This window comes from Schistocerca americana, chromosome 3 (genome assembly GCF_021461395.2).
Source record: "Schistocerca americana isolate TAMUIC-IGC-003095 chromosome 3, iqSchAmer2.1, whole genome shotgun sequence".
Classification (NCBI taxonomy): domain Eukaryota; kingdom Metazoa; phylum Arthropoda; class Insecta; order Orthoptera; family Acrididae; genus Schistocerca; species Schistocerca americana.
The window spans coordinates 307,586,736-307,658,824 of NC_060121.1; positions in this window are offsets into that span (position 1 = coordinate 307,586,736).

Below are 72,089 nucleotides of genomic sequence, written 5' to 3' on the forward strand. Positions count from 1 at the left end.
TAACACAGGTTCTTGTAGGCAGCGAAAAGCTTATGGTTGCTTTGCTTGTGTTTACTGGTTGAGTTTTCACAAACACCTTCGACCCTACTGTGAATATCCTTTTCACCTCTTTCCTTTCTTTCCATGGCTGCCCTTTTAATGTTTGTTAATGCTGTGGCTATAATCTGTTTGTGTTGCCTGCGTGATACCATGGGAAATGTTATTGTTTCTTTGGTTTTATCTGGGGCTTCAATGTTTTTAAGTACTGTGATGGGTGGAAGTAGGTTAGTGCAGTGGGGCATTTGACTTCTAATGTTTTGGAAATCTCTCAGGTGTACATCCCAAGTATTATGTGTTTTGCTGGCATAAACTGATATAAAGTACCTATGTCTTTCATAGACCATTTCAGTGGGTTTATATTTTGATATAAAAATAGGTTTAATTTTGTACTTTCAACATGCCTTGCCACTGTGCTGATTTGTATTGTGGTTCATTACCTGAAAGAATTCGTTCCATTTTACCAACTTTTTTGAGAAAATCCTGTTTGAATGCTTTACTTATTGTAAACCCCGTTACCCGCTTTAAAGGCGTTAAAGTGACATATTTTGAACTTAATTGCAGTACCACAAAGATGAAACTGTAGCCCTTCTTTGTGCGTGGGAGAGGTCCCATTAAATCTGTTTAAATCTGTCAGATATTATTGGAAACATAGGTGGTTTGGTCCGAAAAGTGACGTGTTTTGCTCTCATGCATTTTTGCACTTTAATAAAACTTCCTTATTCGCCTTTTCATATCAGGGAACGGCTGCATCACTTCGTGGGGCTGGAGGTAGCCTCTTGTGCAATCTACTGGACAGGGGGTGGCGGACGGTGTCTGTGTACGTTGTTTGGATGTCTGTTGCATTGTTTTGCGAGCCGGTCTGTAGGCTGCGTTATGTGTTATTTGGATTTTACGAGTACTGAGCGTGTCTTCACATCAGTGTACTGCATTATTTAGGAGGAGTCTGCATGTCTCTACTGAAATTATTTCGATAAATTAGGTGTTGTTTGCGTGTCTGCATAGCGTTATTTAGGAGCAGTTTACAGGTCTATGGGCTGTGTGGCATACCCCAAGCATGTGTTTTGTATCAGTGTGATAAATATACTCTATCCCTAAATAAATTGTTCCAAAATAAATAAAGTACACTCCTTCCTTACCCTCTCCAGCAGCCCAGCGCAGGCTGAGTCATTTTCGCACCATCTTTGATTATGTCACAGGAGGGATGAAAGCACCCTCTGTTGCAGTATTGTGTACTAGGTTAGTTGGTGTCTAGGTCTCATGGTAGAAACACTGCCTGCAAAATAAAAACTTAAGTCCAGCACAGACAGAGTCGTTTTCCCGCCATTTCCCCCATCATCTTGGATTACGTCACAGAACGACGACAGCGCCCTTTGGTGGTGGTACTGTGTACTAGGTCCAGATCTTGTGGTGAACACACTGTTTGCCGCCATCTTGGATAATGGTACTTGCGTCATGAGCTGACATCATGGCTGCCATCTTGGATTACATCACGGGATGGACAACAGAGCCCTCTGGTGGTGGTACTGTGTGCTAGGTCAGTTGGAGTGCAGACCTCGTGGCGAGCACACAGAATGGTGGTGCTGCTGCTAATTGTTTAAATAAAGACTGGTGTACGATTTCGACAGTTGACGATTAGCAAGCATGTTTGGAGAGTCTTTTAGATGGATTATTATTTTGACAATTTACGTGTTTTTGGCTCTCTGGACGTAAATGTATTGCATTATTTATGAGTGGTTTGCATGTCTGTAGGCTGTGCAATGCGTTATTTTGAGAGTTTACAATCAGCAAGTACGTGTGCAGAGCATTATGGTTGAGTTATTTATAATTAGTTTGCAGGTCTGTATGCTATGTGGCATGTCAGAGCATGTGTTCTGTATCACAGTGGTAAATATACTATCTTTCAAATTCCATCCCTAAATAAATTGTTCCAAAATAGAAAGCACATTCCTTCCCCTCTCCAGCAGCCCAGTGCAGGCTGAGAACTTATCCCACCAATCCCTAGGAAGAGGTGGCGGTCGGGTGACTTAGATTAGTCCAAATGCCCTTCTTTTGCGCCATTTTCTTAGCTTAGTAGAGATAGCTCTAGTGACCTTTCTTTAATGCCAAAATTCAAACTTAGCGCCACTTCCTAGGAAGAGATGGCGGGCAGATGACTTAGGTTAGTGGAGGTAGCCCAAGTGACCTATGTTCCCGCGATTATCTAAGGTTAGTAGAGATAACCGTGGTGTGATGCATTATCCTGTTGGAATTTGAACTTCCCATCACTTTTTTGGGGTAGGGGAGGGGAAGGGGGGTTAGGTTAGTGGAGGTGACCTATCTTCCCGCCAAAATTCAAACTTCCCTCCAAAATCCGCCATCTTGAATGACATCACAGCCACCATCTTGGATGATGTCGTGCACTGTTGCCAAGTCTACACGCCGCCATCTTGGAAGATGTCATCGCCGCCATCTTGGATACATCTGTCAACAATGCAGAGTGGGAGTGATTGGAGGCTGCCCCAGTACTCTCGCCATGGTTCTGTAACAAATTCGAGAGTCCTCGCCACTTCTCTTCCTGATCATTTCACCTCTCAGTCTTTCAGGTTGTAGTAAATGCATTGGATATTGATCACTGTAACTTTCAGCTCTGCTCGAGTGTTGGTATGTTTTATGCTATAATGCCCTTGCATTTCCCTGTCACGTATTGGCTAGGTGTCTTACCTGGCTAATCTTGCCACTTCATCATGTGGTCCGAGTTGTTCCGAAAAGTATGCTTGCGGTATATGATGTATTCGTGGTGCCGTCTGCTCTTTGTAAGTTTCGAAACGTACCTGTGGCATCGGAGGACGTCGGCTATCGCGTAATTTCTTCTCCTCCTGTGATCGGACTTGTATTTGCGTGACATCTTTTTTCATCCCTTGTGAAACTTCTTGCCTTTCTGGTAGCGTTATTGACTCGGACGTTGTTATGGATTCAGAGCTTGTATGATCTTGATCACTTCGCTCTTGTATAGTTCGCAACATTTCGTCATTGAGTGTTTAGAATTGGTTCTTCGTTTTCGATTCTATTCTCACTATGCAAGTATCATACCTCTTGAGAACCGCTTTCGTGATGCTTTTTTGCTACACACTGTCTTCAACTATTTGTCGTGCTGTGCCTGTTGCTTGGCGTGTAATTGCATTGACCTATTTGGTTATCTTTGCAATTTCACCGTGGATATCGTCATGTAATGCTTTGTTGTCATCACGTAATGTTTTGAAGTCATCACGTAATGTTTTAATTTCATCCTGAGTGTCGTCACGCAACATTTTTATGTCTGAAAGGGGACTTGGACCTTATCAATATGTGTTCTTAATTGTGTGTGACCTATTAAATTTTCGATCACATCTCGGGATTCTTTTGCCTCTTGCTCAATGTGACTTCACTCTTGTTTGATCCCATGCAATTGTTTTGCAATGTGCTCACGTACACTATGTGATCAAAAGTATCCGGACACCCCCAAAAACATACGTTTTTCATATTAGATGTATTGTGCTGCCACCTACTGCCAGGTGTTCCATATCAGCGACCTCAGTAGTCATTATACATCGTAAGAGAGCAGAAGGGGGCTCTCCACGGAACTCACGGACTTTGAACGTGGTCAGGTGATTGGGTGTAACTCGTGTCATACGTCCGTACGCGAGATTTCCACACTCCTAAACATCACTAGCTCCACTGTTTCCGATGTGATAGTGAAGTGGAAACATGAAGGGACACGTAAAGCACAAAACTGTATAGTCCGACCTCGTCTGTTGACTGACTGAGACCGCAGACAGTTGAAGACGGTCATGATGTGTGATAGGCAGACATCTATCCAGACCATCTCACAGGAATTCCAAAATGCATCGGGATCCACTGAAAAAACTATGACAGTTAGGCGGGAGGTGAAAACTTGGATTTCATGGTCGAGCGGCTGCTCATAAGCCACATATCACGCCGGTAAATGCCAAACGACACCTCGTTTGGTGTAAAGACCATAAAAATTGGACGATTGAACAGTAGAAAAACGTGTGGAGTGACGAATCACGGTACTCCATGTGGCGGTCCGATGGCATGGTGTGGGTATGGCGAGTGCCCGAGGAACGTCATCTGCCAGCGTGTGCAGTGCTAACAGTGAAATTCGGAGGCGGTGGTGTTATGGAGTGGTTGTGTTTTTAATGGAGTGAGCTTGCACCCCTTGTTGTTTTGCGTGGTACTGTCACAACATAGGCCTACATAGATATTTTAAGCACCTTCTCGCTTCTCACTGTTGAAGAGCAGTTGGGGATGGTGATTGCATCTTTCAACAAGATCGAGCACCTATTCATAATCCATGGCCTGTTTCGGAGTGGTTACAAGACAATAACATCCCTGTAATGGACTGGCCTGCACAGAGTCCTGACCCGAATCCTTTGGGATGTTTTGGAACGCCGACTTCGTGCAAGTCCTCACCGATGACATCGACACCTCTCCTCAGTGCAGCACTACCTGAAGAATGGGCTGCCATTCCCCAAGAAACCTTCCAGCATCTAGTTGAACATATGCCTGCGAGAGTGGGAGCTGTCATCGAGGCTAAGGGCGGGCCTACACGTTGTTGAATTCCAGCATTACCGATGGAGGGCGCCACGAATTTGTAAGTCATTTTCAGCCAGGTGTCCAGATGCTTTTGGTCACATAGTGTATCTGTTGTTGCAGTTGTTCACTTTTCCCGTACTCTGCTCACGTATCTGTTGTTTCAGCTCTCAGTTTTGTATCGTTATGGTGAACGTTAATTGCTGGAGAATTTCCGACAGATTAATGGGTCCTGCTACCTCTTCTTCCAAAGCGCTTCGTTCTCTATTTACATTCTCGTGTCTGTCCCCAGATGACTGCAGTGAACCATGCGGTGACACATTTCGACTTGTGTTGCCTGTACTTGGTTGTGAGGGAGATCTTATTATGTGTACTACGGGTTCTACATATTCAAGACGTTGCCCATCTTCCTGCACCTCTGTATTATGTTGATCGTCGCTTGTGGCGCCTTGTTGGTCGGTATCTACGTCTTGCTGCACCCTCTGTTGTATTTCTCGCGGAATTGTGTCGCTGTCGTGTGCTGGTTGCCGTACGTTATCTCGCTGGGTGTCAATCATAGAATTATTGTGAAATGAAATGAAGTCCCATGCTTCTTTACAAAGCGTAGGGGAACGATTCGGGAGACCCGCACCGCTTTACTAGGCAAGGTCCTGGTGGAGGTGGTTTGCCATTGCCTTCCTCCGACCGTGATGGGGATGAATGATGATGATGAAGACGGCACAACAACACCCAGTCATTTAGAGCTAGGAAAAATCCCTGACCCCGCCGGGAATCGAACCCGGGACCCCGTGCTCGGGAAGCGAGAACGTTATCGCGAGACCACGAGCAGCGGACCATAGAATTATTACCTTCACTCTGTTTCTACTGTTCACAGTTCCTCTGACACAATAAAAAGACTATACGACCGTCACTTACTAGTGGGGACAGAACCAACTTATCAACACTGTGCCAGCCACCTGTGCATTTACTAGAAAAGCTTAAAGCCAATAATGGCATACAACAATGCTATGGGGATACTGCATACATTTCTCACTGCATTGCACCTCTCTGTCTTCCTATTGACTTGTCAGTAGCCACTAATATTTACCACTGGTTGATACAACATAAAAATTTATTACAAAAAAATTTATTTTTATTACAAAAAATTTTTAAGAGGACTTTCTTTTGTCCTGTGATTGACCACCTTTTTACCATGGTATTTTATCTTCCTGGCAGAGTCGCCATTATCTAACGTGTGTGAGACTAGTTCTGATCAATCTTCCTACCACAGTTTCGCAAGGACGCTCTGAGAGTGTTTTAGGAATTTGGTGTTGAACCTACGGCCTGCAAGGTAGGGGGGTACCATCTCGCACATGCAGAGTTAAGAAGAGTGCAGCAGTACAGACAGTGATGCAATCAGACAATGATTTCAATGTCGTATCCTTTACACTCCCTGTAAAGGAAATGTTATGACTAACAGAAATTAGTGTATGGGGTCAGGCATAGTAATATGTTAGCAAAAAATGAAAATCTTAGATTTTCCTGATTAAGGTTTATTTTTACTATGAGTATGCCTTAATGGCAAAGCAATGTTAGCAAAATTACGTACATGATGGTGAAATATTGATATTACGTGTTCACAACTGTGAAGCGAAATTCCTGTTATAAGGTTCTTTAATGGTAAGATGTTTGATGACCATGTCTGGGGGGTGATAAAAATAGAAACAAATTAAATACAATTAGGGCCAGAGATGTCAATTACTCTAAAATGCACAATGAAAATATCCTAAATTAAATGGTGGTCGGTAAAGCCAAGAATCGTGAATATGTTTAAGTACAGGCCATCGTTGAATGTACAAAAATTGGGAGAGACGGAGACGACTGCAGTTCTGAGTGTCAACTGAATATCACTTGCTGGAAAGGCGGTTCACGTGTGTTTACCTTTGGTCAGCAGCAGCAGTGGACGCTGTCGGCACGAATTGTGAACCTGACAATCTAATCTAAATCTCTCTCGATTGTTAAACACCAGTAGGATACATTTCTTACATCTTCAGTGAAGTCGAGACTCCTAGTTATTCCCTAGCTAATTGGCATGGTACATGCTATTTGGCTGGAATAGCGTGTACGTCGTTGCTCTCAAATCGCTCGCAAGCGTTTACTGTCTGTGCTCCACGCGCTTTTCCGTACTAGGAGACTTTGCAGTTGAGCCCCTTACGAGTTAAGACGATCCTGTGAACAAGTGTTCATGTAATGACTCTCGCAATCGTCTCACTGCAGCGTGATTCGCCTTGCTCAAACACTCGACGATTTGCTGCAAGAGAAGAAGCGAATTACTCTGTCTGCAATTTGCCTATATCAAAGCTGGTGGCCACGCATTTTCCTCCTGGCCAGTCAGAGCGTTCGTACTTGTTATAACTCCACCCACTAGAGGTTTCGTTGCCTATCACAGGCGTGGTTTCTTTCGTAGGTCAGAGTTTAACTTCTGCTATGTAAGACTCAGTTAAACTGCTTTTTCTTTCATACAAGTTTTAACACAGGTGATTACAGTGAGTCACCAATGCTTTGAGTCAGGTTTCTTTATACATTTTATCTGGCATCTCCTGCCATGTTCCTGTAGAAATTCTTTCCAAACAGCCGTCTTTAAAATCAAGGACAAGGGGCAGCTTTTGCCAACGACCTACGCTGTGGCTCTGGCATCTCCATGAGTTTGTTAGGTGTCCCACTATGAGGTTTCAGCCTTTCATGGAAGGGTAATTCCATCCTAAAAATCCTCCTTCCCTCAGAACTGCGTCCCGCAGCTTCGGTCAGGGAAATTGCTTGTGTGCAGTTACTAGTGTGGGTGTTAGTGGCTTTATTCATGAAATGTCAGTTTGTTTACTCAGTCTATATATTAATAAAATTCATGCAATTTCACGTAACTATGTTGTGTGACATATCGATTTAACTGAAATTGTTTCAGGAATTCAACCTAAGGTGTTTTATTTGTTTGATACCTTAAATGTTATTTTGTCAAATATTTCCAGTCTGTTGCTCACTTCCGCCTGATACTAACAAGTGTGAAGATTGTCCCTCAATGGTCGAATTCCATACTGCACTGTATGTCCCTTGCATTTTCTGTGATTTGTTTTCAATTTGACTTCCATTGGTGCAACCACCAAGTCATGCTCAGGGCCTTTGTTGGCCTCTCAGTCAATGTTATAAAGAGAGTAACAGTACAATTACAGCAAAACCTGTTTTTACTTTAACAGATGTTGCGTTATCTGGTTACCTTAGTTTCTGTTGGTCCATTCGAAAAACCTTATGTTTTCAATTAAATTTACTCTTTCTAACCATTAAAAATTTCGTATAGAATGCGATTCCCACATTTTTTGCTTTTGAACCACTACCAGAAGCTTCAACATCGATTTTCAAATCGATTAATATGGAAACTACATCGTGTTGCCCCTCACGAACTACCTGTAGGGTAACGCATAACATAAAATTGTTCAGTTTGTTTCAGATTCTAAATCACTTTGTATTCTGCGAGAAATGCAGGTAGCGTTTTTAGGGGCACTTTCAAAATGTCTCCACAACGTTTCGTCACCTAACTATACTTTAAACAGCAATAACTCATCAAAAACAGCATCTGAATTTGTTTTCCCTCTTAATGGCAAGTCTTGTAATGCACAAGACAATAGGCAAGAAACACTTCATTTCAAATTAGGGCAGTTAGTTTGCACTAACTTCGCAAGATTTTCATAAACGAATACACATGTAGTTTCTAAACTCTTAGCTTTGTTTGTCATGATATTAACAAAATAACTTGATTTATCAACTGCATCATTATGCATACGAATTTTTGCAGATTTCTGAACTTCTTGGAAATTTCTTAGTTACATGTGCCACAACTGCCATACGTGACTGAAAAAGTATACACAGCTTACAAATCACACCTTTAAATACTTTAGTATAAACTAACCACAGATATAATTTCAGCCAGTTTTTTTCGAAATGTTCTCTTTATGCCATCTACGCCATTCTTCAAATTACCGTTTTTGTCAGGTTCCCATGGATTCAATAAAATCTTTAGGGGTCATCGGTCTCTCTTCCTTTTTCCATCATAATTTCCGACATCGGAAATACTGTCCAGGAGACTACTAGGGGCACCCGTATTATAAACTGTGGAGGGACAGTGGGAGGGAGGGGGTCTACAAATAGAAATATGGAGTATTTTTAATATTTTTGAAGATGATTGGCGACTTATAAGTAGGCATAATAAAGTTCCAGTACCTGCCGCGTTAAAACCCCGTGTAATACCTACTTTTAAATCACTTTCTTGAAAGAAAAACACTATAATTTTTCCTTTCCCTGAGAGTTATGGGGGAGGGGAGCGGTGGTCCCCTTTAGACTCCAGGTATTGACTTCCATGGAGACGACTACAGTTTTTACCAAATAAATTGAAGTCAGCGAAAGTACTGGCTAGGTCTAAATTTCTTCCTTCAGTACAATACTGATATTTTTAATAGAGATTTTGAGTTTGAATCACCCTCACTTTGTGGTATTTCATCTCAGGTGGTATATTTTTTGATATTTTCATTTTCATTTTCGGTCTTGATTCGTTTATGAGGTACAAAAATTATACGAGTATTGCTCATTCTTTCACTCTGTTCACTATGCGTTTACACCTCTCAGTGTACAAAATTCTAAGTAAACCACATTCAGGCCTCCCTGCTCACTTACAACACGTTGTTGACTATGGAACTATTGAGAGATAGCTTCATTCACTGATGGCAAATCATCCACCCCGAACTGCGTTTCGTGACGGTGCCTTAAACAAGGACGAGTCATGGTCCACAGCAGTAGTGGACACCAAAAGATCCTGAGTAAGATCCCAGCAGAGGGGTCGAAACGTCGAACATTTTAGAAGAAACATGACGCGGCCTAATAACCCAGAAGATTTTAACTTCAGACGAGTCATATTGATGTGACGCCCGCTTATGTTCGACGTCAACGTGCAATAACCACTCACAGACGGCAGATTGCAGCACTAGGAGAGCAGACGTTGCAATAACGCGGAAACGGAGCGATTTCTCTGACGCCCAAATGGGTGTGATCATTGGCTCTCGGGAAAGCGTGGAACCATTTCCGAAGCGGCTGAGTTTGTAAACTGATCGCGTGACGCCGTGGTTAAAGTATACCGTACTTGGCAAAACGGTGCTATACAAACTGGCGTCGATGCAAGTGTGGTGCAACATGGGCCGCAGGTGGCAGGGCTGAATTATGGCTGTGGAGATGTACGGGCGGATAGACAGCTCAGAAGAAACAAGAGGGTACCAACAGTGTCTCCTCAATGACTGTTCAGCGCATGTTGCTGCGTATGGGCCTCCGCAGCAGCCGCCTGGTTCATGCACCCATGCTGACTGGTGTTCATCGATGACAGGTCCGCCCCCGGTAGCTGCGTGGTCAGCGCGACGGCCTGTCATCCCTAAAGGCCCAGGTTCGATTCTCGGCTGGGTCGGAGATTTTTCTCCGCTCAGGGATTCGGTGTTGTGTTGTCCTAATCATCATCATTTCATCTCCATCGACGCGAAAGTCGCCGAAGTGGCGTCAAATCTAAAGATTTGCACCAGGCGAGCGGTCTACCCGACGGGAGGCCCTCGTCACACGACATTATTATTATCGATGACAAAGGCTGGAATTTACACGCCAGTACCTCAACTGGACGTCCACTGAGTGGCCATAGGTGGCCTTTTCAGATGAATCGCGTTTTGTGCTCTACCGGACAGATGGCTGTTGGCGCTTACGGCCATGAAACGATCGTCGGAACGGTCCAGGACGGAGAAGGGAGCGTTATGGTTAGAGAATGTTGTCGTGGCATTCCCTGGGTGATAATCTCATTCTGGAAGTCACCGTGGATCAACAGATGTATGCATCCGTCCTTGGGAACGAAGTCCACCCCTACATGCAATTTGTTTTTCCTCGGCACAATAGCATCTACCAGCAGGACAATGCAACGTGTCACACACTCGCAGTGCACGTGCATGGTCCGATGACCACCACGATGAGTTTACTGTACTCCCCTGGCCGACAAACTCCCCTGATTTAAACCGAGTTGAGATTCTGTGGAACGCATCGATCGGACTGTTCGCGCCACGGATCCTCAGCCGAGAAACCTTGCGCAGCCGGCCACGGCAGTGGAATTGGCATGGGTCCACATACCTATCAGTACCTACCAGAATCTCATTGACTCTCTTCCTGCCGGCCGCTGTGGATGAGCGGTTCTAGGCGCTTCAGTGCGGAACCGCTCTGCTGCTACGGTCGCCGGTTCCAATCCTACCTCGGGCATGGATGTGTGTGATGTCCTTAGGTTGGTTAGGTTTAAGAAGTTCTAAGTCTAGGGGACTGATGACTTAAGACGTTAAGTCCCATAGTGCTTAGAGCCATTTGAACCATTTGACTCTCTTCCTGCACGTTTCGCAGTGGTCCTAGCTGCAAAAAGTGCTTATGCAGGCTTTTTACAGGTGGCAACATTAATGTGACTGAACTGTGCAGAGATGTTCGTGCTCAAATGTAGTGCTTATTTGCAGGAGTGATTAGATCGCGTAGGTTGTCAGAAGTTCCGATGGCGACGACTTCTTTCTTAAAATGTGTGTGTTTTAGTATATAATAGCAGTTTATTTATTTTGGCTATGGGCTACCAGTTTCGGTACACAGTAGCATCCTCAGGTTCAAACGGCTCTGAGCACTATGGGACTTAACACCTGAGGTCATCAGTCCCATAGAACTTAGAACTGCTTAAACCTAACTAACCTAAGGACGTTACACACATCCATGCCCGAGGCAGGATTCGAACCTGCGACCGCAGTGGTCGCGCGGTTCGAGATTGAAGCGCCTAGAACCGCTCGGCCACACCGGCCAGCAGTACCATCCTCAGCCCCCCCCCCCCCCCCCCCCTGATACGTAGTCGTCACGCTCCGTCCCGAAGTAGGTCTAACAAGTACCGATCAGCGGTCACAGTACAAACGAAAAGAAATATAACGAAATATGCTTCTTTGAATTATCGATTGACAGTTTTTAGCTATTACTTGAATTTTGAAGGCGTAAGCTTATGTCGATTGCGTTTTGTTAATCTAACTGCCATTTGAGGCTTATGAAGATGAGTGCACGTAGTGACGTGCAGACTGACAGGTTGACGTTTTCGTTCCTTAGGAAGGCATAATTTCCGAACTCTCACTAAGGACACTCTTCTTAGTTGGAGCGCGTAGGGTAGAGCGGGGCTATTCCGCTCACGGGGCTAATCCGCCTAAAATAGAAAATGTTGGAACAGTGCGCTAGTTCCTCACAGAGTCAAGGCCGTTTTGCCTACGTGTCGCCGCTTGTGCTTGTCTGTTACACTACCGACAGGATGGAAGAACAAACTTTAGAGGTAAGCGCATTGTGAAGGATTATTGGCGTAGTTAAAGAATACAACGTAACAAATTAAGGTGTGGCTTGTACAATAACGTGAAATTTTAAACTCTTTGTTATTTGTATAATAATACAGGTTATGTAGTATGTGTGTCAACAAACATTGCTGGGCTTTCCACAAAGGTCTGATTTGACACGTCTTTCGAAATGTCTCCACATGGGGCTATTTCGCCCTGTACACGTGGGGGTATTTCCGCTCCTTCGGACTGTTAGTTTAATCGTGGTTCGTGTATACAAAAGAAACAAGCCAAACGCTTCATGTTCCGGGGAAGAACTGAAACACGCAGTAACAGGTGTTACAGGCGGAGACGTAAGTATGAGAGAAGCTGCTGCTTTGTTCAAAATTTCTTATTCGTTACTTAAAGATTGGGTAACTATTTCAAAACGTGATTCAGCAATGGGAGAAAAGAAACTTCATAGACCAGCTGGTCACCGACTGTATTCAGCCCAGAAGAAGAGGAGATTTTAAGTTTAGGTTGAAACACTTAGCTGCAAGGGATTTTTAGTGCACTCCTGAACAAATTCGAAGAGCAGCATTCACTAATGCAACAACGAATAACATCAAACATCCCTGGCCCATTGAATACGTGATTGCAGGTAAAGACTGGTTTACTGGATTTATGAAGAGGCACAGTGATCTATCACTCCGAAAAAGCTTGAGCGAAGGGGATGAATAAACAAGCTGTGACTGCATTTTTCGATGTGCATCGGAATTTATCTGAGCAGACTGGAGTTTGCGGTAAGCCTCATCTCATCTTCAATGATGACGTGACGGGTTCGACCCTTAATATTTCCCCACCTAAAACAGTGACAGCAAAAGAAACCAGGGAAACAGTGAAGATAAGTGGGGAGGGGGGAAATTTCAAATGTCACTACGAGGGGCGTTTGAAAAGTCCGTGCAAAGTCCGAGAGATGGCACCACCGGCGCGTATCGATGTCATGTTTAGTTAGTAGCATCTTTGGAAAGAACCCACACCAAGTTTTAGCCATATTGGTCTATTGCTTTCTGTTTGGCATTCGTGTAAATCAAGGAAGTCGAGTGATTGTCAAAAAAATGCACGAAGAAGAATTTCGTGTGGTGATTAAACACTACTTTATGAAAGGCAAAGCGCCTCAGGAGACTAAAGAGAAGCTTGATAAACATTACGGTGACTCAGCACCTTCGATTAGAACAGTTTATAAGTGGTTTCAAAATTTTCGGAGTGGTCATATGGGCACAAGTGATGCTGAACGTTCTCGACGCCCTGTGGAGGTTACGACTCCAGAAATCATTGATAAAATCTATGATATGGTTCTGGATGACAGAAGAGTTAAGGTGCGTGAGATTGCTAGTGCTGTGGGCATCTCGAATGAATGGATACATAATTTTTTTACACAAACATTTGGACGTGAGAAAGCTATTCGCATGATGGGTTCCGCGAGTGCTCACGCTTGACCAAAAACGGAATCGTATGAAGTGTTGCAAGGATGGTTTGCAGCTTTTCAGGAAGAATCCGCAGGACTTTAAGCGTCGTTTCGTCACTGTGGATGAAACATGGATACATTACTATACTCCTGAGACCAAACAACAATCTAAGCAATGGGCTAACAAGGGCGAATCTGTACCAAAAAAGGCGAAGACCAGTCCTTCGGCCGGAAAGGTTATGGCGATTGTCTTTTGGGATTCGCAAGGGATAATCCTCATCGACTATCTGGAAAGAGTAAAACTATTACATGTGCATATTATTCATCGTTATTGGACCATTTGAAAACAGAGCTGCAATAAAAACGCCGGTAATTGGACCACAAAAAAGTCCTTTTCCATAACGACAATGCACTGGCACACACTTCAGCAGCTGTGGTCGCACGATTAATGGAAATAGGATTACAACTCGTTTGACATCCACCCTATTCTCCGGACTTGGCTCCCTCGGACTACTATTTGTTCCCCAATTTGAAGAAATTGCTGGCGGGACATAGATTTTATTCAAACGAGGAGGTGATTGCAGCAACTAATAGCTATTATGCAGACTTGGAGAATTCCTATTATTCGGAAGGGATCAACATTGGACCAAGTGTATGAGTCTAAAAGGAGACTATGTCGAAAAATAAAAATGTTTTACCCCAAACACGTAAGTAGTTTTTATTTTTGCATGGACTTTTCAAACGCCCCTCGTATTATAACTTGCTGTACTGTTAGTGGGGTTTTTATTCCTTCCTTTGCTATCTTCAAGGGTGTTCGATTTAAAGAGGTGTACAAACATTCCCTACCAGCGGGTTCAGAAGCTACCATGTCTGATTCTGGGTATGTGAACGAAGATGTTTTTCTAAAGTGGCTCGAAGACTTTCAGAAGCACCACTCATCTGGAAAGTGTCTTCTAATGTGGGATGGACACAGCTCTCATTGTTGTTTCCAGTGTGTGAAATATTATCGTCAGAATAACATAGAGATGCTCTTCCTTCCACTCCACATTTCAGCCTCTGGGGAGATCAATATTCAAACTGCCGAAAATTTTCTACCATCATGCTGCAACAAATTACATGCATTCGACATCAGGAGGTGCAATCAGCAAGTTTAATTTCGGAGAACTGTTTTCCGTTGGAATTGGTGTTAAAGTATTTAAGTACACTGGATTGTTCCCTTTAAATCCGTTAGCTATTTCCGAAGACAAATTTCTCCCCTCAATTCATTTACAAGCAGACATTTCCACTGTGCCATCTTGTCCCCTTCCGCAGTTCCTCAATGTTCCCAGCTGCGACCCGAGTCCCCTTTGCCAGGAACTTCTTCCTCCGTTCATCAGAAGACTTTTCCTTTCAATGCAATCATTTCCAGCTCAGCAAAAAGAATATCCCAAAAGAAGTCAACGGAACTAAGACATAAGACCTCAAACTAACACTACGAAGCGACGAAGGCTAAACTGAGACTAAGGAAAGCAAAGGTAACGCATGTAAGAAACGTCGTCGTCAGCTGAGTGAGACGGATTGCAGATGACCATGAGAACACTGCTTGTGGCTTTTGCGATCTGAAATATTTTTCGTCAGAATTGATCAAGAAGGGAGACTGGATACAATGCCAGCAATGTGCTACATGCTTTCACGAAGAATATGTCTGTGTAAAAGGACGAAAAACGTTTACTTGTGGAAAATGATTTTGATTTTGGACACTGGAATATACTCGGCAGAATAACCCCACCATTCTGGTATATTGTGATTTCCGCCTTCTTCAGATGTTTGTTTAATATTTTGTTTTTGTAAACGAATTTCCATCTTTTATATACTGGAATGTGTTCACAATTAAGTTGCCGTGTTGTATGGCACTGATTGTTGTTTAAAACGTTTCATGTTGTGTGACATACGGCTTACTGTTGAAATGAGCGGAAGAGCTCCGCTGTACTCTACGCATGTAGTAGTTTTGTCACTCTGTCGATCGGCAGCTTCATTTCATTTCATTATAGCTTGTTAGTAACACCCGGGGATTTTTGACATGTGAGCTTTCTTCCCGTTATGAGATACACATTGTTCACAAGTACTAAATTTACAAACATTCTGGTTATAGAAATGTAAATTTCGTTTTCCGTTTTTTGTCATATGGACTACGTTTTATCTAACTTTTCAAGCATAAAGTAATTTTTAAAGTTTTGCTTCATTTTTTACGTGTTTGTATTTAACGTCCATTTATGACATAACAGTTCATTCCTTTAACGTTGATAACAACTACCAAATGCACATGCATTTAGAAAGAACCTAACAATGTTGTTCAAGAATATATTCGTAAATGTTGAACGGAAATTGATGGTTCATCTGCGAATTGTCTTGTTGTGTCACTTAATGTTCTTATACCAGGTATTAGTACTCAAACAAAAATATCGATAATTGCATCAATATTGTGTAACGTTGTTGCTTTATTTTGTTCTGATTACGGTACTGTTAGCCAATAAAAGCGGTTTAAAAGCTGTGAGCTGTCTGGGGAAGTTAATCTTGCAACTGTTTCACCAGGTATCCAGTTTAGCTTACCAAATTCCCAACCAGACTAACATGAATTATAATCTTTTAATAGGCATACGAGAACCGGTGATATATATATATATAAGAGAATTTAAATAAAAATAAATAAATCAGTTTATATTTGGAAATTTATTTTAACATTGATCAATAAAATTTCAGCATATTAAACGTGAGTCATAACTAAGCTGGTGCCTTATTTAGGACTCTGAAAATGTGAGTTTGTAATCTTACGGAATACATCAAATATGGAGCCAAGATTGGGAGGCTGCATACAACACTGCATTCATAAAATAACACACGAAGAACGTTGAAACATATGCAAGAGGAAATTAACCACAACCAACCGATTCAATTTTCGCCCAAAGAAGTTACGTTCGTAGCACAATCCTGTCCGTCATGTAATTACCACACACTGGTATACTAAATTCATACTAACTCTCTGTGAAATCTTCCCGAAAAGAATAGCTGAGGGCTACTTTGATGATTACACCACATGCTTCACGTGGTCAACTTGGTTTACACAAAGAGTGTAACTCCACAATAATTTTGATAATTAAAATAAATTAGATCGAAAAGCAATTTACAAAAGAAAAACCTCGAACTGGTTACTATCGTCTTACTATTAACCTGATGGGTCAAACAATTGTATAAGCACGTGGTACTGGTCTCACAAAGTACACCCCACGTGGGTTGAACATAAAGAAAAGTTGCTATATTGAAAAATATTGTCAAGACAAGACGTTATAATCTCACGCACATTCGCATTTAAGATTGATGATCTTAGAGTTACGGATCATCCACACGTGGTTCCACTTTACTCACAAAGTAGTGACAAAGCAACTACCGGAAGATATTCTCAACTTCACACGCGAATTACACTGCGTTGCAATTTAAGATAACATTAGATATTTTAGAGCTAAACCTGAAATAAAGGTGATTAAATTTTCAGTTAGGCTGAACTTAAGAAATCCATTGTCCTACGGACTTAGCAGAGACGCGCTTAGCCGGAGATCTTACCACTTCAGACGCTCGCCACGGACAGACTGACCTGGTCCCTTCCTGAGGGGTGGCTCACAAATACAAACGGAAGTGGCCAGAGAGACAGCTTCCTATACCAACATGACAAGGGACGGACAGGACCATACTAAGGATAGAAACCTCTTTGCTTTTAGAAAGCGTAGCTACCTGTTCCGACGTTGGTCCTACTGTTCTCTAGCAGACAGGCTTGTCTGCTACCCTCAAGCATGCAACTAGAAATACATTTGCTCATTCATCCTCTCACACAGAAGGGAAGGGGGATGACAGTATCTTATTATATACAGTGTATAAAAGAAAGCGGATGTAGGTTCCGTATGAGACTGTGTGACATGAATTACATATAAACTGTGTTTTAAAGTGTAGTAGTGTGACAGATCGTTCTTGTTTATGTGTAAAAGTAACACGTTCCACTACTCAGTCTCCTCCCAGATAGTCAGAAACGCCACAGTAAATTTAGAATAGGAATTTATGCCGCAAATGACAACAGATTTAAGAAATTAACATGAAAGGAATCCAACAGAGACCTTTCAATTGTACCAGATGTAATGTCCACTTGTAAACAAACGATATTTGTGCGTTGATTTTTTAGATTCGTCTTTTGAAACTAAGGTAGAATCTCAAAGCGCACGCTCTAGTTGTTTCAGCATACTGAAATTTTTCTAACTGCAAGCACGTGTTGCTGACAAAATACTTTCCCTCACGTTCAAAGACTCTGCACGCTGTCATACATTGCAATAGCTCTGACATGGTTATACAACAATTTTCGTACATCTTCAAAGAGTGAGATTTCTTGAAGAAAAACATAGCGATTTAATATAAATCATCCTTTTTATTATTTCAGGAGTAACTTCCTACAAAGTTTTTCATTACTCTAGTTCATCTCATAACGTACGTTACATATTGTTTTATGTCCTTTTTGCATTTTAACGTAATTTTGAGGGCATTTTAGCGATACTTTTCGAGATATTTTATGTCATTAAAATTTGGGTCTTGTGGTTGCAGTGTCTTTTGCATTTCTTAAACTACATCAATTCTCACTAGGGGCTGTTGACCCCACTGCCCCCCCCCCCCCCCCCCCGCCACCAAACCTTCCTCCGTCCACCCCCTGCGGGCGCCCCTGTGCATCATATAAGGAAGTACACACTGCCAGGCAGTTGACAGTGGTTTGCAGAGTATGAATGTAGGTGTACATGTAGAAGCGGTCTTCAACGTACTTGCGATCTTACATGGGCATTCGCCAACGTGTATCGTGGACAAAGGTGTATATCGTTTGCTGTCAGCCCATGCTAACTGCCTCAGACGGGCTGACTTGCGTAGCGCCTTTAGGCTCATAAGGCGAGGTCACGACGTTCGGATCACGGATTAACTTTAAACTTTGTACCTTTCAGTAGTCCATTAGGACAATATAATGTGCAAGTAGTAAGGTGTAGTACTTGGGTAATTTCGAGAAAAGCGCAAGAGAAGTTTTACGCGTCAACAAAGTGTTAGTGCGTTGCAAACCATGAGCATCAGATGGCGGCAGTCATGTGGTTAGCGTTCAAGTTCCGTAAACAGTGGATCTCTGGATCCACTCCAGCTCATCCTTTTTTTTTTAATTACAATTTTTTCAACATTGTCATGTTATTAAATATATATATTACATTTGAAATGTAATATAATGAAAAAACTTGTGTATTTTCATGAATCTTTACTGAATTTCCAATGTTGTTTAGCAGTTTACTAATTTTTATTATTATAACAAATATCATACCTGTAGTTATCGACTAGTAAACGAGTCAAAGTGTTAAATTTAAGGTAACAACAAGAAACTTGCAGCAGTGCGCTTTGGTTGCTGCAGACCAATTTAAGTCCGAGGATTTTATCTTTACCATCATTTTCATGCGTTAAAACTTCAGACAATGGCACAGAATTCGTCAGAGGAAGATCACGACGTATGTGAGTAACAGAGAATGTGTGACTTGGGAAGACCCGCTAGCAGCCGAAAAAAGTGTCAACTGCAAACGAAAGCTATTATCGCAAATTCTAACAAAAAAAAATTTGTGATTAATACAGACCAGACAGGTTGCCAATACCAGTCAGCTTATGACAGAACTCTCGCTGGAAAAAGATTCAAAAACTGTCAATGCGCGATATGAACAAGGTACACACTCACACACAGCACAATACTCGATGACAATGCCTGGTGAATTATTAACGCAAGTGTTTTTGTGTTTTAAAGAAGCCACAGGAAAGTATTGTCCAAGGATTTGAAAAACTATTGAAGTTAACCAAAGACTTTCCAAATATCGTTGCAACAAGTTTGAAATCTGAGAAACTTGCCATACAGCTCTATAATTCGTTTTTAACCAGCGTCATGCTTCCTTACATGGGAAAACAAAAATTCTTGCTAATAACAGAGTTTTAAATGTGCGGTGGGCCGGTGGGGAAGGAGGGTGAAACAAATTCTGGTGTGCACCATAACACCTTGACCGATGACGCAGTTCTTGGAACTTGCACGATTAAAGTCAAACCCCGCCCCCACTCAAGTGTACTCCGATTTGTCAACAATGCGACGTTTAGTTCTGCAGGGAAGTTAAAAACTTCATCAAGCACCTTAAAAATTGCTCATATTTATGACACGAACGAGAAATTTATTCTCGTGCAGATGTTTTTAAAATACATTCTGTATCCTTTCGATGTAGTTGAGGCCGTTTTAATTGACGTTTTCCGTATCTATATGAAAATATCATTCTGCAACTTGTAATGTCCGAAGCACATCCGGCGATTAATTGTACATTATCCTTATATTCTGGCACATTGCAACTCATTGAATTATTGAATAAAGCTATTTACACCTGTATTTATCATTGTCTGACTTGGGCTTCCATGCGTCCAGTTCGAGTATCTTTCCCGGTTGCAGGTATAAGGGATTTCGCAAATCAGGACAGGTATACAATTTCACGAAAACCTTATGCATTTGGTCGTTTACTTACCGATAGTTATGAATATAATACTTGATGTAACAATAATATTTTAGTAAACAGCAAAATAACTTGGAAATTCAATAACATTTCGTGCAAATACGAGGTGCGGCTATAAAATAACAAGACTATTGCTGCTAAATATTTTATTTAAAAAATATACATATGTAGTTATGCCACGTTCAATGTACTCCCCTCCACTGTCCCCACAACGCTCCACGTGAATTTTACAGTGATGCAGACAGTGCTGGAAGTCTTCCTCTGCGAACTCCTTGATGACCCATACAGTTCTTTCTTTCACCGCTTCAGCCGACTGAACTCGTGTTCCTTTTAATGCAGATTTGACCTTGGGGAATGCTTAAGTCACACGGCGCTATGGCAGGTGACTAAGGTGTGTGGTCTAACGCTGGGATGCTGCACTTCACTAGAAACCTCTTATCGGAGAATGAACTAAGAGCCGGTGCGTTGTCTTGCTGCAGAACCCATGACTTGTTTTTCCACAATTCGGGTGATTTTTGTCTCATGGAGTCGAGCAAGAACCTCAAGGTAGTAATGTTTAATAGTAGTTTGATCTTCCGGAACAAATGAGGACATGAATATCGTAAAAACAATCATCATCACTTTGAATTTTGATTTGCTCATTCGAGCTTTCTTCGCTCTCTGTGGAGTTGGGCACTGGAAGAGTGCATGGACTGGTACTTAGTTTCCGCATCATAAATGACACACAAAGGTTCGTCACATGTCATCACTCTTTCCAAGAAATTAGGATCATTTTCAGTGGTATACAAAGTGTCGGTACAAGCATTTTCACGAGCTTCTTTTTGTTCGATTGTGAGAATTTTCGGCACTGGTTTTGCATACATTTTTATTGTGTTACATTAGTTCCGAAAAAATTGCCTTATGCATTCTTTGTCAATTCCTGCAGCTTCAACAAGGACTGAACATCCTACCGATGGTCAGATCGAATCAGACTACCTAGTTTTTCGATGTTTTTCATCCGGTTTTGATGTTGAAGGGTGTCCCGGGCGTGAGTCACCTTCAACGTCTCCTCGGCCGTCATGGAAACCCTTGAACCATTCAAAAACTCACGTAAGTGATAGAAAGTCTTCGTCATGCACTCCTTTTAGAAAAATATAGGTTTCAGAAGCAGTTTTTCCAAATTTCGTGTGAAGCTTCCCAACAAGTCATTGGTCTGTTATTACACTTACCATGTTATCGGAAAAACAAAAAAACAGCTCTTACACAGACGAAAGTCATGGCCACAACGATTTGCCTGCAGACGTCAGAATGCCGCACTCGAGGATGCTTCACGCTTCACAGCTACTGGTCGTTCATCTTTGGCGCATGCTCTGTGACAGTATGAGTCCAGTTATTTTATAGTCACACATCACACATGTGTTTGTTCATTATATTACCTTTCAAAAGTAATATATATGAAATAATATGACCAGCGTTGGAAAAAAGGAAAGCTAACGGTGAACAGAACTTGGCTCAGCAATACACCGATTACGGAGTTTCAACGCTAACGCATGGCCGCCGCTATGACGTGCTCGGGGTCGTAACTGGGGATGGTGGATATCTCTAAAACAACGGGTTTTCGGTTATATCGTTTTTTCTCCACGCCAGCTTAACCTGACTGTCAAAATTGCTCCAAATAAACGGTTTCTGAAATAACCGATTTTCGGTTTTTCCTATTATTTCCTGAAATAAACGCCGAAAGCGAACAAAGACTGAAAAATTTCGACTCTCAGTTTCAAGATACATGGAATCAAAATATTAAATTAAATAGGCAAATAAAAGAAAAATTAGTCCATCCCCCATCGCTATTTTTCTCGAAAAGTGGTTTAAAACTACAAAAATTCGCCAGTATTCTCCTATTGATTGAAATTTTTTGACATTCTGCTCAATAATCATGTTGTAATCGGGGATCAACCAATACATGTATATTACAAATAGTCAGTGATAAAAGGTGAAAACTGAAGTTGAAGAACTCTATTTTTAGTGTTAATTTGTCTCTTCCCAAGAGCTACAAACAGATAAAGGCGTATTGTGTAGGCACAGGCAACATATTAGCTATTTTCTATTTTTATTGAATACTATGAATAAGTTATTAGGTTTTTAATTTATTGCTGTTATCACAGTTTCCTACCTCTTACTATTTCATAAAAGTAGCAGGCAAATTTTTAATCTTTTAAAGCAAATGAAGAGTTGTACTTCATAACTACGTCACGCTGAAAAATATTTCCAGACTAAGGGTGGGATCATGCTGCAATAAAATGTATGCCCGGCGACGACAGTGGAAAACAGTCCTAGTTTTGCACACTGTACGTACATGCATACCTTACGCCAGTAAACAGGGCAATAGGGTTCAAATGGCTCTGAGCACTATGGGACTTAACTTCTGAGGTCATCAGTCCCCTAGAACTTAGAACTACTTAAAACCTAACTAACCTAAGGACATCACACACATCCATGCCCGAGGCAGGATTCGAACCTGCGACCGTAGCGGTCGCGCGGTTCCAGACTGGAGCGCCTAGAACCGCTCGGCCACACCGGCCGGCAGGGCAATAGGGACTTATTACGTCGGCACTGCTACACCAATTCTCACACCACGTGTTTGTTGGTCGTTTCTGTCGGCATTGTTATTAAAACAACACTGATCGCTTTTCCCATGTTCTATAATAACGTAATATTTCAAACCAATGCAAATTTTATGAATAAAAATCACTTTTTTTGTAAATAATATATAAAAATAACAATTTTAGCACTGCTCTATCGGTAACTCAGTAATTAGTAAAAAATAAAGTTACAACCGAGACCAAACAAATGCTGAAAAATACCAGTTGTTCAGAACTAAAATACCAGTATCGGTTTTAACCGACTGGTTTTTCTCACCCCTACTCGCAACTCACCGGCACAAAATCGACAAAGTTTGAAGAAAACATGTGATCCGAACGTCATGGCCTCCCCTTATCTGTGCGGCCCATTGTCACCGAGACCCACTCTTTTCGAGCTACCCCGTCGCGCTCTGCTCTACTACGCTAGCCCATCGACTGGCTGGGCTATCAACAACTCACGTACCTGCCCAGACTGAATTCGCCGAGAGACTCGATAGCCTACAGAGTCAATTCCATCTGTCATCTCGATATGGGGTGATCCCTAATGTGTGTTCTGGGTGGCAGTGTCACTGACTTGGACAAAATTAAGAAAAAATACAAATTAATCATCATCGAAAATTTCTTGGAATGTTGTGGATTTAACTGAAATCATTATACGCCCAAGATCGCAACGTAGAAAACGGTAATTACTTGTTTTAACAGCTTAAACGGACGTCTTCAGATCTGAGAATCGTTATAAAAGATCTCAAGTCAAAAGTACAACATTTAGGAATACAATAGCATTGACAAGAATAATAACACAAAAACTGTTAGGAGTACATATCAGAACACAAATATGCGATCTCTAAATCAAGACAATAAGTAAGAAACTTAATCATTATAGTATTAATATCGTTAAGGAAATGTTAACTAGAACAAAGTAATTTAAATTACAATGATATGACACAAAAGCAATAGCACGAAGCTGAATGCAACATAATTCCCGTAAAGACATACCTTATAGTCGTATTTTCAACATAAATGTAAAGCACATTCGCTGTATTAAATGAAGGCTACGGAGGAAAAAACAACAGAGTCCAAAAAGTGAAATTTTTCAGAAGTATAATAAACTTTCCAACGCTAAACCTCAGTTACATTTTGGTGTCTATCCTGTACGTCACGAGTGATGAGTTTCATTTTCTTGTTGTTCTTATGTTGACTACAGAAATGAAAAAGAAGAGTGTGAGGAACATAGAACAGTGAGCCTGATATCGCTTGCAGCCAAAGTCTTGCTAAGGACGCTCAAGAGAAGATTATAGGGAAAGTTGAATTGCGTAATAGGAGATGAACAACTTGGTTTCAGGCGAGGTGTGGGAACTAGAGGTGCCATTGGGCTACTGAGAGTGATAGGGGAGAGGTACATGGGGAAGAAAAGGAAGGTGTGTGTTTTGTTCGTTTATCTTGAGAAGGCTTTTGACTGTGTCAGATGGGACAGACTGATGGAAATCCTAAGGCAACATGGAGTTGTCTGGAGGGATAGACGGCTAATTAGAAATTTATATTTGAACCAGAGAGCAAGAGTAAGAATAGGAGGTGTGATGAGTGAAGAATTTGAACTGAGAAGAGTTGTAAGATAAGGTTGTGGTTTATCACCAACACTGTTCAGTATCTATCTGGAAGAAACTATTAATGAAAGTTTTGATGGAAGGAGAGGAGTTTGTATAGGGGGTCAGAGAGTGGAGTGTATAAGATTTGCAGACGACATGGTCGTCATGGCAGAGAATGCAAGAGAGATGGAACAAATCTTAGATGAGCTAAACACAAAATTAGAAGAGTATGAAATGAAGATTAACAAGAAGGAAACGAAAAGAATGGTAATTGGAGGAAAGGGAAGAAAATGCCGTACGAAAATAGGGTGAGAGGAAATAGAGCAAGTGATAACTTCAATTACTTCGGAAGTGTAATAATGGAAGATATGTATTGCTCAACAGATATTAGGAAAAGAGTTGCAATGGCAAAAGAAGGATTCAAGAGGAAACAGAAATTACTTTGCGGACCACTAAACAAAGATCTGAGGAAAAGACTTGCCAAGTGTTACATCTGGAGCGTTGCAGTGTGTGGTGCGGAGACCTGGACATTGAGGAAGGAAGACGAAAGAAGACTGGAGGCACTAGAGATGTGGATATGGAGAAAATGGAAAAAGTGAAGCGGGAAGAGCGAGTAAGGAATGCAAAAGTATTAAGAAGAGTTGGAGAAGAACGAAACACGCTGAAAGTCATTAGAAAGAGAAAACGGAACTGGACTGGAGAATGTTTGAGGAGGGACTGTTTATTGACGGAAGGAGTAGAAGGAATGGTGGAGGGAAAAGAGGGGAAGAGGAAAAGAAGATATCAAATGCTGGACAATATCCAAGGAGACAAAAGAAATGAAAAGACTGGCTATGGACAGACAAAAGTGGAAGAGGCTTAACCCATGACAAGACCTGCCGTAAGGCACAATACCTACTACTACTACTTATATTGATTGCCAAGAAATACTTCGGTTTTTTCGTTGTTCACCATAGTAATTGTCCTGACTGATTGATAACATGCAACGTACACATCTGAATGTGAAGGAGGTATATTCCGTGAAAAACAAGTGAGGACTGTGACGTTCATTTGTCTTTTTCTATATCGGCAGTATTCATACGTGTTTATAAGAGCCGGCGAAAATATTGAAATACAGTGGTCTAATCGATGAATGGATATTTGTATTAACTTGTCTCACAGCAAGAACGTATTATAATTTAGATAAAAGAAGACTATTACGTAACCAAGACCGCAGGTGTTCACAAGAAGTTTTGGTGGTAAATGTGATAAAAATTATGTACAGGCCTGTCTTACAAATGTACGTCTACCTTCACAAAAGGAAAAACAATATCTATTACGAATACCTAGGGAACTTCCCAACAGCCATCGATTGTGGTGTCCTTCGGAAGTGGCAATCATCACAAAACTTCCCTTTTCCCACGCTGTTATACCAGAATACTACACTAAAAACGACGAGCGTTGACATAACAAATCTGACGATTAATTTTATTGTGTGCTGTCATGCTTAAAATTTACGAAATAATAAAATTTCATGTATAATAATGACTGTTCTTTCTTTCTGTGTATGAGTGAAAATTACTTAACTATCTGTATGATAACATAGAAAAAAAGCTTAACGAAAGAACATTTTTTGAAAGAATAATGATGAGAAAAAAGTCGAAACTACGAGAATAGCTACAAACCCCAAATGAGGTAAGGTAACTGTCAATTAATTATTCCACTTCTCTCGTTGCATAATTGAAAAAAAGGAATTTCTGACTCTTTCCAACAGTCGTTGACGCTTCTCACGTGTAGCCAGTTTCAGTAAAAGGTTTCTGATATTTCTGTTGCATTCCATAATGGCCGAGCAGTTCACTACTCGAACGCTCTACAACGTATTTGCATGTGCTTATATTGTTGTGAGCTTGGTGTTTCATTGCTTAGTAATTATCTTGCCGTATACGATCTATCGAAAAATTGTAAAATTTTGAGTTTGTGTAATTTATTGCTGATACTGTTTAAAATGGCTAGGATTAACACCACGTCAGACATTGAACAAACAATGAAAGAATCTGTTGATGTAGACACATCGATTAATCAAAGAAAAGTCGCTAGTAGCGTAACCATACAGATAAGTGAAATTGAATCCACACTTCAGCAGCGCGATAATTTTTCACAGCCAAGCGATAGGCCAAATTTGGCACAAAATTCGTTTGAAACACACGTTACAGAGGAAATCCCTATTCACGTAGCAGGTGACTTATCGTCACAGTTACTGGATGAAACTTTTTGTTCTCTGAACAGTATTTAAAAAGAAGTAGCACCGGGATCGGATGTCAGTCCGATAATGGGGAAACGAGTAACATTTAAGAGAAAATACCCATCACCAATGCTCGGTGATGCAGCCTTGAATGAGCTAGGTAGCGTAAATTTGCTACTCTGGTACATGCAAACTCTGTTAAGCCGATAAGACATTATATGAGTTTGGTCAGCAGTTCAAGCAAATTCTTGAGGGATAGCAAAAGGTTACCAGCAGGTTAGATGATCTGTCAGAGAAGCAAAATACTTTACAAATCACTCAAGAGGAATTGGTTAAAAGTATGCCCGCGGTTCAAACAGAGGTATCTGACCTGTAGTCCGTCTGTAGCGAACTTCCCAAATAAAACACTACAATTTGTACCTATTTGTTCAACAATATTTTTAAATGTGCTGTCTGAGACTTTCCCGACGTAATAACTGCTTCATTGGTTCACGGAAGAAATCCACGAGGACGGTTTTTCTACCCTGTGTTGGTGCTGCGTCCTTTAAATCGGCAGGCTGTTCAAGAAATATAAAATAAAATGGGTCTTCCGCCCTCCAGCGCGAGCGCAAATGATGCTGGGTTCTGCTACAGACAGCCTAGATCTAAGGAGGCAAGGGATATATAAAATCCCGAGCCAGTGTGGAAAATCATACATTGGCCAGATGCGTCACACTGTTAAGGATAGATATGCTGAACATAGACGTCGCACCAGGCTGGGTGAGCCAGAAAAGTCTGCTGTGGTGGAACACTGTCTTGACACGTGACGTAGTACGAACTGCGGAGAGAGAAAGATCCTCCCGTCCGTCTCCACGTACTAGGACTCCATCATTACAGCAGCAGTCGAAATACATATAAGTAATGACCTGATTAATAGAGATACGGGATTTCAGCTCAGCAAAGCATGGAAAGCAACACTGACGGCACTAAGGCATCGTCGGTCGCAGACGAACGATCCGAGTCAACACAGACGGGGAATCGGGGTCCGATTGTTTAAACTGGGCGCCAACATTCTGCCCGCGCTTTTGCCGCATCGCTCTTGCCAAGACCGTGTTCCATTTCTGCAGCAGGGGTACTGGATGTCGCCGTGCTCTATGATTCCTCTACGATAACGTTTATGCTCCACCCCCTGGCGCCTGCCCCTTTCTAGCGACACGTCAGTAAGCACCTGAAGATGAGGAACAGCTGTTTCGTTGAAATATTGTGCGGCTTCCACAACATTATTCGACACGAAAATAGGGATAATGCAGGAGTAGGTTTAATAATGAACAAAAAATAGTAATATTGGTAAACTACTACAAACAGCATAGTGAACGTATTATTGTGGCCAAGATAGATACAAAGCCCTCGCTTACCACAGTAGTACAAGTTTATATGCCGACTAGCTCCGCAGATGACGAAGAGATAGATGAAATGTATGACGATATAAAATAAATTATTCAGATAGTGAAGGGAGACGAAAATTTAATTGTCATGAATGACTGGAATTCGATAGTAGGAAAAGGAAGAGAATGAAACGTAGTAGGTGAATATGGAATGGCGGTAAGAAATGAAAGAGGAAGCCGCCTGGTAGAATTTTGCACAGAGCGTAACTTAATCATAGCTAACACTTGGTTCAAGAGTCATAAAAGAAGGTTGTATACATGGAAGAAGGCTGGAGATACTGACAGATTTCAGATAGATTATATAATGGTAAGATTTAGGAACCAGGTTTTAAATTGTAAGACGTTTCCAGGGGCCGATGTGAACTCTGACCACAAACTATTGGTTATGAACTGTAGATTAAAACTAAAGAAACTGCAAAAAGGTGGGAATTTAAGGAGATGGGACCTGGATTAAAACTAAATAAACTGCAAAAAGGTGAGAATTTAAGGAGATGGGACCTGGATAAACTGACAGAACCAGAGGTTGTAGAGTGTTTCAGGGAGATTGACAAGAATGGGGGAGAGAAATACAGTAGAAGAAGAATGGGTAGCTTTGAGAGATGAAATAGTGAAGGCACCAGAGAATCAAGTAGGTAAAAAGACGAGGGCTAATAGAAATCCTTGGGTAACGGAAGAGATACTGAATTTAATTGATGAAAGGAGAAAATACGAAAATGCAGTAAATGAAACAGGCAAAAAGGAATAAAACGTCTCAAAAATGAGATCGACAGGAAGTGCATAATGGCTAAGCAGGGATGGCTAGAGGACAAATGTAAGGATGTAGTGGCTTATATTACTAGGGATAAGATAGATACTGTCTACAGGAAAATTAAAGAGACATTTGGAGAAAAGAAAGCCACTCGCATGAATATCAAGAGCTCAGATGGAAACCCAGTGCTAAGCAAAGAAGGGAAAGCAGAAAGGTGGAAGGAATATATAGAGGGTCTATGAAAGGGCGATGTTCTTGAGGACAATATTATGGAAATGGAAGAGGATGCAGATGAAGATGAAATGGGAGATATGATACTGCGTGAAGAGTTCGACAAACTACTGAAAGACCAAAGTCGGAACAAGGCCCTGGGAGTAGACAAAATTCCATTACAACTACTGATAGCCTTGGGAGAACCAGCCCTGACAAAACTCTACCATCTAGTGAGCAAGATGTATGAACAGGCGAAATACCATCAAGACTTCAAGGAGAATATAATAATTCCAATCCCAAAGAAAGCAGGTGTTGACAGTTGTGAATATTACCGAATTATCAGTTTAGTAAGCCACGGCTGCAAAATAATAACACGAATTCTTTACAAACGAATGGAAAAACTGGTAGAAGCCGACCTCAGGGAAGATCAGTTTGGATTCCGTAGAAATGTTGGACACGTGAGGCAATTTGACCCTACGACTTATCTTAGAAAACAGATTAAGGAAAGGCAAACCTACGTTTCTAGTATTTGTAGACTTTTGACAATGTTGACTGGAATACTCCCTTTCAAATTTGAAGGTGGCAGGGGTAAAATACAGGGAGCGAAAGGCTATTTACAATTTGTACGGAAACCAGATGGCAGTTATAAGAGTCGAGAGGCATGAAAGGGAAGCAGTGGTTGGGAAGGGAGTGAAACAGGGTTGTAGCCTCTCACCGATGTTATTCAATCTGTATATTGAGCATGCAGTAAAGGAAAGACAACAAAAGCAAAACGAAGATAATGGAATGTAGTCGAATTAAGTCGGGTGATGCTGAGGGAATGAGATTAGGAAATGAGACACTTGAAGTAGTAAAGGAGTTTTGCTATTTCGGGAGCAAAATAACTGATGACGGTCGAAGTAGAGTAGATATAAAATGTAGACTGGCAATGGCAAGGAAAGCGTTTCTGAAGAAGAGAAATTTGTTAACATCGGGTATAGATTTAAGTGCCAGGAAGTCGTTTCTGAAAGTATTTGTATGGAGTGTAGCCATGTATGGAAGTGAAACATGGACGATAAATAGTTTGGACAGGAAGAGCATAGAAGCTTTCGAAATGTGGTGCTACAGAAGAACGATGAAGATTAGATGGGTAGATCACATAACTAATGAGGTATTGAACAGAATTGGGGAGAAGAGGAGTTTGTGTCACAACTTGACTAGAAGACGGGATCGGTTGGTAGGACATGTTCTGAGGCACCAAGGGATCACCAATTTAGTATTGGAGGGCAGCATGGAGGGTAAAAATCGTAGAGGGAGACCAAGAGATGAATACACTAAGCAGATTCAGAAGGATGTAGGTTGCAGTAGGTACTGGGAGATGAAGAAGCTTGCACTGGATAGAGTAGCATGGAGAGCTGCATCAAATCACTCTCAGGACTGAAGACCACAACAACAACAATGTCCGCTGTTCAAACAGAGGTATCTGACCTATAGTCCGTCTGTAGCGAACTTCCCAAATAAAACACTACAATTTGTACCTTTTTGTCCAACAATATTTTTAAATGTGCTGTCTGAGACTTTCCCGAAGTAACAACTACTTCATTGGTTCGCGGGAATCGCCTCGAGTAATGCTGCGGAAGAACTCCGCGAGGATGGTTTTTCTACCCTGTGTTGGTGGCACGTCCTTTAAATCGGCAGGCTGTTCAAGAAATATAAAATAAAATGGGTCGTCCGCCCTCTAGCGCGAGTGCAAATGATGCTGGGTTCTGCTAAAGACAGCCTAGATCTAAGGAGACAAGGGATATATAAAATCCCGAGCCAGTGTGGGAAATCATACATTGGCCAGATGCGTCATACTGTTAAGGATAGATATGCTGAACATAGACGTCACACCAGGCTGGGTGAGCCAGAAAAGTCTGCTGTGGTGGAACACTGTCTTGACACGTGACGTAGTACGAACTGCGGAGAGAGAAAGATCCTCCCGTCCGTCTCCACGTACTAGGACTCCATCATTACAGCAGCAGTCGAAATACATATAAGTAATGACCTGATTAATAGAGATACGGGATTTCAGCTCAGCAAAGCATGGAAAGCAACACTGACGGCACTAAGGCATCGTCGGTCGCAGACGAACGATCCGAGTCAACACAGACGGGGAATCGGGGTCCGATTATTTAAACTGGGCACCAAAATTATGCCCGCGCTCATGCCAAGACCGTGTTCCATTTCTGCAGCAGGGGCACTGGATGTCGCCGTGCTCTATGATTCTTCTATGATGACGTTTATGCTCCACCTCCTGGCGCCTGCCCCTGTGTAGCGACATGCCAATAGGCACCTGAAGAATGAGGAACAGTGATCTCGTTGAAATATTGTGCGGCTTCCACAACATTATCCGACGCGACGCCAATGAACCAATGAAGCAATATTTTTAAACTTTATTTGAGTTCTTGATTGTTTACCCCTGAAACTTAAAAGCATCACGTTTTATTTTACCACCAAAATTAATTAATTAAGTAAGTAATAACTTGACTTGTGTAGGTTTTCCCTTGCAGTTTGCAATAAACAAATTGTAATTTCTTATAACATTGTTCAAGAATACGTGGTCTAATGTTGACAATGAATATTATTTACATCTATAAAGATTTTGACCTATTACAATCAAAGTTCAGAAAACAATTCAAGTTAAGCAAATGTATGTATTAAATTACTTACCCTTTAAAAAATCACTTTCATCATCGGACATACTTTGTTTTCAGATGGGAATCCGAGCTGATGGACAGCAAGTTGCTATAGTACACCCTGGAACCGTCACATTCACAGAATTTCATCAGTATCTTCAAGTCCTTGCACTTGTCTTTCGGCAGAAGAATAAGTACATGGTAGAGCTGATCAGGTTCCGGAAGATCTGTTAGACATTGTTGTTTCGTCTGCTTCTTTCGTTGATCCTTTGTCAGTACTACGAAGAATGGTCCGTTATAAGTGTCTCTACGCTCTATGGTTTTCAGGGGCGGTGGCAAGGGGGGCGGCTATGGGGGCTGTAGCCCCGCCCCTCAAATGGAGTATCATATTACATGGGATAAAATGACTTCAAAAGTCAGCGAATATATTACTCCAACTGATTCAATCATTTTTTTATTATTATGTAGCAATATACACTCCTGGAAATTGAAATAAGAACACCGTGAATTCATTGTCCCAAGAAGGGGAAACTTTATTGACACATTCCTGGGGTCAGATACATCACATGATCACACTGACAGAACCACAGGCACATAGACACAGGCAACAGAGCATGCACAATGTCGGCACTAGTACAGTGTATATCCACCTTTCGCAGCAATGCAGGCTGCTATTCTCCCATGGAGACGATCGTAGAGATGCTGGATGTAGTCCTGTGGAACGGCTTGCCATGCCATTTCCACCTGGCGCCTCAGTTGGACCAGCGTTCGTGCTGGACGTGCAGACCGCGTGAGACGACGCTTCATCCAGTCCCAAACATGCTCAATGGGGGACAGATCCGGAGATCTTGCTGGCCAGGGTAGTTGACTTACACCTTCTAGAGCACGTTGGGTGGCACGGGATACATGCGGACGTGCATTGTCCTGTTGGAACAGCAAGTTCCCTTGCCGGTCTAGGAATGGTAGAACGATGGGTTCGATGACGGTTTGGATGTACCGTGCACTATTCAGTGTCCCCTCGACGATCACCAGTGGTGTACGGCCAGTGTAGGAGATCGCTCCCCACACCATGATGCCGGGTGTTGGCCCTGTGTGCCTCGGTCGTATGCAGTCCTGATTGTGGCGCTCACCTGCACGGCGCCAAACACGCATACGACCATCATTGGCACCAAGGCAGAAGCGACTCTCATCGCTGAAGACGACACGTCTCCATTCGTCCCTCCATTCACGCCTGTCGCGACACCACTGGAGGCAGGCTGCACGATGTTGGGGCGTGAGCGGAAGACGGCCTAACGGTGTGCGGGACCGTAGCCCAGCTTCATGGAGACGGTTGCGAATGGTCCTCGCCGATACCCCAGGAGCAACAGTGTCCCTAATTTGCTGGGAAGTGGCGGTGCGGTCCCCTACGGCACTGCGTAGGATCCTACGATCTTGGCGTGCATCCGTGCGTCGCTGCGGTCCGGTCCCAGGTCGACGGGCACGTGCACCTTCCGCCGACCACTGGCGACAACATCGATGTACTGTGGAGACCTCACGCCCCACGTGTTGAGCAATTCGGCGGTACGTCCACCCGGCCTCCCGCATGCCCACTATACGCCCTCGCTCAAAGTCCGTCAACTGCACATACGGTTCACGTCCACGCTGTCGCGGCATGCTACCAGTGTTAAAGACTGCGATGGAGCTCCGTATGCCACGGCAAACTGGCTGACACTGACGGCGGCGGTGCACAAATGCTGCGCAGCTAGCGCCATTCGACGGCCAACACCGCGGTTCCTGGTGTGTGCGCTGTGCCGTGCGTGTGATCATTGCTTGTACAGCCCTCTCGCAGTGTCCGGAGCAAGTATGGTGGGTCTGACACACCGGTGTCAATGTGTTCTTTTTTCCATTTCCAGGAGTGTATATTACAATGTATTTCAAACACATTTTAACAAAAGAATACGAGCGGCAAATAGCTACTATCTAAACCAATGGGCGTCTTATTATTTATTAATACAATTTTTTACCCTGAACTCCAAAACAGTTACCAAAAACTACTTTAAGCAAAACCAAATTTTACAAATTTGTCGGTGGACGACCCCAACTCTCCTTTTGTTACGCAATATTTCATTCCTAACCCCACCTCCCCCCATTAGCCCCTTCCCCCTCCTTGACCGACTTTTAGAATCGCCCCTGATGGTTTTTGATTTTTCTTAAAGGAATCTTAACTACATCACTGGGCAAACAGCAAAGGAAAGCTGTTTCTTGTATGAATTAGAAGAAAGAAATTTACTGCAGCTCTGAAACATGCTGTGTGCACACGAGACAACAGTAAGTGGACTTGCTTTGACACTGACCCTGCGATCACTTCTCTCCGGCTATCAGAAGTCTCGCCTTGGCACACTTGGGGATCAATGCCATATTTTTATCTAGCTGCATGAAAGAATGGCCACACTCTGGGTATGCAAAAGTCACCGTCTTCTCTTATTGCGTTATATATTTTCTGTCGAGATCAGTTATTTTAGCTTTGGTGTCCATCACATCAACAGCATGTTCAAAATCGAGGATAATCGAAAGCGATGTTAAACTTTGAGCCAAAAATGTGTCTGAATGTTTTATAAGAAATATGAATGTCGGGATTAAGGAAGGAACATTGGGTTTAACGTCCCATCGACATCGAGGTCATTAGAGATGGAGAACAGGCTCGGACTGTGACAAGGATGGGGAAGGGAATCGGCCGTGGTCTTTCGAAGGGATCATCTCAGCATTCGTCTGAATTTCTGGATAACTGGCCAAAAAAATTGAAAGAAGTTTCTTGACATTTATGTCTTCTGGAAGACACACTTTTTGTGAGCCTTTTAAACGTAATGTATTCTTCTTACTTTTGAGGCACAAAAAAACCGCATTACTACTTCACGAGACTGTTCGACGAGCTTTGCGTTCGATTAGTGTGCTTTCCTCGTCTATCTACCAGTGACTAGCCAGTTATATTTAAAGATGTTTTAACTGTGTGTAAACGGAAAGATGATTTACTTTAAAACATGTGGTACCTGTACTGCTTCATCATCTCTTATTACCCTAACTTTTTATTTTTAGGTACTGTCACTTAAGCTTGAGTCATTCTACCTCGGTCTGTGTCGTACTACAGGATGTGCTGCGAGAAGGCCTGATAAATAACAGTTTCGTGCATCAGTACCACCGCCACCTCCAATATCGTTGAACTCTGTTATTAGATGAGGCCCTTCATTACTAGAAATATTGGTGAAAATTTTATATCATCTGCATCGGCAGTCACTTCCAGTTTCAAATGAAGAGGCCTGTAGCTTTTTTCCAATGAGGTAACCGTTTGTTTTACGAATTTTCGTTGATTTTTCATCGCTAGCATGGACGTGTTCATCACTTTCTTCACTTACAGGCAGTTGAAATTCAATACTAACATTATTACAACAAGAAGTCAAGCTATAATGTAATAAAATGTATTAACCATACATTCATTGTATGTGTATCAAATGAATCAGGAACTATAACCTCAAACGCAGAATCACTTGATGTGGGTCAGTGCGCACAGCGAGTGCGTCGATTGTAGCTTAAATGGACTGTGTTGTTTATTACCGTGATCCAGATGGACTCTGTTGCTTTGTCCATAGCACACGATTTCTTTAACCGTCTGTAACTTGTGTCTGGTTTCCTTTACACTATTTAGCACGATGTGATAGCTGACCAAGAAGCAGGCAGTGGTACCAATATCTCATTCTTAAATTTTTTGGACAATTGTTTTTTCCTCTGCATCCTTCTATTTGAATATGAATTAAGATAAGTCATAATGTCTGGTCACAGCGTCAGCCAAAGTTAGCCAGATCAAGGTAGCAAACAAAGTGACTGGCACTGTGTACATGGGCTCACAAATCAGCGAAGATGCCACCAGGTGGCAGTACAGTATAATGAAGTGGAGTTTGGTTTACTACAATAATTAAAAGGTGAAGATACGAAAATAGCAATTTAAAAAGCAAATGAAATAACCACCAACTATAGCTAGAAAGTTATTAAAATGTATGTAGTAAAACTAAGGCTGCACAAATAGAAGACGTCTACAGATGGTGGATTATTACGAAAAACTAATAATATCATAGAGATAGAAGTAACATTTATAATATTTTATTCCTTACAGTCTTCATTAGACAACATTAACTGTTGTACAGTGTGGTCCATTGATATTTACCGGGCCAAATATCTCACGAAATAAGCATCAAACGAGAAAACTACAAAGAACGAAACTCGTGTAGCTTGAAGGGGGAAACCAGATGGCGCTATGGTTGGCTCGCTATATGGCGCTGCCATAGGTCAAACGGATATCAACTGTGTTTTTTTTTATTTTTAAATAGGAACCCCCCTTTTTACTACATATTCGTGTAGTACCTAGACAAACATGAATGTTTTAGTTGGGACACTTTTTTCGCTTTGTGATAGATGGCGCTGTAATAGTCACAAACGTATAAGTACGTGCTATCACGTAACATTCCGTCAGTGCGGACGGCATTTGCTTCGTGATACATTACCCGTGTTATAATGGACTGTTTACCAATTGCGGAAAAGGTCGATATCGTGTTAATGTATGGCTATTGTCATCAAAATGTCCAACGGGTTTGTGCTATGTATGCTGCTCGGTATCCTGGACGACATCATCCAAGTGTCCGGACCGTGCGCCGGATAGTTACGTTATTTAAGGAAACAGGAAGTGTTCAGCCACACGTGAAACGTCAACCTCGACCTGCAACAAATGATGATGCCCAAGTAGGTGTTTTAGCTGCTGTCTCGGCTAATTCGCACATCAATAGCAGACAAATTGCTCGAGAATCTGGAATCTCAAAAACGTCGGTGTTGAGAATGCTACATCAACATCGATTGCACCCGTACCATATTTCTATGCACCAGGAATTGCATGGCGACGACTTTGAACGTCGTGTACAGTTCCGCCACTGGGCACAAGAGAAATTACGGGACGATGACAGATTTTTTGCACGCGTTCTATTTAGCGACGAAGCGTCATTCACCAACAGCGGTAACGTAAACCGGCATAATATGCACTATTGGGCAACGGAAAATCCACTTGGCTGCGACAAGTGGAACATCAGCGACCTTGGCGGGTTAATGTATGGTGCGGCATTATGGGAGGAAGGATAATTGGCCCTCATTTTATCGATGGCAGTCTAAATGGTGCAATGTATGCTGATTTCCTACGTAATGTTCTACCGATGTTACTAAAAGATGTTTCACTGCATGACAGAATGGCGATGTACTTCCAACATGATGGATGTCCGGTACATAGCTCGCGTGCGGTTGAAGCGGTATTGAATAGCGTATTTCATGACAGGTAGATTGGTCGTCGAACGTAACTCGTTCACCGGATCTGACGTCCCCAGATTTCTTTCTGTGGGGAAAGTTGAAGGATATTTGTTATCGTGATCCACCGACAACGTCTGACAACATGCGTCAGCGCATTGTCAATGCATGTGCGAACATTACGGAAGGCGAACTACTCGCTGTTGAGAGGAATGTCGTTAAACGCATTGCCAAATGCATTGAGGTTGACGGACATCATTTTGAGCATTTATTGCATTAATGTGGTATTTACAGGTAATCACGCTGTAACAGCATGCGTTCTCAGAAATGATAAGTTGACAGAGGTACATGTATCACTTTGGAAGAACCGAAATAAAATGTTCGAACGTACCTACGTTCTGTCTTTTAATTTAAAAAACCTACCTGTTACCAACCGTTCGTCTAAAATTGTGAGCCATATATTTGTGACTATTACAGCGCCATCTAAAGGTGTCCCAACTAAAACATTCATGTTTGTTTAGGTACTACACGAATATGTAATAAAAAAAGGGTTTCCTATTTAAAAAAAACACATTTGATATCCGTTTGACCTATGGCAGCGCCATCTAGGGGGCCAACCATAGCGCCATCTGGTTTCCCCCTTCAAGCTAGACAAGTTTCGTTTTTTGTAGTTTTTTCGTTTGACTCTTATTTCGTGAGATATTTGGCCTAGTGACGATCAATGGACCACCTGTATACCCCGACGCTAAATGAAGTTAAACTGCACCTCACTGTGCTAGTCAGCTCGTTTGCTACTTTGATCTGGTTAGCTCTGACTGACACCGTGACTAGGTACTGTGACTTATGCCACATTCAGATTACTACAGCGATGTTTATACAGTACGGTTTATATACATATATTGTAGATACGATTGTAAGATATGTTTTCACTGAAATTTTGTTACAAGTAGCTTTGTGCCACTGTCTTTGGAGCACATCAATGTAATTTTATTCCATTTTGTTTTACAGTTGACATTCCCTTAAGGATGTTAACACTGAAATGACTAACTGTGTTACTTATTCTCTTGATTTAGACACCACAAGTTTATATCCTGGTTTGTACTCCTCACAGTTTTTGCATAATTATTCTTTGTTAAAGCTATTGTATTCCAGAATATTCCTGACTTGTCACATTTTATAACAATTTCCAGATCTGAAGATGACCTTTTAAGCAGACGAAACTAGTAATCACTGCTTTCTACATTGCTATCTTGACCAAGTATAGATTTTCGTAAAATCGACAACATTCAAGTATACAGATCGCTGTCTCCGTGCTGACTGCGTCAGGTAACTAGAAAATTGTTTTCTTTAGTTTTCTTGTAATTAACTGTTATCATTCACTTTTTAGCAATTCCATTTGATGAAAAAAGTTTTCCATTCTATTTGTAGTCTCTATGTGAACTATTTTCATCTTGCACTAGATGCGATGATCTGGTAAACATAGTTGTAATGCGTATTCAAATTAACTATTTGAAATATAAACTAAAAACTGTTTTAGACATATTTCGATTATTACAGTAAATGTATTCGCAATTGCGAACATGGACAACCATAAGCTGTAGAATGGAATGACGACAATGAAAATTTGGGCCGGACTGTACACGTACCCGGATTTCCCGCTTATCGCGAGCTGTCGCCTTACGTTTTGGATATCCGTGCACAACTCACGGCTAGACCAAACTGCCATATGTCGTCAACCATGCGTCTACGACCTGTATTCGTACGTACATTAAGTGTATTCCCATACAGGTGGGACAGTTTACTTCAAAGTCGCTTGCCCAGTGACGGGGGATAGATACGACAGTGGAGTGTCTGTGTTATTCTGTATTACGATGCAAAGTTCCTTCAGACAGGCATGCATGTCCAAAGGAACTTTGTGTCGTAATTCAGAGAACCATAGGCACTAAAATATCGTATTTCGATTGGTATGAAAGACAATATGATTTTTGGTGGCAGAAACTTCAGGGAGGAAATCTTGGACCTGTGAAGTGAGGCTTCTACTTGATACAGCACGGCCACAGGGTCCTCAAACAGTTAGTCCAGGAAACTGGAGAAAATGGTATCTTCTCAGCCACAGAAAATAGAGCCTGTGCATAGAGTTTTTATCCGTACGAGATGCAGCATATCCTCGATAAACAAAAGGTTAGTTTCCGTTACCTATTGTATATTTAATATCACTGGATAAAGGGAACTGATGTCGTCGCATTCTTGGCATAATAATGCTATACTGGTTTGAGGTGGACGTGATCTTGGGAAAGCTAATGCAATCACCTAGTGGTAATGGGTGTGAACACGTTTCTGTCTGAAATAAAGTAATGGCGAGCTACTGAGTCTATCTGACTGTGTCAAGGAAGGGATTATCCCCAGGGGTTCTTAACCCTCTTAGCAGAACAATAGGTTAAGGACATGTCAATCAAAAGAGAACAAAAGGTTTGTCCCTGAATGTATACATGCCACTGATGTAAGGAACCCACAATGTGAACTGATACCTCCGTTGTCCTACTACTGATGTTAATTGGTAGCTGTTTCTATAATGGATCTACATAGTCGAGTCACTTTTATGTGAACACCTGTCACAAGCCTGAAAACTATCTTTTGTAGGGCGAGACATGCAGGAAGAGAGTCAGGTATGTCCTAGAAGATACTGACAGGGATGTGGAGTCATGCCGATTCCAGGGCCATGGCCATCTCCACTAGGTTTCTCGGCCAAGGAACCGTGGCATGAAGACTCCGATCGAGGTGGTCCCGCAGATTCCCAACTGGGTTCAAATGCTGGCGGTTTGTTGCCCAAGCGAATACAGTAAACTCATTCTGGTGCTCTTCGACGTACGCACGTTCACTGCGAGCTGTATGACACATTGCATTGTTGTGCTGGAAGATGCCATTGCAAAAAAAAAAAAAAAAAAAAAAAAACTGCATGGAAGGGTGGGCACGTTCCGCAAGGATATATGCATACTAATGTTGATATATTGTGCCTCCTAGAATGACGACATCATCCTGGGAATACCACGGAAACATTCTCCAGACCATAACGCTCCCTCCTGGTTGCCGGGTATATGACTTCAGAAGTTTTAGATCGTGCACTCCAGTGGCCGTCTTTGCAACGGAGAATTCAACGCGATTCTTCTGAAAAGGCAAACTTGCCACCGAGGAACAGCAGTCAGCATGGGTGCATGAACCAGTTTCCTGCACCATAGGCCCATAGGCAACGTTCGTTGAAAGGCCATTGAGGAGACACTTTTGTTGCCCCTTGGTTCATCTGGGCATTCAGTTGCTCAACAGTTGCTCGTCTGTTGGTGCGCACACGTCTCCTCAGTCGTCGTTCACACCTGTTGTCTGTGGCCCTTTTTCCTTGGATAGCAGAAGAAATATTGAATGTAATTGATGAAAGTAGGAAATATAAAAAAGCAGTAAATGAAGCAGGCAAAAAGGAATACAAACGTCTCAAAAATGAGATCGACAGGAGGTGCAAAATGGCTAAGCAGGGATGGCTAGAGGACAAATGTAAGGATGTAGAGGCTTATCTTACTAGGGGTAAGATTAATTAAAGACACCTTTGGAGAGAAGAGAACCACTTGTATGAATATCAAGAGCTCAGATGGAAACCCAGTTCTAAGCAAAGAAGGGAAAGCAGAAATGTGGGTCTATACAAGGGCGATGTACTTGAGGACAATATTATGGAAATGGAAGAGAATGTAGATGAAGATGAAATGGGAGATACGATACTGTGTGAACAGTTCCACAGAGCACTGAACAAGGCCCCGGGAGTAGACAACATTCCATTAGAACTACTGACGGCCTTGGGAGAGCCATTTCTGACAAAACTCTACCATCTGGTAAGCAAGATGTATGAGATAGGCGAAATACCCTCAGACTTCAAGAAGAATATAATAATTCCAATCCCAAAGAAAGCAGGTGTTGACAGATGTGAAAGTTACCGAACTATCAGTTTAATAAGTCACAGCTGCAAAATACTAACACGAATTCTTTACAGACGAATGGAAAAACTGGTAGAAGCCGACCTCGGGGAAGATCAGTTTGGATTCCATAGAAATATTGGAACACGTGAGGCAACACTGACCTTACGAAGTATCTTAGAAGAAAGATTAAGGAAAGGCAAACCTACGTTTCTAGCATTTGTAGACTTAGAGAAAGCTTTTGACAGTGTTGATTGGAATACTCTCTTTCAAATTTTAAAGGTGGCAGGGATAAAATACAGGGAGCGAAAGGCTATTTACAATTTGTACAGAAACCAGATGGCAGTTATAAGAGTCGAGAGGCATGAAAGGTAAGCAGTGGTTGGGAAGGGAGTGAGATAGGGTTGTAGCCTCTCCCCGATGTTATTCAATCTGTATATTGAGCAAGCAGTAAAGGAAAGAAAAGAAAAATTCGGAGTAGGTATTAAAATTCACGGAGAAGAAATAAAAACTTTGAGGTTCGCCGATGACGTTGTAATTCTGTCAGAGACAGCAAAGGACTTGGAAGAGCAGTTGAACGGAATGGATAGTGTCTTGAAAGGAGGATATGGGATGAACATCAACAAAAGCAAAACAAGGATAATGGAATGTAGTCGAATTAAGTCGGGTGATGCTGAGGGAATTAGATTAGGAAATGAGACACTTAAAGTAGTAAAGCAGTTTTGCTACTTGGGGAGCAAAATAACTGATGATGGTCGAAGTAGAGAAGATATAAAATGTAGACTGGCAATGGCAAGGAAAGCGTATCTGAAGTAGAGAAATTTGTTAACATCGAGTATAGATTTAAGTGCCAGGAAGTCGTTTCTGAAAGTATTTGTATGGAGTGTAGCCATGTATGGAAGTGAAACATGGACGATAAATAGTTTGGACAAGAAGAGAATAGAAGCTTTCGAAATGTGGTGGTACAGAAGAATGCTGAAGATTAGATGGGTAGATCACATAACTAATGAGGAGGTATTGAACAGAATTGGGGAGAAGAGGAGTTTGTGGCACAACTTGACTAGAAGAAGGTATCGGTTGGTAGGACATGTTGTGAGTCATCAAGGGATCACCAATTTAGTATTGGAGGGCAGCTCGGAGGGTAAAAATCTAGTGGGAGACCAAGAGATGAATACACTAAGCAGATTCAGATGGATGTAGGATTGAGTAAGTACTGGGAGATGAAGAAGCTTGCACAGGATAGGGTAGCATGGAGAGCTGCATCAGACCAGTCTCAGGACTGAAGACCACAACAACAACAACATCTGTGGTCCGAGGTGTACCACAGCTGCGTGGGCGACAGATTTGGATAGCGCCATTTTGCCAAGCACAGTATACCTTAACGATGGCGGCACGCCGACAGTTTAAAAATTCAGCCATCGCGGAAATGCTTCTACCCCTTGCTCGAAAGCCATTGATCATGCCCCTTTGGACGTCAGATAAATCGCTCTGTTTCCGCATTACGACAATGACTGTACTGTTTTCGCATCTTCCCCCACACACGTTATGTATCTTCCACAGTTAGTGCCGCGCGTGAGTGGTTATAGCATGTTGGCGACGAAGATAGGCGGTGGTCACATTAATGTGACAGGATCATCTACATGAACCATGGTTAGGATTGCCACCTTTTTAGAGACAACATGAATTATTTCAAGGAGCGGTGAATAAAAAGTACGTTTCCAAAAATGAAATAGTTTCAAAATGTATGTGTTTATTTGCTTAAATACAAATTGTTCGTAATTCTGGTACTGGGTATAGATTTTTGGTTGGGTTTAAAAGGTTAATAACTGATGCTACATTATACATTCATGTATAAATAAATGAGCATTACTTTTTTTATTGGAATTTATTGAAGCTCGGTTTCTATCTCTCTGCTGGCTTGCACTCATCGCCGATAATTCTCTTTCGGTAAGTGCTGAGGTGACGCAAACAGAATTTTTTTATCTGTTTGGTAACTGTGTTTTTAAGCGTTTGCAGTCACATGGAAGAAATATTTATTTCGCCAGAAATATTTACCATCATCCTCTAATTTTTTTTTGAATTTTTTTAATTAATATATTTTCAGTCAACACGCAAAACTACAATGGACTGTGTCGTCTGTCTTCATTCGATTGCCCCTACAGACTAGTTTGACTCGAAAGAAATGAATAAATAATAATCGAACCGCTATGCAAAACTGCAGTCTAGTGAGTCGAATGTTTTCTGTCGGTTGCTACCACAAACTGGTTCCAATCAAAAGAGTGAATCGTAATTCAGCCGAATCAACTGGATTATTGTTTCCATTCGATTGCACCCACAAATTGGTCCCACTCAAAAGAATGAAACAGTACTTCAAACGATAGAACCAAATGAGTTGGCTGTTTTCCAACAAACGACTGATCCGATTGTTTTCCTTCGGCTGTTTCTAGTGCTGCGCCAGGGCTGCGATGTACGAAACCTTCGGTTCGGTGGTTTTGGTGCAGTAATTAAATGTAGTAAATGGTAAGTAAGATTACCGGTAGCATTGGGGCAGAAGAGGTGTTACACAGTATTAGCGTGGTGTCTTGTGGGACGACTAATTTTTTGCCTGGTGTAGTTATATGTAGATGCAGACGGGATGAGCGTCGGTAACTCAAGACAGGTGGCAGAATGTGAGGAAAGGACTTGGAGGTAAATGCGAGTTGCGCGACCTTCGCAGGCGCTGTACCCCCGGCGGCCCTGCGTGGGAGCGCGCGCCACCGCACTGCGCATGCGCTCCTCTGCCGCTGCCGGTGCCGGCGGCCAGCCTTGACCCGCTGCTGCGCTATATCGAGACTCCAGCGGTCGGCCGGGCACCGCGTGACGTCACGGCCGTTGCTCCCGCTGCCGAGCGCTCGATGTCCTGACAGTGTGACGAGTCCGCAAACCTCACGTTTTTTATATGCAACCTGGACGGACGTAGAGACGATGGGTCAATTCTGACCTCGGTTCCACTTTTAATTTTCGTCTGAAGCTTCTGTTGGAATGTCAGCAACTAGTATCTAGTGTTGGATGAACATTGTTTCTTGAAATTTTAAAGAAACCGGCGCTTTCTTATTCATCTTCAAATCCCATTTTTTAGTTCTTTGAACGTATTATGTAACAATCATTGCATGCCTTTTCGATATACCTCCAATAGGCAGGGTGTCCCACAGAATTCTGGCATCTGCAAAAACTATGTTATTCTTCACATGGCAAGACAAAGTGTCAGACAGTTTTCTAAAAATACTAGTTGTGTATCGTCGTATTTTTGATCAAATGTTTGAACAGAGCGAAAACGAGACTGCCTAGAAATTACACTATGGATTTTTCTGTATTTTCATAGACAAACGAAGAGAGGGAAGAAGACAAATTTGTTTGAAAGTAATCAGAGTAATTATAGAAAACTTTATTTGTGTTCTGAGGAAAATTTGAACGCAGTCAATAAGAAAAAAGACTGACATGAAGGAAATAGAATGAGATTTTCACTCTGCAGCGGAGTGTGCGCTGATATGATACTTCCTGGCAGATTAAAACTGTGTGCCAGACCGAGACTCGAAGGCAAAGGTCTCGAGTTCGAGTCTCGGTCCGGCACACAGTTTTAATCTGCCAGGAAGTTTCATATCAGCGCACACTCCGCTGCAGAGTGAAAATCTCATTCTGGAAACATCCCCCAGGCTGTGGCTAAGCCATGTCACCGCAATATCCTTTCTTTCAGGAGTGCTAGTTCTGCAAGATCCGCAGGAGAGCTTCTGTAAAGTTTGGAAGGTAGGAGACGAGGTACTGGCAGAAGTAAAGTTGTGAGGACGGGGCGTGGGTAGTGCTTGGGTAGCTCAGTTGGCGACGGCACGGTAGCTCAGCGTGGTCGGTCAGAGGGTTAGCTGCCCTCTGAAATACAAAAAACTGAGTTAATGGATCAACGACGAACTGAAGCGGGTGTCTTACGACGTCCGCACCGAGCAGGTACTACGAACAAAAACGAACAAAATGAGATAAAAAAAAAAAAAAGGTTGGTAGAGCACTTGCCCGCGAAAGGCAAAGGTCCCGAGTTCGAATCTCGGTCCGGCAAAAAATTTTTAATCTGCCAGGAAGTTTCATGAAGAAACTATCCAAATAGGGACGGGAATCGGTAGATGTGACGTACGAACAAATGATTTATCCAAGAGTAAGAGCTTCACAAATTACGCAATTAAGTAGAGCGTTGGTGCACCTCTGGCCTTTCTGCAAGCAGTTGTTCGGTTTGGTATTGGTTGATAAAATGGCTGTGAGCACTATGGGACTTAACATCTATGGTCATCAGTCCCCTAGAACTTAGAACTACTTAAACCTAAGGACATCACACAACACCCAGTCATCACGAGGCAGAGAAAATCCATGACCCCGCCGGGAATCGAACCCGGGAACCCGGGCGCGGGAAGCGAGAACGCTACCGCACGGCCACGAGCTGCGGACTATTGGTTGATAGAGTTACTTGATGTCTTCCTTAGAGATGTCTACCAAATTCTGTCCAAATGGCGCGTTAGATCGTCAAAATCCCTAATTGGTTGGAGGCCCCTGCCTCTAAACGTTCTCAATTGGGAAGAGATTCGGTGACCTTGATGGCCAAGACATGGTTTGACAAGCACAAAGACCAGCAGTAGAAACTCTCGCCGTGGGCGGGCGGGCATTATTTTGCTGAAATGTAAGCCCAGGACAACTTTCCATGTAGGGCAACAAAACAGGACGTAGAATATCGTCGAATCATCGCTGTGCTGTAAGAGTGCCGAGGATGGCAACCAGAAAGGCACTGCCCTGAAATTAATTGGCACCCCCAGTCCATCGCTCCTGGTTGTCGGTCCGTACAGCGGACGACAGTCAGATTGGTCCCCACCGCTGTCTGGATTGTCTCCAGGCACGTCTTCGCAGATCATAGGGTCTCAGTTAGAAGCGGAACTCATCAGTGAAGACAATTCTTCTCCAGTTCAAATGTGTGTGAACTCCTAAGGGACCAAACTGCATAGGTCATCGATCCCTAGACTTTCACACTACTTAAACTATCTTATGCTAAGAAAAACACACACACCTGTGCCCGAGGGAGGATTCGAACCTCCGGCGGGAGGGGCCACGCAGTCCGTGACACGACGCCTTAAACCGTGCGGCCATTACGCAAGGCTCTTCTCCAGTCAATTAGTTTCCAGGCCAAGGACGTGCATCGAGACGCCCCAGACAGCGGCGGGATACCAAACTGTCTGTCGTCCGCCATACTGACCGACAACCAGGAGTGAACGTCTTGGGTGCTATTTTCTTTCATAACAGCACCGCTTTGGTAGTCATCCGCGGCAGCGTGACAGCACAGCGGTAAGCCGACATTGTACGCCCCGTTTTATGATTTCCATTATTAAGAAGATCCTTTGAAATCTTCATCAAAAATTCAGACGCTTAAACACACTGCACCAGATATACACTATGTGATCAAAAGTATCCGGACACCCCCCCCAAAACATACGTTTTTCGTGTTAGGTGCATTGTGCTGCCACTTACTGTCAGGTACTCCATATCAGCGACCTCAGTAGTCATTAGACATCGTGAGAGAGCAGAATGGGGCGCTCCGTGGAACTTACGGGCTTCGAACGTGGTCATGTGATTGGGTGTCACTTGTGTCATACGTCTGTACGTGAGATTTAGACTCTCCTAAACATCCCTAGATCCCCTGTTTCCCATGTGATAGTGAAGTGGAAACGTGAAGGGACACGTACAGCACAAAAGCGTACAGGCCGACCTCGCCTGTTGACTGACAGAGACAGCCGACAGTTGGTTGGTTGGTTTTTTTGGGGGAAGAGACCAAACAGCGAGGTCATCGGTCTCATCGGATTAGGGAAGGACAGGGAAGGAAGTCGGCCGTACCCTTTGAGAGGAAGCATCCCAGCATTTGCCTGGAACGATTTAGGGAAATCACGGAAAACACAAATCAGGATGGCCGGACGCGGGATTGAACCGTCGTCCTCCCGAATGCGAGTCCAGTGTGCTAACCACTGCGCCACCTCGCTCGGTTCAGCCGACAGTTGAAAAGGGTCGTAATGTGTAATAGGCAGATATATATCCTGACCATCACACAGAATTCCAAACTGCATCAGGATCCACTGCAAGTACTATGACAGTCAGGTGGGAGGTGAGAAAACTTGGATTTCCTGGTCTAGCGGCTGCTCATAAGCCACACACCACGCCGGTAAATGCCAAACGACACCTCGCTTGGTGTAAGAAGCATAAACATTGGACGATTGAACAGTGGAAAAACGTTGTGTGGAGTGAGGAATCACGGTACACAATGTGGTGATCCGATGGCAGGGTGTGGGTACGGCGAATGCCCGCTGTACGTCATCCGCCAGCGTGTGTAGTGCCAACAGTAAAATTCGGAGGCTGTGGTGTTATAGTGTGGTCGTGTTTTTAATGGAGGGGGGCTTGCACCCCATGTTGTTTTGCGTGGCACTATCACAGTACAGGCCTACATTGATGTTTTAAGCTCCTTCTTGTTTCCCACTATTGTAGAGCAATTCGGGGATGGCGATTGCATCTTTCAACACGATCGAGCACCTGTTCATAATGCACTGCCTGTGGCGGAGTGGTTACATGACAATAACATACCTGCACAAAGTCCTGACCTGAATCCTATAGAACGCCTTTGAGATGTTTTGGAACGCCGACTTCGTGCCAGGGATCACCGACCGACATCGATACCTCTCTTCAGTGCAGCACTCCGTCGAGAATGGGCTGCCATTCCCCAAGAAACCTTCCAGCACCTGATTGAATGTATGCCTGTGTGAGTGGAAGCTGTCATCAAGGCTAAGGGCGAGCCAACACCGTATTGAATTCAAGCATTACCGATGGAGGGTGCCACGAACTTATAAGTCATTTTCAGCAAGGTGTCTGGATAATTTTGATCACATAGTGTACTTCTGCTCAGTCTGTCATAACGAGGGACATAGATTTCAGCAGCAGTTTACTACTCTTCAGATTTCCTGAGTATAACTAAGGTGGTCATCCCTCTGAACGATGAAGCATCTTCAACTGTGGCAGCAAAGAAAGCTCTCGAATCTTCGTAAATGAGAAATGACTTAAGTTTCATTGTGGGCGAATACTCTGCAAATCACATATAAGTATTTAGTAGAGGGTTCATCGAACCATCTTCACAATAATTCGCTATTATCCCAATCTCTAACAGCACGCGGAAAAAGTCGAATATATATCTTTCGGTGCGAGCTCTGATTTCCCTTATTTTATTACCACGATCGTTTCTCCCTACGTAGGTTGGCTCAACAAATTATTTTCGAACTCGGGGGATGAAGTTGGTGGTTGACATTTGGTGAGCAGATTCCGCCGCAACGGAAAACGGCTTTGCTTTAGTGATGTCCACCCCAAAATTGTGGACGATGCAGTGCAAAGATTAGTGAATATGGGGTTCATTAGTTAGGAAAACGTAAAATATGGTGTTTTTGAAAATTCCGACAAACCTGAGGAGCATTACAAAATTTCCACAAGCTGGCAATTATAGCGCAGCAGAAATGGACCCTACAATTCAATGTTTTATGTTTGTCCCAATTACCTCTGTAGATGTTGAGAGGTCATTTTCTCGTGTGGAAAATGCATTATATGACAGGAGATAATATGAATCGAGATAATTTTAAAAAAGCGTTTGGTTGTTATGTTCAGTCAACAAGCCGATAAGGCGTTGTAATGCACGGGCTTTCAATAAACGTTTTCATTTTTCTGTCAAGTACAATTAACATCAGCGGATAAATGCGCCTATCGAAGCCCAAAAAATGCCAATACGCTCCCGTTTATTGAAAGACTCTGAGCGGAAAGTAAGGTACCAGCTGCGTCATTCTACCTTCCACAGCACCGTTAAAAATTTTCCCAAATGTTGGTATGCGAACATATTCACACTCTCTTTAAAAAGCAGCTGACCTAACTGTAGTTCTCTCACGCCTACTAGTCCATCGCCGCAAGTCCGTCATTAACTATCTATTTCCACTCGCGTATTCTGTCACATCTTCAGCCCAACTCATGGCGTTATCTCTTTGTGCCTCTCTGTCACTGCCCCCTGTCTCACAGCCCGAGTCTTCCTCGTTCTGTCCTGCTAATTGTGTCTCCTCTCGTTGTCACTGTCTCTCTCTCTTGCTGTCGCATACTGCTAGTATCTCAACTGTTCCTTCCCAATGCTACTGTCTCTTCTCACGATCACTACTCCTTTCTTCCTCGTTGTCGTTGTCATAGACTCTGTCTCTCATTATCACTTCCACTTTCTCCTTCTCTTAATCCCCTCCCACTGGCACTGGCTCCTTCACTTTTTTCCTTGCACTGTTCTGTCACTGTCAACTATGTTACACCGACTCGTGTTCCTCACACTGACATTGTCTACCTCGCTCTTCCTATACCACGATCACCGTCTACTATATTCCAGTATTTGTTACTTTTCCGTTTCTTTCCACTGCCACTGTCTCTGTCTCCCACAGCATAAAAAAAGTGCGAGCATGTTCGTATACAAAAATTTTTGGGACGTTTTTAAAAAGTGCTGTGAAAGGTAGAATGAGGCAGCTGGTACTCTGCGAGGTGGCGGGGCTAGCAGTATATTTAATACTAAATTCTTCCAGAATCTTCATATGGAAATGATGCTCTAAGCCATCCCTTTTCTAACTCCGACTTTTAGTGTTGCACATGAATTAAGAAGAAACGCGAACTGACTGTAATCGAGTAGAAAAGAGTTTGGCACCTGCAGTAATTTGATTTGATAGAAATTAATTTGATAAAGGATAGTTTCATTAACGTAGTGAGAAATGAAAGGGTTGCTTTACCAATCCACAGAATGAAAGTTCTGTCCAAAATAACAATTTGATTTATTATGACTAATCACAAAATAATAAACAAAACACATTAAACATTTACAATACGTCAAATTGGGTACTCAAATATAAATGCTGTGAAGGTGAAGTTGTCCATAAACTAGCTTGTGACGTTTATGACCAAGTGGTATGTGGAGCCAATTCCTCGCAACTACTCAAATCTTAAGAGAAACACCCAGCCAACCCAACATTAATTGCTGCTACAGTAGTGAGAACTCAGACAATGAACATCCGAGACAGAACCACGTAAGAACAGACGGGAACAGGTTCTGCTGAGCTCTGATTATCACAGAGCAAAATTAAGCTATCTTCTTAACTGCAAGGACACGATCTGGCGTACCGGAGGCGATGACTGGTTACTTCGACTTCCCGTCGTGGTGATGATAATGTCGCGAGTATACCCCGAAACAAATTATCCTAGTCTGGTTGTTCCAGATTAAAGACTTCCTATCAATACAAATGCGCCTCTGAGGGAGACGAAGTCACACAGTAACTCTGATTCAGTCAACTGTAGCCAAAACTGCTCAAGACGGACAACATAGCAGTGGGAGCTCAGTCTTGTAACCTACCCCGACCGAAAGGCGAGAGCAGACTCTCTCAAGAGTACCCGTACAAGCCGAACACAGAACATTCCCGCCTCCACGACAGTGGCCGTGGTTAATCGTTCCAATCAGCAACTCGAAAACCAGCGGAAAATTCCACTCTATTGGCGACGCACTACTATTCCACCAATGGAGACACTTGGCTCCAATTTCTGGGCCGATTTTGCTACGTCACGGAGCTATCCCATGAACAAGCCATTCACAGTTATGATTTTGCAGAAAACGCGGGAATTTGCCCGCCAAGACTGCCTGGGAACACAAGTCAGTCCCACGCCTTGCTGGTAGCCCGCCAGTAAGTGTTTTCACTAAGTTTCTGCGAAGTAACGGAATCTCTAGCCCAGCCGCTCCGTCAGGCCCTGTGGGCGTGTCGCCCCCACTCTTACGACAATGTCGGCGTCCGGAAAGCATCCACTCGACTCCCTCACACCCGTCGGCTTAACCTTTTCAAGATCAGCAGAACCCGCCTGTCACCGGACCTCCCAGGTGACGAGAGATGCTGCATGGGAAGTCTGCGTGTGAAGGAATAGTAACTTTTCACCACATGCAATTAGGGAGGAAAATCGAATTAGTCAGAATAAGATAGAAGTATGAGAGGGGGCTCATGCCACCTCTCAACTCCACATTTCAGTCACAGCCTTTTTTGTGCTCCTATAGGAACATTTTTCCGCCGGTTGCCTTCTTTTCCTTGCTATAGCAGGGTATGCCACTCATATGAAAAGAACATTATGGGTCAGCAAAATTTTATATGAAATTCAAATAACGCAAAACTAATTTTGCACTTCAGGCCAGATTATACATGCACAAAAATTTTGCATTTGCTTCAGCACTACGCGGCTCAGTTTTGCTACTCAGATGCCATGTTTTTCGGATTTTATCGGGAACGGCCCATGAACTAAATGATGTTTCCATAAGCCTTTTAAGGCTCACCGTAGACCACATCTAACACAAAAAGGACCAGTTTCTATGCTCTCTTTACCTGAGCTGGAGGAAGTGCGTAATATTCAAAGTATGATACTGTATTGTAGGACGGTTACAGTAAGACAATCATGTTGGGTATAAAAATGGTCCCTAGCCCAAGGGCTGTACAAAATACTTGACCCTACCTTCCCGTCACTAATAGAATCAGAGGTATGAGCCCCTTAAAATGCTGGCATTTTTGGAACATATTAGGTAGCGCATCCTGTCGCATGAGTAACAATTTTGTTTAAATTTTTAAAGATACTTTAAAAATATGATACAACACGCTATTAACATAAACATGCTGTTGTGTGACTGAATAGTGTAATCTAGGAGAGAGACATAATGAATGGTTTTTTTCTACGCTACAGTTTATTGCCTATATTAGCTGTTAGTAATGTCTTTTTGCCTGCCTTTTCTGATGATTTAGATCTCTGGTTATGACCATACTGGACGGTATCATCCTGTCGGAAACCCCACATCATTTTCCAATATCTTATGGTTCAAATGGCTCTGAGCACTATGGGACTTAACATCTGAGGTCATCAGTCCCCTAGAACTTAGAACTACGTAAAACTAACTAAACTAAGGACATCACACACATCCATGCCCAAGGTAGGATTCGAACCTGCGACCGTAGCAGTCCCGCGGTTCCGGACTGAAGCGCCTAGAACCGCTCGGCCACCGCGGCCGGTAATATCTTATGGGATGAGAAAATGTATCAATGATCACTATCTGCTCGATAAATGAAACGTTCTACCCACTTCTTGAGGCGGTTGGCTGTTTTAAGATATTTTTTCACCTTCCCATTCTCTCGTTGATAGTGTTCACAGCATAAACAAAGTACGAGGGCGAGGCTTAAAGTTTTAAACATCACCTCGAAAAATAAAGTAATGTGGTTAATTTTTTGTTTGTTAGGAGGTGCATATCTGTAATCCTGACGCACATTGAAATTACTACATTACTATAGCCCGCTGCTAGAGGAGCCAAAATGAAATGGCGCAACTCATCAACAAAGTATAGTATTGTGAGATAATTCGTTTTCTACATTTGATGGGGAACAACACTACAACAACTCATGCAGCCGGCCGTGGTGGACGAGCGGTTCTAGGCGCTTCAGTTCGGAACTGCGCGACTGCTACGGTCGCAGGTTCGAATCCTGCCCCGGGCATGGATGTGTGTGATGTCCTTAGGTTAGTTAGGTTTAAGTAGTTCTAAGTTCTAGGGGACTGATGACCTCAGATGTTAAGTCCCATAGTGCTCAGAGCCATTTGAACCTTTCTGAACAACTCGTGCTATGTTGGTGTAAGTGAACTTCAGCAACGCACCATAATATGACGGCGTGTTTACGTGGCGCTGGTACTTCCGTTGTAGTCAAACAAGCCTGAATGACAAAGAACGAAGTAGCAGGCCATCTCTCGACGACTAATCGGGGAATCACGAGGAGTGGAGGCCCTGGTGTTCCAAGACAGGAGTATCACAATCGAGGCGACAGTGGAAAAATTAATCAGTTTTCAATTTCCTGCAGGATATTCTGAATGTAACGCCCAATTAAAAAGCCCGTCGAATTGAGGTAACACCGGGAATGTTGCGACAGTGTCAGGTCAGTCCAGTGGACTTCTTTAGGCTCCTAATTACCATGAATGAGTGATGGATGTGTTACTATGAGCGCGATTCAAAGAAGCAAAGCAGGCAGTGGAAATATGTGGAGCCAAAACTCAAGCGTCATCGGGTAATGTGATGCTGAGACCTTTTTGAGGCTGACATGATGTGGCGCCTACAGATCATAATCGTAAGGCGCAGCCCTTGACAGGAGTATACTAACAAAATCTCCTGACGAGGTTACGGGAGGCTGTCAAGACGAAGAAGCATTGCAAGAACCTGTACAAGGGGGTGTTCTTGAGCCATTCTCTACATGACGTGGCCACACATGCTGCTTCTTTGGTCTAAGAAATTTTCCTCAGTCCCATATTCTCCTGACTTGGCAATCAGTGACTTCTTCCTCTTTCTGCGGATGAAGACAGGCATTTCCAGAACGAGATGGATGCCGCAAACAGATTTTTGCGAAACTGATGTCGCTGTGTTCCTCCATGAAATCCATTGCGCTGTAGACAACAGCACTCATGGTGACGCCGTGTTGCTTTTTGTTAGAGTCAGGGACGCATCTGACACCGTCCCGCACTGCCGTTTCGAGAGAAAAAAAATACGACCTTACCGAGTATTCGGGTCATATTTGCGACTGGATTTAAGACTCCGTTGCAGATACAATTCAACACGTCTCTCTTAATGGAACTAAGTCAACAGATGTAAACGTAATTTGAGGAGATGGAGATATGAAGGGACCGTTACTGTTTACAACGTACATTAATGATCTAGTAGAAAGTGTTGGAAGCTCTTTAAGACTGTTCGCGGATGATGCGATTGTCTGTAAGAAAGCAGCATCACAGAAGACAGTATCGCTTTGAAAAGTAGCCTGCAAAGTATTAACGAATGGTGCAGGCTCTGGAAGTTGACGCTGAACGTAAGAAAAAATGTAATATATTGCGCATACACGGAAAATTAAACTCAGTGTTGTACAATTACGCTACTGATGTCAAGTTGCTGCAAACAGCATCTACCGTAAAATATTAGGACTAACTATCCAGAGAGACCTTAAGTGGAATGACCATGTAAAATAAATAGTTAGCTGCTTATCTGATTTGGGGTAGGGGACCAAACAGCAGGGTCATTGGTTCCATTGGATTAGGGAAGAATGGGGAAGGAGATCAGCCGTGCTCTTTCAAAGGATCAACCTCGGCATTTACCTGAAGCGATTTAGGGAAATCGTGGAAAACCCATATCAACGTGGCCGGACGCGGGTTCGAACCGTCGTCCTCCCGAATGCGAGTTCAGTGTTCTAACCACCGCGCCACCTCTCTCGGTTAAACAAACAGTAGGAAAAGCAGAAGGCAGTCCGAGATTCATAGTAAAAATCTTAAGGAAACGAACTCATCCACTAAAGAATTGGCCTGCAAGGCGCTTGTTGGACCGGTTCTTGAATACTATTCATCAATCTGGGATCCTTACCAGACGCGATCGATAGAAGAAATAGAAGAGATCCAACGAATAGCGGGGAGTTTCGTCACGAGATCCTTTAGTCGCCTCGTAAGCTTTACGGAGATTCTCAACAGACTCCAGCGAGAGACTCTACAGGGGAGGCGTTATGGATAATGGAGGGTTTACTACTGCAATTTTGAGAGTATTTTTCGGCAGGAGTAAGACAACGAATTATTTCCACTCACGTACATCCCGTGAAATGACTACGATGAGAAAATTCGAAAAATTAGAGGTAATACAGAGGTTTACAGACAATCATTCTTCCCGCGCTCCATTGGCAAGTGGAACAGGCAAGGGAGGATCAGTTAAATGGTACCAGAAGTACCCTACGCCACACACCGTCAGGTGGCTTGCACAGTATTGATGCAGATATAGTTGTAGTTATAGCTATAGATGTAAAATGACGAAGAGATTGTTTTCGAGATGCAACGTTAGTTTAAGAGCCAAAATGTAGATTTCTAGAACCAAGGTCTTTTTCGAATTATTCATTGTCGAAAAAAATTCTTTCACATTGGAGAGTGAATATGAAGAGGACTAACGCTCTCACCATGTTTCGTGGGGACAACTTGATTTTTTTCGAGATGATAATTACAATTTTATGATTACCCCTCGTATGACTATGTGTAAGCATTCTTTATAGCCATCAGCCACCTTATCCGAACTGGGTTGTGGTGGCGGAGGTGGGGGTGGTGTGACGAAATGAGCACAGTGCTCAGAGACGAAACAGCTCTATGTCGTCTTTCAGCCCACTACACTGTGCAAGAATTAATATGATTTTCAGTAGCCTCATAAAACAGATGTAAATCTTTTTTTGCGTTGGTGCTCACAAGAAATGTGTGCTGGGAGAGAAAGCTTCGCGTCCTGCTCGGAGTTCAGGTGGGTTTCGGGTGTCCCCTACCGGCGGAGGGGCAGTCGGTAAATGTCATTACGTCATCCACGCCACCCTGAGGTTGGGCGATTTTGGCGCTAACAGGCTGCGATCCGCTTTGCCGATGTGTGTACTGAATAGGTATGTTCCAAAGGAAATGGTTTAATAATTGCTTGAGTAATTGGAAAAATTGATTGGAAAGAATAGTTGAAAATAAATTTTGAAGGTAATTTATGAATCTGTGCGCCATCTTAGGTGAACTTTAACTGATACCAATATCAACAGACCTTTAATATCATTACATTCAAGGTCAATAAACATAATTTGTATTACCTACTGCTGCTTCCAGTAGTGTGCGGTACCAAATAATCACCGCAACCATTGAAATTGTCGATCTTCACATTAATTCCATTGTGTTTAATCTTGATTGTAACAATGTCGATGCAGGAACGCTCCTCCGGATACCGCGTAAATTATTCTTGTCTGCGCCGAACTTCTTGATGCAGTATCTCGGCGGTGAGTGAAATGAAAAACAGATAGGGGTTGACCTTATAACCGTGCGAATAAATATTCCTTTTCTAATAAATTTTCATAATACTTTTAATGGATGGTTAAAATACGCATTTTTAACAATGCTGTTACGACGGCCTCAAGCATATGTCCGTACGCTACCATTTTCCGATACAAAAGGGTGAAGCTACATCAATTAATTAACTGAAGAGCGTATTTCTTACTTTGTTTCATACGGATATTTAACGATGTTCAAATGGTTCAAATGGCTATGAGCACTATGGGACTCAACTTCTGAGGTCATCAGTCCCCTAGAACTTAGAACTACTTAAACCTAACTAACCTAAGGACATCACACACAGCCATGCCCGAGGCAGGATTCGAACCTGCGACCGTAGCGTCTAGAACCGCTAGGCCACCTCGGGCGGCTTTAACGATGTGTAAAACAATATCCTTGCCACAACACAACTTGTTGATTTACCTTTGGTGGTGTCTATAACTCATTCTGTTTACATGTAACTTATAAGAAAAGAACGAAAAAATAATAAGATTCAATACAGTAAGCGGCCTGGGCCGCGCTGCGTGATGGGCGGCGAACGCCGCGTCCATCTTGTCACCTCCTGGAGATAAATCAGTTACGCTAGTTTTGCCCTTCTGCCCTTGACGCCTCGGCGTCACTCAGATAGCGTGGGAACGTCGTTTTCGTTTTCACTCCAAAATTTTGATTTATCCAATGAGATTACATTGTGCTACCTAACGTTGGGCACGGACGGGCCGACCAACTAAAGTACGAGGAGTGTTTTTTTAAGTAAGTACCGTTTTGAAATTAAAAAAAGACATGCTAAGATATCTCAATAATTTTATTTTTACATGAAAGCCTGTACCTTAATCTACGCACTGACGCCATTAGAGTCTGATTCTCCCTTGTTTACGTTATGTACTGAGTGTTTAAGATGCCTCCGATAATCGTGAGTCCCGCCGACTGTGAAATACGGGCTGTTATAAGATTTCTTAGTGCTAAAGGCCTAAAAGCGATCGATATTCATCGTGAGATCTGTGCAGTTTACGGAGAAAACATTATGAGTGATGGAATGGTAAGAAAGTGGGTGAGAGCATTTAAAGATGGCAGCACAAATGTGCATAATGAACAACGGAGTGGGCGTCCTTCGGTCGTTAATGAAAGTTTGGTGTAGGAAGTGGACAATAAGGTGAGAGAAAACAGACGCTTTACGATTTCCTCCTTGCAGGATGACTTTCCTAACGTTTCTGGTAGTTTTTTGTATGGCATTGTGACCGAGTACTTGAATTACCGAAAATTGTGCGCACGTTGGGTACCGAAAATATTGACGGATGTGCACAAAACCAAAAGTTTAGACAGTGCATTGACTTTCCTTGAGCGGTACCACAACGACGGTGATGGTTTCTTAAGCCAAACTGTTACGGATGATGAAACATGGGTGGCCTACGTCACACAGGAATTAAAGCAACAGTCAATGGAAGTTGAGCAAGGGTATCGTTTTGCTGCAAGACAATGCCCGTCCCCATGTGGCAAATCAGACCAAAGATCTCATTACATTTTTGCGATGGGAAACACTAGATCATCCTCCGTACAGCCCCGATCTTGCACCCAGCGACTACCATCTGTTCCTGCACTTGAAGAAATACCTGGGAGGTCAGCGTCTTCAAGACGATGACGAAGTTAAAGCAGTGGTGATGCAGTGGTTAACATGTCAGGCGGCAGACTTCTATGAGGAGGGTATTCAAAAACTGGTACAACGTTATGACAAGTGCCTCAATATTGACGGAAATTATGTAGAAATGTAGTTTAAGGTACAGGCTTTCATGTAAAAGTAAAGTTATTGAGATATCTTAGCACGTCTTTTTTAATCTCAAAACGGTACTTAGTTAAAAAACACGCCTCGAAACACTGTTTCTGTCCAGTGCCAACCTCATGACGGTAAAATGTGTATCCTTTATGCAAAGAGGGGGAAGTTTGGTGTCCTTTTCCTGATTCCTCGCAAAGGTAGTGACATTTCTCGTCTGTCACGTTGACAACAGCTTGGAGTCTTCCCCTCGAGGCGTCAGTAATCAGATATTTCTTTCTCAATGTACGTTCTGTGTTTAATACTATAAAACTTCTTTTAGCGAGGGATGCCCTCCCCACCTGCGCTTTGTCCGTCATGCATTATTTTGCTTCCATGCCAGCAGAATTCTTTCATTTCCCATTTCAACGTTAAGTTTGTCCCTAATCTCGTTTCTGGTGCGCGCTAATACTTTCGCCTTTCTTTATTTTCCTGTAAATACATATACTGTACTTAGTAGACTGTGTATCTCATTCAGCAAGTTCTGTGGTTCTTCCTAGCTTTCTCAGTGGAAAGCAATGTTATCAGAGCATCGTATCACTGAAACTCAATCATCTTTACCGCCCTTGTATTTCCGCAGTTGCTTTTTCAGTATACAGATTGAACAGTAGATGAGAAGGACCGCATTCCAGCCCTATAACCTACTTAATCTTCTTACTTTTTCTAGGTCTTCCATTTTTATTGACGACTATTTTTTGCTGCACATATTGTGTATTCCAGTCGTCCCCTACAGCATTCACCTATTATTTGAGGGTTTTGACAACTTTACATGTCGTACACTTTTTTTAACGTCAACAAATACTACGAAAGCGTCTTAATTTATCAAAGCGTCTTTATTTTTCTCAAGTGTTCTTTCTATTACAAAGTTAACTGTCAGAGCTGCCTCATTGGTGCCTTTACATTCCCTAAACCCATACTGTTCGTTGTCTAACATACTATCATATTTTTTCTTTTGCCTACAGCTTGGACACATGAGCTTTCAAGCTGATTGTACAATAGTTACCACAGACTATCGGTTCGTGTAGATAGACTTAGAAGCTGAAAAACAATTCCATCATCATTCTTTATTTAGCGCCTCTCGTTACTGCCTCTCCCATCAGGCTTCGCCAGGCTGTGTCAAACGGGACAGCGTACATTCAGGCGCTTTCCATTCGTCCGTCGACTTGCTCGCAGACAGTTCTTTGAATCCTTTCCTCTCCTTGTTTTCTCTCCAACTGCCAGCTGATATTTATTCTGAATCGGAAATTCGGTTAGTGGAGATCTGAAAAAAAAACCCACAGAGACGAGAGACAATGTACTTGACGAATGGGGTACGGTCGGTGCAGTATTCGGTAAAACAGTCTCCTAATTTCATTTTCTAAGTAGGAGGCATTTGCAATATAACGTCAAGAAATGTCTTTATTTCCACGAGCGTGTTTTTAGTGGAGCCACCTTCTGCATTTCCTCTTCTGCGTACACATTTGCTGTGGGTGCAGTTTCTCAGCCGGCCGGAGTGGCCGTGCGGTTCTAGGCGCTACAGTCTGGAGCCGAGCGACCGCTGCGGTCGCAGGTTCGAATCCTGCCTCGGTAATGGATGTCCTTAGGTTAGTTAGGTTTAATTAGTTCTAAGTTCTAGGTGACTGATGACCTCAAAAGTTAAGTCGCATAGTGCTCAGAGCCATTTGAGCAGTTTCTCAAATAAGTTTGGCACTAACAAGGAGCTGGAAATATTCAAGTTCCATTGTTAGCCGTGCACTTTGAGGACAAGGTCGGTCAGATAGTATGGGAAGTTGGTAAGATCACTATCACGATAAACATGGATTGACTACACACTGTCATCACACTGCTAACTTCAGATCCATTGTTACTTATATCACTGGTTACAGATATAGTTTTTGGTTACTTACCCTCATCGTAACCTCTCCCTTATCCTCAGGAGTCTCAACAATCCAGTTAGCAATATAATCATCACTTGTATGCGTTATGCGTACGAACCGAACTCCCGAGAATATGATACGGTCGCTTTTATATGTCTCAGCACGTAGCCTGATAGTATATGAATCAGACAGCTTTAACTGTCTGAGCCGTTACTAAATGATGAAACACGCTGGACTTCCTCCGACAACAGATCAGGCTGGAGAAGTAACAAAAGAGAATGTCAGACGTCATCCGATATTGGAGCCAAAGACAAAAAACATTATAGTAGGTGAGGTCTGGCACTGGAGCAGAAAGGCTTCAGACATCTACTTCACAACAGTCGCAACAACAGCAAAAGCAGGACTCATGTTCCTATCACTGCGAAAAAGAACGGTATTTACACTTACTGATCACGTTTTCCATGGTTTCATACACACGAAGGAGATCTGAGAAACACAGAACATTTCTCCAAAGGACTTTGACAAGCAGAACGAAATGCTCTCTACACTCCTGGAAATGGAAAAAAGAACACATTGACACCGGTGTGTCAGACCCACCATACTTGCTCCGGACACTGCGAGAGGGCTGTACAAGCAATGATCACACGCACGGCACAGCGGACACACCAGGAACCGCGGTGTTGGCCGTCGAATGGCGCTAGCTGCGCAGCATTTGTGCACCGCCGCCGTCAGTGTCAGCCAGTTTGCCGTGGCATACGGAGCTCCATCGCAGTCTTTAACACTGGTAGCATGCCGCGACAGCGTGGACGTGAACCGTATGTGCAGTTGACGGACTTTGAGCGAGGGCGTATAGTGGGCATGCGGGAGGCCGGGTGGACGTACCGCCGAATTGCTCAACACGTGGGGCGTGAGGTCTCCACAGTACATCGATGTTGTCGCCAGTGGTCGGCGGAAGGTGCACGTGCCCGTCGACCTGGGACCGGACCGCAGCGACGCACGGATGCACGCCAAGACCGTAGGATCCTACGCAGTGCCGTAGGGGACCGCACCGCCACTTCCCAGCAAATTAGGGACACTGTTGCTCTTGGGGTATCGGCGAGGACCATTCGCAACCGTCTCCGTGAAGCTGGGCTACGGTCCCGCACACCGTTAGGCCGTCTTCTGCTCACGCCCCAACATCGTGCAGCCCGCCTCCAGTGGTGTCGCGACAGGCGTGAATGGAGGGACGAATGGAGACGTGTCGTCTTCAGCGATGAGAGTCGCTTCTGCCTTGGTGCCAATGATGGTCGTATGCGTGTTTGGCGCCGTGCAGGTGAGCGCCACAATCAGGACTGCATACGACCGAGGCACACAGGGCCAACACCCGGCATCATGGTGTGGGGAGCGATCTCCTACACTGACCGTACACCACTGGTGATCGTCGAGGGGACACTGAATAGTGCACGGTACATCCAAACCGTCATCGAACCCATCGTTCTACCATTCGTAGACCGGCAAGGGAACTTGCTGTTCCAACAGGACAATGCACGTCCGCATGTATCCCGTGCCACTCAACGTGCTCTAGAAGGTGTAAGTCAACTACCCTGGCCAGCAAGATCTCCGGATCTGTCCCCCATTGAGCATGTTTGGGACTGGATGAAGCGTCGTCTCACGCGGTCTGCACGTCCAGCACGAACGCTGGTCCAACTGAGGCGCCAGGTGGAAATGGCATGGCAAGCCGTTCCACAGGACTACATCCAGCATCTCTACGATCGTCTCCATGGGAGAATAGCAGCCTGCATTGCTGCGAAAGGTGGATATACACTGTACTAGTGCCGACATTGTGCATGCTCTGTTGCCTGTGTCTATGTGCCTGTGGTTCTGTCAGTGTGATCATGTGATGTATCTGACCCCAGGAATGTGTCAATAAAGTATCCCCTTCCTGGGACAATGAATTCACGGTGTTCTTATTTCAATTTCCAGGAGTGTATTTTCACACATATAAACGATACTAGGGGCACTCGTTGAACGTAGTCCATTATATGTGAAAGTCTAGCTTCTCCAGGTATAGTGAATCTTAAAATGACGTAGGTGAATGCAGCCGGATATTGACTTTAACAACCGACGATATTTCGACAGGTGAACACCCCGTCATTTTCGGTGTATAAATGAAACAACTGTGTGAGGTAATTTAAGCCCTCGTTAGGCGGAACAGAGCCGACCAGGAAACCATGTGTACCACAAATAAATATACTTGTTTTGGTGTTATCTATCTCCTGTTTTAATGTCAACGAAGTTTCGGAATACCTTCAGGTATGTTGGAATATGAGAGGCAGACTCAATACACATGTTCTCAAAGTCTGTTACATCTTCTTCCCTTATAATTGTTCTGGATCCATCACAGTGTATTCAATTTTATAATGGTCTCTGTAATAAATTTTTATTTTTGAACGTTTTGTTAAGTGATACATTATGTTTATAAATAAATTATATCATAGGTAGTCAGAGATATTTTTTCGAGAGACATTTTGCATTATGTAGATGTACGACCTTATACGCACACAAATAGGCACCCGAATAAAGTCCTAAAGAAACAAATGGATCTTAGACTTAAAAATTATCTGTAAAATTTTATAAACCTAATAGAAAAAGAAAAGGATTAACACAACAGGATAAACAAAAACCAATAGACAACATTAAGATCGCACATCTACATAATGCTAAATACATCTGGCAAAAAATATCTCTGACTACCTAACATATAATTTACTCGTGAACATAATGCAGCCATGGAACGATCTGACATTTGACACCTGTCAAAAAATAACACGAAATTTCTATAGAATACAAATACGTGATTTATATTCCCAACGTACTGAATAAAAGAAATTACGTTGCAAGGTGTTTTATCGGCGTCAGTCCATCTGGAAATAAGTATAATATAAAATAAGAATTTCATACTACTGTTATATGGAAGTAGAATAAAATGAAATATAAATATAATGTCAACAGGAACACTTGAAAATGGAACAAACGCCGAAACAAACTTGTCGTGAGCCTATGTAAAAACAACAAGAAATAAATATTTGCACCTAATTTTGTAAAAGTTTACAGATGACTGTTTGCAGAAACTATAGAGATCTGTGACATGTGTGAATTTCAGAACTTTCACGTGATTTTTGTAGGAGGCAGAGGCTTTAAACGACTTTCTACGGCCGCGGTGAGTCGATCGCTGTGGCAAGCGCCTACAGACAGTATTCGTCACGACAAAGTGGCGCGATGGTGGAGCTCGGCGTCGGCATGGGCACGCCAACAGCGCTAACCCAGAAGGGATGCGTGTCAAGGTCGGCGGCGCCCGGGGCATCGATCGCGGCCCTCCGGGTCGACGCCCCGCCTGCGGCCGCTGCCGCTGCTGCTCGCGCATGCGCAGTGCAGTCCCGGGCCGCCCACGCTCCGTCGACTCACATTTTGCCATCTTCCGCGCTGGTGCTCCGGACATGCTACGAGTTTCAGCTCGGACACCTGTTTCCTGAGTGAGCGCCGTGCCTCGGGAAATTAAATACTGACGGCCTTCACGAAATACTCTGCTACTTCATGAGCCACTTACCTAGCTCTGGAGATGCTCTCCTCCAAATTACACAGATACCTCCACCACCTCCCCCTAATTGAAGTGGCAGGAGGTTCAAAAATGGTTCAAATGGCTCTGAGCACTATGGGACTTAACTGCTGAGGTCATCAGTCCCCTAGAACTTAGAACTACTTAAACCTAACTAACCTAAGAACGTCACACACATCCATGCCCGAGGCAGGATTAGAAATTGCGACCGTAGCGGTCGCGCGGTTCCAGACTGTAGCGCCTAGAACCGCTCGACTACTCCGGCCGGCGCAGGAGGTTCTTTCTTAGTAGTATGCAATGTGTGTGTGCGTGTGTGTGTGAGTGTGTGTGTGTGTGACTGCTTAAATTCGGGTGGCTATTTGTCTCTTAGATGTCAGCAAGTTCTCCCTTGTTCTCCACAAACACAAAGTAGCTTAACTTCTAATATAGCTTGCTTACACAAACACAAAGTTGTTAATTCTCACGAAATTGCTACGAAATGTAAAATCTTAATATCCTGTGAGTAACGTATCAGTGAGTCATAACTGGAATCACTCAAATGTTGCAGTTACCTGGATATAACAATTTATGGGGGTATGAAACTAAATGATTATGTTGGCTCCATCGTAGGTTAAGCTCGTGGCAGACCTGAGTTCATTGGTCGAATTCTGGGAAGATGAAGTCAGTTTACAAATGGAAATTGCTTACAAACACTTGTGCGATCCATTCTAGTATGTTGCAAAAGTATATGGAACTCATACGGATAGGACTAAGAAGGGTTATTGAGCATGTACAAATAAGGGTAGCACGAATGGTCACAGATTTGTCTGACTCGAGAGAGAGCTCACCACAATGGTGAAAATCCTGAACTGGTAGAAACTTGAAGACAGAGGGCAGTTACGTCGCGAAAGCATACAGGCAAACTTCTAAGAAACAGTACTAAGTACTAAATCTGGGCGTATACTGCAGTGCCCCCCGTATCTTTCCCGTAGGCACCACATAAACAATTTATCCTAAAAAACTGCTACCAGAGACGAATGTAAGCAGTTACATATCGCACAGTGGGAAATTTTTCCATGCTATTCATTGTGGTTTGCACACTATCGATGTAAATGTAGAATGTAATGAATTCAGTACATATTTCTTTAGTCTGAAATTGTAATTCTTCCTCGTTCTCACTGAGGATAGCAATGTCACTAGTGAATCTTATACCTGATATCCTTTCACCTAGCATGTCAATCCCAATCCCGAAACTTTTCTTTTACGTCTGGATACGCTTCTTTCATGTAGAGATGAACAGTAGCGTAGCAGAATTGCATCCTTGTGTGACATCCTTTTTAATGCAAGCACTTTGAATTTGGTCTTCCATTCCTATTGTTTCTTCTGATCATAAGTATTTCGATACTCCTGTTTCATGCCGAATTGTACGCCACTTGTCATGAGAGATAGTGCCGTCAGTATAAAAGGATACGGGGAGTGCTGTGTAGTCAGTACAGAAGCAATAACAGCAAAAACAACTAGGAACATACGCGCTCATGTCAGAAGAGCAGAATACTAATGAAAAAAAAGAGTTAAAGACGACTACACGTTAAGCCCAATCGACGGAAGGAAAGAGAGCTAAAAACAGGGACTTGGAGAAAGGTCCATAAAATACGCCACAGAGAAACGGAGGTCCTGAACTAAAGATTAAACGTGTTTCGCCATATCATTGCGGCTGATAAAAAGTAAAACGCAGCCGACAGCCGGCGCGACGTTTGCTAAAACGTCCGATAAGTCAGACGGCAAACATAAATGAGAATGTAGGTGGTTAAAAAAGGGGCTTTGCGCCAGAGAATGGCAAACCGTCAGAGGTTGAAGGCAATGAACATAGTGATGGGGCAGCACCACTTGGCAAATAGCGATGGCTAAAAAGACAGTGGCCAATATGCAACCTAGCTAAAATGATTTCCCCGCGGCGAGAGGGCCGAGAGGAGGTCGTCGAAGCCGATGGGAGAGGCTTAATTCCCCGGAGAATGTTCCCATGAAGGGAGCACCAGTGGTGTTGCCAAAGTGACAACACTTGCTGACAGACGTCAACACAGACATCATCGTAGGGAATGGAAGACCTAGCGGGCAGAGGTAAGAGGACTGTTGCCTTGGCAACAGCGTCAGCGGCCTCGTTTCCCGTTAGACCAACGTGACCAGGGAAGGTCATAAAAATCACAATGACTCCATAAAGAGTGTGCGTGACAGCTTTCCTGGACTCGTTGCGCTAAGGAATGAACGGTGTACAGCATACTGAGGTTCTGGACGGCAGTGAGAGAGAGCAGACGATGCAACTGAGAAGCATGTGTCGCCGGATGTACTCTGTGGCATGATACAGGGCGAAGAGCTCTGCCGTAAATACAGAGCAGTGCCCCGGAAGCCGAAACCGGAAATCGTCGGCGCCAATGACGAAGGCACACCCGACACCACGGTCAGCCCCAGAGCCATCAGTGTACACAAAGGTAGCATTGCGAAGTTCTGTGCGAAGGTCGTGAAACCGAAGGTGATAGAGCGACGCTGGAGTGGTGTCTTTAGGAAGCGAATGAAGACCAAGGTGAACAGGGGGCGCCGCACGAATCCAAGATGGCGAGGGGTTCACACCCATCAGGAAAGTGGCAGGTAGCGTGAAGTTAAGCTGCCGGAGCAATAGTCGAAAGATAACTCCAGGAGGTAAGAGAGATGAAGGACGCAACCCACTGGCGATCAAAGGAGTCATCAAAGAAGGAGGGATAGGATGGGTGGCCAGGCATGGCAGACAAACAACGGCAAGCGTGTCTGCCGAGGAGAGAGTCACGGCATTGTGACAGCAGTAGTTCGGCAGCTTCGGCATACAAACTGTCAACTGGGCTAGTGTAAAAGGCGCCAGTGGCCAAACGGATGCCACGATGGTGAATGGTATTGAGACAGTGTAAGACGGGCGGACGTGCAGATGCATAAACCCGTAGTATAATACAAACGGTTTCGAACGGACAAGGGACTAATACAAAGTGAGGAGGATGGTCCGATCCGCTCCCAAGAAGTACCGCCGAGGACACGGAGGGCATTGAGGGATCATATACAGTGGGCGGCCAGATGAGACACTTGGGAGGACCAAGAAAGTTTCCTATCGAGCATGAGCCCCAGGAACTTCGTAGATTCCACGAACGGAAGAGCAACAGGCACAAGATGTAAAGACGGTGGAAGAAACTAATTGCGCTGCCAGAAATTCATACAAACGGTTTTGTCGATGGAAAAGCGAAAGCCATTGTCGATGCTCATGAGAATGTTGTTGGCTTTAATTTTTTTAGGTGGTGATTTGATGTCTTTTATATTTTTTATCAAGCCTATTTGATGCCTAGAATGGCTTTGTGGTGATTTCTTTTAAGCTCATCAAATATAGCTGCTCCTCCATTATTGAATTTGGTAGGTGAACTTAGATTATTACATAGAATTATCACGAGTAAAGACGATGGAGACATCGCTGAAGACATCGCTCAAGGAGACAGTCCGTAGAGAACGGCAATAGATCGCAAAATCGTCAACGAAAAGGGAGCCGGAGATGCCCGGCGGGAGACAGCTCATGACAGGGTTAATGGCTATAGAGAAGAGGACGATGCTCAAGACGGAAACCTGACGCACACAATTTTCCTGGATAAAGGTTGCCGACAAGGCAGAATCCACACGTACCTTGAAAATTCGGTATTTTAAGAATTCCTAAAGGAAACTGTGCATGCGGCCACAGAAGCCCCACGTGTAGAGAGTACAGAAGATACCAGTCCTCCAGCATGTGTCGTAGGCTTTCTCCAAATCGAAAAACACGGCCATAGTCTGGTATTTTCGCAGGAAACCCTTCATGACACTGGTTGACAAAGTGACGAGATGGTCAACCGCAGAACGGCGCGCTCGAAATCCACACTCTGCAGTGGTTAGTAAATTGCGAGACTCGAGCCACCATACTACCTATGCATGAATCATACGTTCTGTCACCTTGCAAACACAACTGGTGAAAGATATGGGGCGATAACTAGAAGGGAGGTGTTTTTCCTTGCCAGGCTTAGGTATGGATATGACAGTGGCTTCACGACAGCATCTAGGAAACGTGCCCTCTGCCCAGATGCAATTGCACGTATGAAGGAGAAAGTGCTTGTCAACAAGAGAAAGGTTCTACAACATCTGACTGCGAACATCGTCCGGTCCTAAGGCGGATGATCGGGATGAAGTGAGAGCATTATCTAGCTTCCTCACAATGAAGGCGGCGTTGTAGCACTCACGATTCTGAGAGGAGAAGGGTATAGTCCGAGCCTCCTCCACTCGTTTCCGATGGAAGAAGGCAGGGTCATGGTGGGTGAAGCTCAAAATCTAAAAATAGCGGCTCGAGGTGCTGGAGATAGTAGTAGGGTCCACTATGACATCATCTGCTAGTGTCAGGCCAGAAAGTGGGGAGTGGACCTTGGTCCCAGACAGCTGTCGGAGGTTGGCCCACACGACGGAAGAGAGAGTGGAACTAGTAAATGAAATCCAGCTGCCATCCCAAAGAACGCGACGACACTGTGCACACAACTGTTTGTAACGAATGTAGCTGGTCATCGTAGGATGGCGGCTAAAAACGCGGAGAGTACGTCTCCGCGAGCGAATTGCGTCGCGGCACGCGTCAGTTCACCAAGGGACCGGGAAACGACGCGATAAAGAGGAAGTGCGAGGAATGGAACATTCTGTGGAGGTAATGATAGTATTTGTAAGATATTCTTCCTGATCATCGCAATTGGGGAAATGTTGTTCGCCAAAGATCGCCAGGGAGGAGTAAAGCTCTCAGTCGGCCTTAGAAGGTTGCCATTTGGTTGTGCACGTAAGTGGGGTAGAAGTTAGCAATTGGATAGCGCACGGGAAGTGGTCGGTCAATTATGTATCAGAGAGAACGGATCACTCTGGACGACGGGCAAGCCGGGCAATGCAGAAGGAGAGGTTCAAATGTGAACAGGTATGAATGGAGTCTGAAATGATTGTGGGTGCTCCTGTGTTAAGGCAGATGAATTTGATTGAGAAGCTCAGCCAAGAGGGCATCTCCCTGGCAGGTTCTGGGAAAACCCAAAAAGGTGATGGCGCTCATTAAAGTCACCGAGCAGCAACAATGGGTGAGGGAGTCGCCCAATTAGCTGGTGGAAGTCTGCCCTGGTGTCACCGAATGAGAAAGGGAAGTAAACGCTATAAAAGGAAAAGGTTAAGCGAGGAAGGAAAACGCAGGCTGCAACAGCTTGAAGCTGGGTAGTTAGAGAGATGGGTTAACTATGAAAATCATCCCAGATGAGCAGCATGACTCCCCCATGAGTTGGAATGCCATCCTCTCGGGGCAAGGTCAAAACAGACCGGGAAGAAATGCGAGAGCCCAAAGCGGTCGTGAGGACGAACTTTTGTTTTCTGGAGGGAGAGAACAAGCGGACGCTGCGATTCTAAGAGCAGCTGTAAGTCATCTTTGTTGAATCGAAGGCCGCGAACATTCCGTTGGAGGAGAGTCATGACGAGGAAAAAATGAAGGGGTGTCACCTCGACGGCTGCCGACTGTCAGCCTTCGAAGATTCGCTGCTACAGGGCACAGAGGCAGGGAGATCCTGCTCCATAAGGTCTACAGAGGTGTCGGTATTCTCCTTCTGTCGGTCTGCAGAGTCCAAGGCAGAGAAACGGTTGGTGGTGCTCACCAGCGACACGGAAGACGGCTAGGCGAGGGAATCACGCGGCGACACCGGCGAAGACGTTTTCCGACTGAGCGAAAGAGAAGACTGCTTTCCTCTGTTTGACTTCTTGGAGCCTTTCCTGTTGGCGGAGGAAGCCTCAAATGTTTGTTGGCTGAAGGGACGTAAGATGCCTTTGCAGGAGTATTCCGTCTCTCCTTTCCAGCCTGCCGGTTGTGTAGCAGGTGAGTTCGCCCCTTGAGGCAAAAGTTTGCTGGCTTGTCTCACAGCTGGAGGAGGTGCTGAATTTGAGGTCGCATGTCTGTGTGGCCATGTCCTTCATGGAGCGAGATGTAGCAAGAACAGTACTGTAAGGGCCGGATGGTAGAGCGCATGGTTTGCGAGTAGTCAATAACTTGCGAGCGACCGGGTAAGGCGCTTTTCCGTTTACTCATATCTCCTGGACAGCCCACTCATCGAGACACATGGGACAATCTTGAGAGGAAGCGGCATGACCGCCACTGCAGTTGATACAGCGGGGAGAAGGAGGCGGACAATCGCCCTAGTGCGCATCCCGGCCACAGTTTACACATTTGGCCAGGTGCGTCATGACACTGGTAGTAGCACATGCAGGTTCTGAATGTACGGTCGGACAGTGACGACTTCATAGCCTCCTTTGATATCGGACCGAAGCATCACTCTATCAAAGGTAGGAAAAAGAGTGTGTATGAGCACTAAGGACGCATCTACCTTTTTCATCCCTCATCAGAGAGGTACGTCTGGATTTCTGCGTCAGTCAGACCATCGAGCAGCCTCGTCTAAATAACACCACGGGAATAATTCAGAGTTCTATGGGCTTCGACACAAACTGGATAACCTTGGAAAATCGAAGAGGCAAGCAGTTGTGCTTGAGAATCAGAAGTAGTCACCAAAAAAAAGTGCCATTGCGTAAACGAGAGCAGGATTTCACAAGGTCGGCAGCTGCATGATCACCTTTCTGAATAATAAACGGATTTACTGTAGTAAAGGACTGCTGGTCTACAGCATGTGAAACCATAAGGAACTGTGGTGCAGCTACGAGAGTATTTGAATCGTTAGCCCCATTCCGTTTACGTTTGGTAGATGTTGACTGTGAAGAAGATGATTGGCTCATTGCGAGAAAACCGCAATGATTGCCAGCGTCTTCGATGGCGTGCTCCTTCCAACTGCCCCCCCCCCTCCCCCCTCTTAGAAGGGGGTGATTGTTCACACGTCAGGTTAGACCTCCGAACACCTGACAGAGGGTCCAATTGGCAATTTGGGAAGGTAGCAGCACAGGCAATCACCCCTCCCAGTGCCTGGCCTTTACCAGGGGGTAAGTGCAAACCCAACCTGTCAACCCGGGGCTGTGAATTACGCGTTACCCAGTCACCTGCTACGCGTCTGACGTTTGGGCCGACCTTCAGGAGCGCAGCAGGGAGGAAGAGGAAAAACAGGAGTCTCAAACGCCGAAGCGGAGGAAGTATAGGAGAAGGTGAACGAAGAAAGGAAAAAAGGAAGAAAAACGGTGATGAGACTGTTCTTGTGTCAGCTACTGAAAATGTGGAACACATTCCCAAAAACACCCCAGGCTTGTTTCCCAGAAGAGGGGAAAAAGAACAGCAAGAGTATAGATATGCAGCACAGAAGGGAAAAGATGCTGCAAAGGATGGGTCCCCGTGCTAGCCAAGCACGAACCCACCAAAGGGCGGCGAGCGCCCCGGGGGAGCAGAATGTGTGGGTCAGGATAGCTCAGCGATTTCGGACGTGGACTGGTCGTTAGATGTTACCTGAGTAAGAAATTCATCTGAGATGTTTCAGCCCTTCTAAAGGTGCCCAAATCGACTGTTAGTGATGTGACTGTACTACAGCTAAATCAAGACAAAACAGACCTCACGTACAAACGGGCAGGGAACGTCGAGCATTGCGTCGGGTGGTTATGAAAAATCGATTGAAATCAACTAAAGGAATCAGTCGTGCGTTTCACAGCGCTACGAACAGTCTAGCTAGCACAATGACTGTGCGGAGGGAGTTAAAAAGAACTGGGTACAATGGTGGAGCATCTCCTCGTATGCAACAAATTTCTGCAATCGAGACTAACCGACACCAGAAGTGGTGTAAAGAGCGACGCCACTGCACAGTTGGTGACTGGAAATGAGTCATTTATCGTGATTAATCACGCTATTGCCTACGTTAATCTGATGGAAGCGATTGGTTTTGGTGAATACCTGGAGAACATCACCATCATCGTGTGCAGACCAACAGTGAAGTACGGTGGAGGTGGTGTTACTCTGTGGAGCTTTTTAGGATGCGATCCACTTATTGCTCTTAAGAAAATGTTAAATGCGGGAAGATAAGACAACATTTTACAGCACTGTGTACTGCTTACAGTAGAGGAACAGTTTGGAGACAATGTATCAACATGACAAGGCATCCTGTCATGAAGCTGCATCTTTGAGGCAATGATTTGTGGACAATAACATTCCTGGGTAACTGGTTTGCCCGGAATTCCGACCTGAACACAATAGTACACCTTTGGGATGAGTTAAAACGTCTATTTCGCTCCAGACCACAGTTACAACATCAATACCTTCTCTGGTTGCCGCACGTGAGGAAGAATAGTCTGCCATTCCTCCACAGGCATTCAGACAGCTCATTGGAAGTATCCTCAGCATAGTTCAAGCCGTTATGAAGACGAAGGGTGAGCACATTCCATATTAATGTTCACTAATAAATGTCCCGATATTTTTGGTCAGATAATGCATATTACCCGTCTTAACCTAGAATCTACACCGATCATCTGAGACTTTCTATCATCTTGCACTATTTTATATAGTCAAACGATTTTTATTGTTCGACCGATCCTGTGAACGTGTCTTAATTTTTCTTAAGTCTTGCTGCCATTTTTAGGCGCAAAGTCAGAACTGCCTCTCTGCCGATTAACCTTTCCTCAAGCCAACTGATGGTTACATAAAAGAGCCTGAATTTTCTTTTCCATTCTTCAGCACATTAGTCCTGTCAGTAACTTGGATGCACGAGATGTTAAGTATATTGTGCGACTGTACTCTTATCTGCCGTTGCTGTCTTCATGTCGGTGTGGATGATATTTCTCGGAAAGTCTAATGGTTCATCTCCAGACTCGCATATTCTGCAAATCAACTTGAATAGTTGTTTGGTCGTCACTTTCGCAATGATTTTAGAAATTCCGTAGGAATGTTGTAATTGTCTTCCCGCTTATTTGATCGCAACTGTTCCAACACTCCGTTAAAAATATTGTATCTCCTATGTGTTCCGTAATGACTCCCATTTCCTTTCATACACGTCACTAGACAGTGCCTCCCCTTCGTAGACGCCCTCAATGTACTTTTTCTACCTCTCTGCTCCCTCTTCTGCTTAACATTGCACTCTTAATGTTGAGGTCACAGCTTTTGA